Genomic DNA, 60,948 nt, shown 5'->3' on the forward strand with positions numbered 1-60,948 from the left:
GATCAATATCATACTGAAGATTCTGATGATTAAGATTCAATCGAATCTTCTTGATAATTATTTTAGACCCTACTTTTCTATTTTTTTGTTTTTTATTTTGTAATCATGCTAGTAAGCCACCTATGGTTTCTGATTTCTTTCGGTTTTAGATTCAAATGAAATGAATATTTTAATTTAGTAAATGATCTGTGAATTGTGAATGTTGATTGTGATGTATGTGGACTAACACTTCACGTCATTAATTTGAAGTTCAGAGCTCCCCATTAATGCTCCCATCATACTTCAATTCCTTTCACGTCGCTGCCCCGCTGTCTTCGACGTTCTATGAGAGGGGAAAAACAAAATATATCCAAATGCACGGTACATTTTGATCTAGTGAAATGTACTTCTTCGAAATGTACATTTTTGATCCAAATGTACGTCTGATGAGAGGGTCGCACCTCCCACAAAAGTTGTGCATAAAAGAATGCAGTATAGACTAGGAAGTGACTCCTAGGTCGTCTCTCAAGGACCAAATTGGGTTCAGTCTCAGATCAACACGTAGTGGGGGGTTTGAAAGTGTTTTTGTGATTTTAAATGAACTGAATTAAAATTAGAAATTAAATGCAATCAAACATAATCGAAAGCATTAAAATGCATGAAAACATTAAACTGAACACTGTAACAGATAAATATCCAAACACAATTCAAACTATTCAAATGCAACATTTAAACTAGAATGTTAAATGCACGATGTTGTAAGCTAGACATAAAAAAAAATGTTATTCAGCACATAATCAACACTAAAAGAAAAATGAAAAAAAAATATTCAACCAAAACGAAATTTTACTTCCAACTACATGACGCACGTGAAATGAAGTTTCCCAAACTAGAATTTGCATCTTACGCTATTGAAATACATCAAGCTAATAAGTGAGATAAACATTGCAGCGAGAATAAAATTTCTATGCTTAATTTAAGAAATGGAATGCATCTTAGAACATCATGAAGCTGCTCCATATGTCTCTCAATAATTGAAGCACCGTCCCTAGCTCAAGCAAAGAAAAGGAAAATGAAAGTATATTTGCTGGAATCAAAATCAACAATTTTTTTTATCATTGTGAAAACCAACTAAATTAATTTCAAGCAACATCACCAAGTGGGCCACTTCTTATCATTTCCGTGAAGCACCAAGCAGTATCTATCACATCCATTTCTTCTAAAAAAAAATAAATTAAAATGCGTGCACAATGAAAATAAAATGGAGTGGTAAGCATCATAAAAACGCATCTAATAATGAAATGCAATGATTGAGCTAAAAAGTGAAACAAATTAAATACACATTTCAGTAGCTGTGAAGCACCGTGTAACTTCCAAAATGAAAAAAAAACTCATCAGCCCTTAAGAGTCGTGACACCACTTCCCCCAAAATCCATCACCGTTCTTCCTTTAAAAGAAAGAAAATCCCCATAATGCTGCACCGCTTCTACCAAGCTAGACGTGTCCAACTTGCTTCTCTCCAGCCCCCCCTCTCACTCACTGCCCTATACTACAATACACTGCTGGAAAACTACTCCATTTCTACTGTGGCGGCTACTCCTAGACTATCCAGCCCTAAGCCGAGACACCCACACTGCTGGAAAACTCTCCTGTAAAATGCTTCAACGCTGCTGCCTCCTCTGGACCGTGTGCTACCAATTGCTGGACACACCCCTGCTGGACTCCCGTTTTTCTCACCGTCACACCACATGCTGGCTCTGCTGGACCGAGAGTTACTGTGTGCACCCTTCTTTCATGCTCCGCTGGAATGATGTCCGTGTGTGCTGGATGCTGGACCGTAAAGCTCCTTCACGGTGATGCCTTGCTCTTTTTGCCACCCCCATCCACGTGGCTTCTCCAATTCCTAATCTCCGTGTGCACCTCCCTCCAAAGCCAAGCTGCTGGAAAATGAAGCTATGCGTGCCTCTTGGACGCGTGGTTTGTTGGATGGAAGAAGGTGTGGGCCATGTGAGCTTTGCTGCTGTCCACGTACATCTAATTCCACTGCAGCTGGACGTGCGTGATGCTACTGTTACTATTGGGCCGTGTGCTCTTTCCATAATGAAGCTCCCAAGCTTGCCGCCCCTACTGTCCAAAGTTTCTTCTCATGGGCCATATGGATGAAGAATGGAATGAGTGCAGGCCTTGTGTTGATGTCTGGACGTTGCTGGATGCGTGAAGCCCCTGGACGTGCGAAGGCCTGCTGTGTTCGTGCACCAGCGTGGCAGCCATTCTCCAGTACTCACATCACTTCCAAGCTGTTGGACATCCGAATCCGCGTGGACCAGCTGCACCTCCCTTCTTCTCCAAGCACACCTACTGGACCTGGGCCGTGACCCTCTCCCTAGTGCATTGCTGGATGGGAGCTGCTGGATGCTTCTTTGTTGTGTGCACCGCTTACTGCTGGACCGTGGATGGAAACCAAACCCGTGTGCTTATCAAATTTCCAATCACCGTCCAAACCAAACCAACTCTGGACCATTTATGTACTTCAATTTGCTGGATGCACCTTTTTTCAATAATGAAGTACCCCTCTCAAAGAGTAAAATTACCATAATGTCCCCCTTCTTGTACACACTTCTTTAAATGAAATCCACACCTCTCTTTCATTTTATTTTAAAATATAATTGATGTGGCATTTCATTTCACCTCCAAATGTCCCAAATATTATCCAACAATTTCCCTACAATTAATAATGCAAATAATTAGCTCAAATAATTCAAATTAATTAAAATAAGAATTTTTGGTCAAATTAAGCATAATTAGCAAAAATGGAAAAATACCGGACAATTAAGCACAATTCCCCGATTAAATTCGGTACAATAAGCTAAGTGAAATTGAGAAAATATTGACTCATCAAAATAGACCACACTTAGTCTTTTGCACTCCTGGGCAAAATCAAGACGCAGATCAAGGAATAGTTCAAAGGACTTTTAGGAAGGTGACACAGACTCAACATACAGAAAACAAAGACTCAACAAGGACAGAAACAGAATTACACAGTTCTCCAGGAATTTGGACCAAGAAAAGAAGTAGACAATTCCAACAAAAAATGAATCAGAGAAAGCAGATACTCATGAAATCATCCAAGCAATTCAAGACATGACAAAATGATCAATCAGCTCAAGAGGTGAATCAAAAGCAACAGAACCTCACAGATGCACTATCACTGTATCTCTCAAGTATATAAGGTAAAGAATTTCAACTCAATGCACTCAAGAAAGCAAACAACAACAGACTTGGCAAGCCTCTAATATCAACACTCAAGCACATACGCATGTTCAAATCAAAAGGTCTTTCATGGATGTAATGGGGCCAAGGACAAGGGAGGATAAATATGGATGAGAAGCTATAAACCAAAAAAAATAGAGGAGCAATGGGGAACAAGTGTAAACACAGTCAACTCACACCCAAAACCTCTAATTCAATCCTCTTCTTGACTCCATTATTCACACATTTTTTTTTCATTTTTTTCATAATTTTTTTTTTCATCCTGTCTCTTTTCTCTTCTCTCTTTAGCACACAACTGTTAGAGACAAAATATAAATCATATTTCCAAAAACAAAACAAGAAGAGGAACTAACTAGCCAATTCATATGAATCCCCAAGAAGACCACACTTGTTCCCAAAACACTTCCAAAGCTCCAAAATTCCCTAAGGTTAAGGTAATCATGGTTTTTCACTTAGGGCTAGTGTATGAGCTTCAAAACAAAGAAATGAGGAAAGTATAGGCTCAAAAGGGGTTTTCAAAGGATTAGAACAAGGTAAGCTTATTTGGCTAGAGAGGCTCAAGAACAAAACTGTCTTTATCACTTCCAAACATGCATATCAATCAAGAATTATCAACAAGAGTCAAGCCAAGGCATATGTGCAAGCAATCAAGAGACATATCACACACAAGAAAGAACATAAAGTGGCTCAAATTCTCACACAGGGCATTTGTGTCACAATCAATTCAACTCTCAAACATCATGATCATCTTCCAAGCAAAGAAAAGCAAGGATTTCAAACAAATAAGTATCAATCAAGTGAAGGAAATGATAAGTCTACAACCCGAACAAAGTCTAGAAATGAAGAGAAACATGTAAAACTGTACACAAAACAAAAGAAACACTACCTAGAAAAGAAAAAATTTAACCAAGAAAACAAACACTAACAAAGAAAAATTAGAATCTCCCCCAATAGACCACACTTAAACTACACAGTGTCCTCAATGTGTCATAAGCATAAGACCAGAAATCAAAACAGTCAACAGATCATGGACAAGTGCAATAAAAGTAGGGAAAGGGGGAGAAGAGAGAAAGAAAACTCCCCTGGTCATGGTGGCAGTTGCCAATTTTGGACTTTCAGGGAGATGTTTTCCGCCATAGTGTCCAGCAAGGAGGTTTTGAGGACGAACTGCTTCATCCTCCAAATCTGATCTAGCAGTGAAATGTTTTCCACAGCTGGATCTATGCAGTGATTGTTGATGAGCAGGTTCAACAGGTGCCTGCTGATCTTCAAACTATTGTGTATGTAAGCACCTTTGTCTTCCACTGGGGGTGCATGTTGGTCAAATTCATATGTACCTCCTGCAGCATGGTTAGTACATTGTGGTTCCAAAGAATTGACACACAGGGGTATAACACCCAATCCCAGTGTAACAGGCTGAACAACAGATAAACTCTCAGAACATGAATCAATTTCAAATTCAGAAACAATATCAACCACAGATTCAGATTCATGTTCAGTGCATGGAGAATAAACATACGAATTTGATATCAAAAATTGATTCTCATCATGCAGAGAGGAAGAATTAAAAACAGACTCACCAACAATACAATCACCAACATACCTATCAACAGCATAATCATCGACAGCATAGTCAAAATTAGGTATGTTTTCCTCCACTTCCCTAAAGATTGGAAAAGTGGTGGAAGATGAAAATTGTCTACCTGATTCAAAATTACTGCTTATACCTGCCTGGTCCTCAAGATCTTCAGCAGTCTCCTCAGGTGCAAGAGTGGGGCCATAGGGCGATGGGAAAGTAGGTGGCGCAACAATAAGCTCATGACTCTTCTCCCCATCTTCTATGTTGATGCCACTATCATCATCAGGAATTAGAACAGTCTGAAATGGTGATTCCTCTAAATCTTGAGACTGTTCCTGATTGAGTTGAGTGGTCATCTGCCCTATCTGATTGCTCAAACATTGAAGGTGTGCTCTGTTCTCTTGCTGAAACTGAAGGTTCTGCATGGTCATCTGCTCCAACAACTCCTGCAATGTAAGCTCAGAAGTAGAAGGTTGAGGAGCTATCTGGGCAGACTCATAAAGTTGCAGTTGTTGTTGTTGCTGGACTGGCGGAGGCATACAAGCATTCTGAGATGGTGCTTCCTGATATTGCTGTGGAGCATCATACCATCCCAAACTAGGGTCATTCCATCCAGGATCGTTGCTGTAACCATACTGAGCGGGGAAGAATTCATCCAAGAACATATGCTTAAGATCTTCCCAAGAAGTGATAGATCCTGGAGGAAGACAATACAGCCAATCCCTTGCTGCTTCTTGTAATGAATGTGGGAATGCCCTTAAGAACATGTGATCAACCGGTACATGTGGAGGCTTCATTGAAGAGCAAATGCTGTGGAATTCCTCCAAATGTCTGTGTGGGCATTCACCTGCAAAACCATGAAACTTAGGCAGCAAATGTATCAGTCCAGTCTTGAGAACGCAATGAACATCATCCTCAGTAGGTGGAACCGGTTCCCAAAGAGAACTCTCAGAAGTCGGAGGATGAGCCATATTGCTCTCAACATACAAATCAGCAGAATATGAATCACAATCAAAGTAACATGCAGAAGGAGAATCATAATCAGAGGCACTGGCAGAATAAGCAGTATTCACAAAATCAAAATAGGTAGACATGGAAAGAGAAGGGGAAAGGTAGAAAGGGAATGCTAAAAATTACGAAACAAACAAAACACAACACAATTGAACATGCGACACGTACACACAAAACAAAACATCACATCACAAGACAAGACAAAACACAACACACACTAACACAACAAAAGACCTAAGACCGAACCGTTGGTCCCCGGCAACGGCGCCATTTGATGAGAGGGTCGCACCTCCCACAAAAGTTGTGCATAAAAGAATGCAGTATAGACTAGGAAGTGACTCCTAGGTCCTCTCTCAAGGACCAAATTAGGTTCAGTCTCATATCAACACGTAGTGGGGGGTTTGAAAGTGTTTTTGTGATTTTAAATGAACTGAATTAAAATTAGAAATTAAATGCAATCAAACATAATCGAAAGCATTAAAATGCATGAAAACATTAAACTGAACACTGTAACAGATAAATATCCAAACACAATTCAAACTATTCAAATGCAACATTTAAACTAGAATGTTAAATGCACGATGTTGTAAGCTAGACATAAAAAAAAAATGTTATTCAGCACATAATCAACACTAAAAGAAAAATGAAAAAAAAATATTCAACCAAAACGAAATTTTACTTCCAACTACATGACGCACGTGAAATGAAGTTTCCCAAACTAGAATTTGCATCTTACGCTATTGAAATACATCAAGCTAATAAGTGAGATAAACATTGCAGCGAGAATAAAATTTCTATGCTTAATTTAAGAAATGGAATGCATCTTAGAACATCATGAAGCTGCTCCATATGTCTCTCAATAATTGAAGCACCGTCCCTAGCTCAAGCAAAGAAAAGGAAAATGAAAGTATATTTGCTGGAATCAAAATCAACAATTTTTTTTATCATTGTGAAAACCAACTAAATTAATTTCAAGCAACATCACCAAGTGGGCCACTTCTTATCATTTCCGTGAAGCACCAAGCAGTATCTATCACATCCATTTCTTCTAAAAAAAAATAAATTAAAATGCGTGCACAATGAAAATAAAATGGAGTGGTAAGCATCATAAAAACGCATCTAATAATGAAATGCAATGATTGAGCTAAAAAGTGAAACAAATTAAATACACATTTCAGTAGCTGTGAAGCACCGTGTAACTTCCAAAATGAAAAAAAAACTCATCAGCCCTTAAGAGTCGTGACACCACTTCCCCCAAAATCCATCACCGTTCTTCCTTTAAAAGAAAGAAAATCCCCATAATGCTGCACCGCTTCTACCAAGCTAGACGTGTCCAACTTGCTTCTCTCCAGCCCCCCCTCTCACTCACTGCCCTATACTACAATACACTGCTGGAAAACTACTCCATTTCTACTGTGGCGGCTACTCCTAGACTATCCAGCCCTAAGCCGAGACACCCACACTGCTGGAAAACTCTCCTGTAAAATGCTTCAACGCTGCTGCCTCCTCTGGACCGTGTGCTACCAATTGCTGGACACACCCCTGCTGGACTCCCGTTTTTCTCACCGTCACACCACTTCCATGCTGGCTCTGCTGGACCGAGAGTTACTGTGTGCACCCTTCTTTCATGCTCCGCTGGAATGATGTCCGTGTGTGCTGGATGCTGGACCGTAAAGCTCCTTCACGGTGATGCCTTGCTCTTTTTGCCACCCCCATCCACGTGGCTTCTCCAATTCCTAATCTCCGTGTGCACCTCCCTCCAAAGCCAAGCTGCTGGAAAATGAAGCTATGCGTGCCTCTTGGACGCGTGGTTTGTTGGATGGAAGAAGGTGTGGGCCATGTGAGCTTTGCTGCTGTCCACGTACATCTAATTCCACTGCAGCTGGACGTGCGTGATGCTACTGTTACTATTGGGCCGTGTGCTCTTTCCATAATGAAGCTCCCAAGCTTGCCGCCCCTACTGTCCAAAGTTTCTTCTCATGGGCCATATGGATGAAGAATGGAATGAGTGCAGGCCTTGTGTTGATGTCTGGACGTTGCTGGATGCGTGAAGCCCCTGGACGTGCGAAGGCCTGCTGTGTTTGTGCACCAGCGTGGCAGCCATTCTCCAGTACTCACATCACTTCCAAGCTGTTGGACATCCGAATCCGCGTGGACCAGCTGCACCTCCCTTCTTCTCCAAGCACACCTACTAGACCTGGGCCGTGACCCTCTCCCTAGTGCATTGCTGGATGGGAGCTGCTGGATGCTTCTTTGTTGTGTGCACCGCTTACTGCTGGACCGTGGATGGAAACCAAACCCGTGTGCTTATCAAATTTCCAATCACCGTCCAAACCAAACCAACTCTGGACCATTTATGTACTTCAATTTGCTGGATGCACCTTTTTTCAATAATGAAGTACCCCTCTCAAAGAGTAAAATTACCATAATGTCCCCCTTCTTGTACACACTTCTTTAAATGAAATCCACACCTCTCTTTCATTTTATTTTAAAATATAATTGATGTGGCATTTCATTTCACCTCCAAATGTCCCAAATATTATCCAACAATTTCCCTACAATTAATAATGCAAATAATTAGCTCAAATAATTCAAATTAATTAAAATAAGAATTTTTGGTCAAATTAAGCATAATTAGCAAAAATGGAAAAATACCGGACAATTAAGCACAATTCCCCGATTAAATTCGGTACAATAAGCTAAGTGAAATTGAGAAAATATTGACTCATCAACGTCATTTCCAAGCCGCATTCGACGTTAAAACATCATTTAGTGAAAAAGTAATAAATATCTTTAGATTCATTTTAGATGTTGTGTTTTAAGGGGATATAGGACGTCGATTATCACAAAAAATGAATGTGAACAATAAATAAACTCCAGATCTTTGCATCGAGAGTACTCGACATTCGACGTCAACTGTGTAAATTGATTCCATATTTAAATTGTCCATAAGTTGCACCCTCTCTTAGAAAAAAAGATAACTCTGAAATCTAACAGAAGAGTGCAACTTATGGACAATTTAAAAAAGAATCATACAATTTTAAGTGATGAAGTTGAACAACATTTATATATAATTATTTTAGATCTCAAAATTTTTTCAACATTAAACATATTGTGAACCATATTTCTTTTTCCTAAGCACTTCCCTTTCAGTAAGAAATGTTAACCATTTCTGTACTACAAAAACATTTTGTTAACTTGAACTTCAAAGGGCTCCTTCATATGAAATGACGATGAATGAACCTCTTTCAAGTTCAAGTTATCAAATTGCATTATGAAGAACAAAAATTCTTAGATGTCTAAGGAAAAGAAAATGCAAAGGAGATAAAAAAACATGAATCCTAATATGTTCAATATGGAAACAGGAGGTAGGCATTATGTGAAATGCAAGCTATATTTATAGATGAACTGATGACGTACATCGTGTAATTATGCTTAGTAACTGCCACACAACACATTCTTGTATGAACGTCGAAGCCCCGCCGAATTCGACGTTCAAACATCATTTAGAAAAAAATCAATAAATTTTTTCATTCGATTCATTTAAAAAAATGACGTCCTAATCGCGAGAAATTGTCTACTTTTCAATCACCCGTGCAGATTGTGAGATTTGGAGGGCTTGAAGTTAAAAAGTTTGATGTGCCACTCTGTATTCATATAATTTCACTCTCAATTTTGCTAAGTTAATATAATCGATTGTAAGTAATAAAGAATCGATTCAAAGCGTTATAAATTAAGAAATGCAAATGAGTTTTTAATGATTATTTATGGTCATATTAATGACAACGTGGCTGGATATTGATCACACGTTTGTTAAAATACTAAAAAGCGAAGAAATAATGCATGAGAGGGGTCAAATTTGTTTTTATAATAATGTTAATCATAGTATTTTTTGATATCATAATCATTTATACAAATCTTTAAGATAACCTAAGAAACCCTATAAGAAATATTTGGCACAAAGATGTTAATCTTTTATAAGAATCAGAGTTGTAAACCAAGAACCAAAAGAATCCTTCCTTAACGTTGCAAATGCATATTTATGACTTCCAAAGTGTCTACATATGTATTTGGTGCCCCTATATATAGGTATAAATGTTTAAGGCACCTAAAAAACCCTAAAAGAAATATTTTCCACAAAGATGTTAATCTTTGATAAGAAAAATACAATTTATTTTATTTCCTATAGTAATTATTATTCAGGAGATAGTCGATTATCCTACCTTTGGCTCGGGTCAGTCCATCCCAACCATTCTCGACCGTAAAACTTAACCTGCCTTAATCTTCGACCCAACCCATTATGTCTTAATTTTTGGTCTAGATCTGTCTGACTATTCTCCATACACGCGGTCTCTTCTCGGTCTTTGACTTGGTGTGATGCATCTCTATTGTTAACTTGTCTAAATATTTTTTTTCTAACTGAGCTATCTCAATTTTTGTCCACGATATTCTATCTTAACATGTAGTTTATCAATCAACTTAATTTGTTCTCAAACTTAAAGTATTATAATTTAAAAATCAGTCAAAGTCTTTTAGTATAATCATACCTTTCTTTAGCCTAAAACATTTATTTCAAATTACTTTTAAAAATATAAAAATATTTATTATGATTTTAATTATTGTGATCTATAACTAAAACACAATTCTTATAAAATATTATTATTATTATTTTCCATATGAAATAAAATTAATATTTTAAAGAAACAAAGTTTTATTCTCTTTAAATTTCATCGACAAATCGTTCTTATATTTTATAATATGTAAATATTACAAGATTGTGAAAGACGTTCCAAGAATTCTATCCAGACATGGCTTCTTCATCATCATCATCTAGAAGAAAAGAGAAGGTTGCCCGGGTTACAAGAAACACAAACCCATCTTGATGGATAAGTGATGACGAGATCCGAAGAAAGTTTTTATTCTGGAGAGTTATAAAATATGTAGTTCCTCACAAGTATCCGGACCTGCAATTGTTCAAGAAAGAAGGGTTCCTTTTCAAGAATGGACTGCATATCAATGGCTTACTGATTTTGTCCAGATGAAAGGAGATTGCTATCCAGATTTGGTAGAGGTTTTCTACACAAACCTGAAGGTTATAAATGGGGTCATTCACTCAAGGGTCAAAGGAGTTAACATTAATATTGACGATAATGTTTGGTCACATATTGCTGGACTGAAAGCTGAAGGTTTGGATTCTCATATCCGTGATTCTAAGTCAAACAAATGGCTAACAAAGAGAGCTACATATGTAAACTGCTTAAGATATCGACGAAGGTACACGGTGGATAAGGAGTACCTATATGATGGCTTAAACAAGGAGGAGAAAATGATTGCTTATGTCCTGACTTGGCTACTGCTTCCTGGAAGATTTGTCGAGGACAAAATGTCAACAGAAGATGTATTTCTGGTGAATGCTATCAAGAATAGAATCCCAACCAACTAGGTTGCGGTACTAAAAGACCGTATGATCGCTGCAGGTCATAAATATGCACACAAATTGCCATATGGAGTATTTATTAGCCAGGTGCTGATTCTCCAAGGAGTAGATGTATCTCAAGAAGTCAGACTTGTGTGCAACAAGTCACAAAAAATTGGTATACTAAGTTTGTTTTCTATTGGGATGGAAAGGACTGTGAATGGATGATTCTTCAGAGATGAGCTAACTTTTGGAAGTACACCTACTCGTGCTGCAGATCATACTACCTTCATTCCACAAACTAATTTTGAGAAATATGTTGTTGATCAGTTTAGGAAGAAGTCTGAAAGGGATGAGAGAGTTGAAGATACTCTTTTCAGATGGGAGAAGAAGGGAAACAAGAATGGCATTGGCTTTGAAACTGAAGATTCTGATGATGAGTTAACTGATGAAGATTGAACGAAATCTTTTTCGTAAGAATGGGGACTACTTTTCTATGTGGATTTTATTTATATTTTGTAATCATGGCATTAAGTCACCTTTGGTTTTATGTACTGCTTCGGTTTTATTTTTAAATGAAATGAAGATTTATTGTTATGTCAACTAACTCTCAATCTAGTTGAAAAGAGAAGATTATGTTGTTCTGATATTGATCAAAAACTGATCACTAGTTTAAAAGTGCAAATTTCAGTACACTGCTAACTTGAATCGATTAAGGAAGAAGTAAAAAGAAAAAATTTCATGTTTGATTTTAAAGAAAAAAGAATAAAACGTCGAAGCCCCACCGAATACGACGTTCTATTAAGCACATAATTAATGCTCCCAAGTACTTCAATCCACTTCACGTCCCAGCCCGGCAGCCTACGACGTTTTATGGGAGGGCAGAAAAGAAAAAAGATCCGAAAGTATGGTACTTTTAGGCAGAAGAACAAACTTGTGGCTTCCAATACTACGTCCAAGCCCCTTCAAATTTGACTTAACCTTTGCAATTTTTAAAAATTAATAAAAAAGGCGCGCTGTTTTAAGAGAAAACGTCAAATGGTTTGGGACTTCGACGTTGTTTTTAAACATAACGTCAAAGTTTTGTTGCATACGACGTGAAAGTTTTTTATTGAATGTAAAAACAAATCACAGTCTCACTGTTTGTTCGCGGTTCCATTTCTGCTTGAACTTTCTTCTTAGTGGACGACTGCGATAAAGAAAGAAGGTTATTTTTAAGTCGTTTATGTCTTTGTATGTCATTTGGTTCTCATTCCTAAGGTTGACCAATTGTTTTTCATTTATCTTTAGGCTGTTTTTCATACGGGGTCAGCGAACTTCGTCATCTTCTCCAGTGACACAAAGTATGTTTTTTTTTCTTAAAGTACTCTTACGTATGATGTATGTGCTCGTGTTTGTGTTGTGTTTGTCGATTTTGGACATATGATATCTATATGTATAACGATACTATGATAGTTTTTTTTCCTTCAACGTATGATATTTGTCTTCGTTCGTTGTCAGCAAACTTCGTCATCTTCTCCAATGACACCATTTCAAGTTTGGTTTTTTTTCTTCAATATCTCTTACGTATGATATATGTGTTCGTGTTTGTCGATTCTAGACGTATGATATATGTATAACGATAGATATTTGTGTTCGTGTACGTATACTATGATACTTTATTTTTTTCCTTCAACGTATGATAGGTATTTATTTTTGTTTCTCTACGTAAGTTAGTTTTTTTTTTCCGTGGATTCTTTTCGTTTACTGTAGTAGTATGGATCGAAGCTGGATTCATCAGCGTCGTATTAGGGAAGAGTATGAGCGAGGGGTTTCTGAGTTCATACAATATGTTAAAGAACACGCAAAACCAGTGAACGAGGCATACTTTTGCCCTTGTGTTCGTTGTCTCAATCAAGTATATGAAGACTTGGATAACATTTGTGATCATCTGTTCATCTATGGAATAATGAGAAGTTATATAGTTTGGACTTGGCATGGGAAGTATTATATAAGCCAACAACTTTAAGAGGTTCGAATTACGTCGACGAATGGATGAGTGATCATTTAGACGAAATGGTACGTGACGTTGGCGAAATTTATTTTGGAAGAGCTCATTTATACGATAGTCTTAAGAACAATTCGGAGCAAGAGTTGTATCCAGGATGCATCAATTTTACAAGGTTATTGACTACTTTGAAATTGTTTTGTTTGAAAGCAAGAAATAGATGGACTGATAAAAGTTTCACGGAATTGTTGGAGTTGCTGAAGGAGATGCTACCAGAAAATAACACGTTACCTATCCGTAATTACGACGCGAAGAAAATTCTATGTCCAATGGGTTTGGAATACCAAAAGATACATGCATGTCCTAATGACTGTGTATTGTATAGAGAGATCAGTATGCTTCAATGAAAGTGTGTCTGACGTGTGGTTCGTCACGCTTTTAAGAAGAAACTTGATGGAAATAACGATGAACACAATGAAGGTCCACCGGCTAATGTCATGTGGTATTTACCTATAGTACCTAGGTTTAAACGATTGTTTTCTGTTAAAGAAGATGCGAAGAATCTTATGTGGCACGTTGATGGAAGAAAATGTGATAATCTTCTTCGACACCCAACTGATTCCCCACAATGGAAGAACATTGATGGCACATTTCCAGAATTTAGTGCAGAGCCGAGAAACTTAAGACTTGCACTTGCTACCGATGGTATGAATCCTTATGGCAACTTAAGTAGTAAACATAATTCATGGCCAGTTACTTTGATGATTTACAATCTATCTCCTATGTTGTGCATGAAGAGAAAATACATGATGTTGTCTATGATGATATCGGGTCTTAGACAACCTAGAAATGACATTGATGTTTATCTAAAAGCGTTAATTGATGATTTAAAAATGTTATGGGAAGAGGGCGCCGATGTCTTCGATTCATATTCAGAAGAAAACTTTCGTTTGCGTGCAATGTTGTTTTGCACCATAAATGATTTCCCAGCATATGGGAACTTAAGTGGTTACAGTGTTAAAGGTCATTTTGCATATCCGATTTGTAAAGAAAATACTAGTTATCTTCAACTAAAGCATGAGCAGAAAATTGTGTACACAAGACACCAAAGATTCCTTCCTCGAAATCACCCTTACCGTAGATTGAAGAAAGCCTTTAATGGAAGTCCTGAGGATGATGTAGTGTGCAGACCACGTAATGGGGAAGAAGTATACGACCAGGTGAGGAACATTAATGTTGTCTTCAGAAAACACAAAAAGAAGACCGTTGAGAAAAACATTTGGAAAAATCGATCAATATTCTTCAATCTTCCATATTGGTGTAAACTTGATGTGCGACATTGCATAGACGTGATGCATGTTGAAAAAAATGTAAGTGATAGTGTTGTTGGGACTTTACTAAACATTAAAGGAAAGACAAAAGATGGAGTGAAAGCACGACAAGACTTGGTTAACATGGGAATCCATTCTGAGTTACATCCGCAATCCATCGGAAGACGCACCTATCTTCCTCCAGCTTGTCACACTCTTTCAAAAAAAGAAAAACAAATTTTTCGTCAATGTTTACATAGTGTGAAGGTTCCACAAGGTTATTCGTCGAATATTAGTAGCCTTGTTTCTATGAAAGATTTGAAGTTGGTTGGTTTAAAGTCTCACGATTGTCATGTCTTAATGCAACAACTTTTACCAGTAGCTATTCGAGCCATATTACCTGCCTTTGTTAGAGGTATTCTCACACGTTTGAGTTTGCTTTTCAATGCCATTTGCAAGAAAGTTGTTGATCCTCGACAGTTAGATGATTTGCAAAATGAGGCCATCAGACTATTGTGCCAATTGGAAATGTATTTCCCACCCTCATTTTTTGATATCATGGTTCATTTGATTGTCCATCTAGTGAGAGAGATTCGAATATGTGGGCCGATTTTCTTGAGGTGGATGTACCCGGTTGAAAGATACATGAAGATCTTAAAGGGATATGTTAAGAATAAATTGAGACCGGAAGCTTCGATTATAGAGCGCTACATTGTAGAGGAAGCCATTGAATTCTTCTCAAGTTCTATGCCAAGTTGTGACCCAATAGGACTTCCAAAGAAAAGACATGAAAACATACATGAAGGAAAGGGAGTTCGAGGAGTAAGGATTGAAAGTGTTAGTGGAAAAGAAGTTAATCAAGCACATTTGTACATTTTAAACAACACAGAAGATGTTATTCCTTACATTTCACAACACATTGATGAAATTAAGTCAGCACATCCACGTATGAGTGAAAAGTGGACACTTAATGAACATAACAAATCCTTTTTAGCTTGGTTTAAGAAAAAGATTTATGGGACTCCGAATGTTTCTGAAAATCTATTGAGACTAGCTCGTGGACCTAACACTGATGTGATCACTTTCGGCAGCTATTACATAAACAATTACTTGTTTTATTCAAAGGAGGAAGACGATAAAAGTAAAGTTCAAAATAGTAGAGTTACCCTACAAGCTAAGGCTGTACACTTTTCCAGTTCCAAGGATAAGAATCTAATTACAACATCAATCAGTTATTTTGGAATAATACAAGAAATTTGGGAAATTGATTATGTCACTTTTAGAGTTCCAGTTTTCAAGTGTAAATGGATTGACAATAATTCTGGTGTGGTGACAGAAGACCTCGAATTCACTTTGGTGGATCTTAACAAAATGAGTTACACGGATGAACCATTTATTATGGCTAGTCAAGCAAGACAAATATTCTATGTCACTGACCCAGTGAATCATAAATGGTCAGTGGTATTGGAAGGAAGAGCCATGCACACAACTGATGATGAAGACTCTCTAGATATACTTGAGACAAGCTCCTTCTCATCAAGAACCATTAAAAATAAGGTCGATGATGTACCTGATGAAATACATGCAACTCGATGTGATCACAACGAAGGCATATGGGATAAATAGGTGTCTTAGCATTGTTTTAATTACTTGTATAATTTATTTATTTTGTCTGTTCTAACTATAATGTACTAACACTTTGTAAACAGGTATGATGAGCTCTAGATCAGGTCCGACGAGAGGAGGGGTAGATCTATAACTCGGATGCCTAATGTCACATCCCGTCGGGTTAATGAGAAACCAGTGACGGTGGAGTTTGATCCCCGAACATTTGTGCCTATTGGGGCACATGCAACATTGTTCAAAAGTTACTTGGGCGTGATGGAAAAAGCACATGTCCCTATTGTCGCTACCTGTTGGGATGATGTCCCACAGGTTGACAAAAATCTACTATGGCAGGATATTTTGGTATGTTTAAGATGTTTTACTTCCATCATTGACTTATTTTTGTTGATCATGCTTTAACATTAATTTTGTTTTTAACAGGAAAATTGGAATATCCCTAATGATGAGAGGATAAGGAAGAAGATTTTATCCCACATTGCAGTCCGGTGGAGGGAATTCAAGACGAGAATGACACGTGAATACGTCTTTGGCTCTAAACAGAACGACACTCCTTGTACGAAATATAAAATAACTGAGGAGGAGTGGGTGCAATTTAAAGAATCTAGACTTACTCCTGAGTAGAAGGTATGTTTTTTAATATATTGCTCTAGTCACACAAGATGTTATTTTGTGATTTATGCTTAATGATTTTCATTTTTTCATAGGTGAAAAGGATAGTCGCCCATCAGAGGCAGAAGCTTAATGATACACCACACGTACTGTCACGTGGTGGTTATGCGTTATTAGAGAAAAAGATGAGAAAACATCGCGCTGAGGAGTTAGGTCTTGAGTCACCTGATCTAGCACCTGCACCAGCCAGACCTGAATTGTGGAAGGTTGCACGGACAAAGTCCAATGGCCAGTTTATATCCCAGTCTGCTCAGGAGATATCCCAGAGAATTGTAAGTGGAAACTTTTAATTGATTACCATAGTTCATAAAAAAATATGTAACAAACTTTTTAATGTGTCTCGCTTCATTATGATATGCAGGATGACTTGGTTGACCAACAGAGTCAAGGGACATTTGTGGCACAAGGTAGGAAGGACCTCCTAGTAGCAGCCACAGGTCGGCTAGACCGTCCAGGTCGTGTGTGTGGTGTTGGAGGAGCTATTGGATTGAGGGACTACTTTGGCCCTAAACCAAGATGCACAGAAGTTGTGACTCAGAAAATGGTTAGTAGCATCAGGCAACGGGTGCAAGTCGAATTAGAGGAAAGCATGGGTGAACGCTTCAGAATGTTCGAAGAAAAACTTGCGATGATCACCCAACAACAACAACAAGAGCAACAACAACAATCATAGCAAGAGGACGCCCCTACAGATGATCCTACTGCACCTTGTGTGAGCACCAAAGGCTCATGCTCTACTGCAGATCGTACTAATTACAATATTCAGTATGAGTTTTTGGTTGATGAGGATCCTCCGTGCGTAGTGGCCGTGGGACGACAGATTGCAGGAGGCCAGACCATTCATGGTGCTCCTTTATTGCCCACTCACGTGCGGGTAATGATTGATGATCCAACAGACCCCCAGTCTCGAGTGCCATTGCCTACATCTGAAATCCAATTCGTGGGAGAGGCCTTAGGCACATTTATAGCTTGGCCTAAGGCTATGATCATGCCATATTTTGGCCCACTAGCGGTATTATATTCTTCTTTTTATTATCTTAAATCTTCAAGTTATAATTAAACGATTCCTAACTTTTGTAAATGTGAGTTGCAGGTCTACCGTCCTGAGAAACAACCAATTGCTCAACCTGTGAACGAGGCTCGTGAGGAAGCAGAAGACCATGATGCTATATCCATATTGACCTCTAGATTAAATAAGTTGAGAAAAGGACCGGTAGAGATGTTGTGGAAGTTAAGAACATTTGGCCTCGAGTGCCATGTTCCATTGTATATTAATTTTGATGATGCTTATGAGATCATTGGTGGAGAAAAAATGCTCAACATTTCATGCATACAACTATGGTGCATGTAAGTTTTTTATTTGTTATTTTCCAATTTGTATATTAGTATTATTAATTTTTAATAAATATACTTAACTTTATTCTTACAGGTACATGGACATCATCGTAGTTGAATCAGGTCGGGCGTCAGTTTATGGCTTTCTTGAACCTCAGACCATTCAACCATCTGGAAAGTCATTAGATTTCAAAAAATCATATATTCAAACATGGATGACTGAGTTTAACAGAGAGATATATATCGCTCCATACATTGATGCGTATGTGCTTCCCAATATTGTCAACTTTTATCAAATTTTAATCAATGAACTAACTCACTAGTTGTTGGTACATGACAGGGGCCATTGGCAACTCATGGTGATCATTCCAAAAAAGCACAAGTTGTATGGTTTTGTTCTCTTCATAAGAAGACTAAAGCGGAGTTGAAGTCCTTGATACAAACGTAAGTATTACACTCATTCTTATCAATTCATTATGATATTAATATATTAACTTATGTTTCTAATGTTTCAAATGTTTCAAATTTGTTTAGAGTTGTGACTAGGACCAGAGGATAACAACTTGAAATTACATATCCTAAGGTTGGAATTCGTTGATCTTTAACCTTTAATTTTCGTCGTCAAGTTTAAACCATTACATTTGACTAAGTTCTTTCACATGTTTAGTGTAATAAGCAGAATGATTCCTGGGCATGTGGCTACTACATCATGTCATGGATGAAGGCAATCATTCGAGCAGAAATCAAAGGGGAATGGACTGAGGTAAAAATTTACATTTGAAAATCTTACAAATATCAATAAACTTTTGACATTAAAATGAATATAATAGTAAAGTTTCCTTGATTATGCAGCGGTTCAACACTACCTCTCCATTGTCCACTTCAGTAATAACTACGATAAGAGAGGATTGGGCACGATATTTGAATAAACATTTTAAATAGTTATAGCTTTAGGTTTTTCCTTTCATGATAGTAGCATTTGCTTACTTGTGCAGCTTTTAAATAGTTAATAGATTATTGTGAATAGATGAATATTGTGAATAGATGAATGGAAAACTGGGTTCTTTAAAGTTTTAATTATAGCATTAGCGTCTTTTAGTTTTACTATTTAATTGGAATTGATGAATTGATGATAACATGGTTTAAATTAATTAATTTTGTGAATATATATGGATTGGAAAACTGGTTTCTGTATTTTAGGTTTGGTTGAGTGAGCTAAACCGAATCAAATCCAAAAAAAAAAACACTAAAGGTAACGTCGAAGTACACACCATTTGACGTTCAAACATCGACAATAGTGTCCCATATAGACAATTTCGACGTTAACCTTACGTCATTCCCTTATACTTGACTTCAAATATTCCTTTAAATATAAATATTTATTCAAATATTACTCAAAACTTGACGTCTTCTTTGAACTTCGACGTGAACATTACGTCCATTCTCCTCCACATCGACGTTAAGTTTACGTCACTTCCCTCGTACATAAAACGACAAATCTTACTATAAATATAAATATTTATTTAAATATTGAGCGTCAATCTCTTTACTAACTAACGTAACCTCACGTTATTGCACAAAGTCGACGTTAGGTTTACGTCATATCTCGATATAATCGACGTGAAATTGTCCTGTTAATGTCACCTCGTCATATTCGACGTAAAAGTTACGTCACTTGCTATGACGTCGATCTCTAATTCGTCATTAACAACCAAAAATAACCGACGTAATACATTGTTTTTGCACTAGTGCTAGGATCAATGTGATAAAACTAGTAATGTCATGTCAACTAATATTAATAAAATAACAACTTACTTCAAATATATGATAATAATAATAATATGACATGTAACATGACATTTTATCACACTTGATAATTCATAGTTGATATATATATACATATATATATATATATATATATATATATATATATATATATATATATATATATATTGTAACATTTATACAATCATCCATCAGGTAATATAAAGGATTTCACACATGATACATATTTATAAATTCAAATTTCAAATACAACACTCATAAATATAACTCGAACTTCTTCTTTACTATTCTTCTGCTTGTCTTTTCACTTGTATTGACTCAGACGTCATTCCCTCATCTACTTCCGTATAACACACACATTATACGATCATTGCACAAATATATATACCAACACAAACTGTAAGAGCCGAGAGGTTTATAAAATTCTCGTGAATTTATAAAATTTTTGCACATGCAAGTAAGCCTTGCTATTTTCATGTGTTCATCAGCCTTCTCTTCCCCTTTCTAACTTCATTTTTGGTACTTTGGTTGGTCTCTTCTCACAAATCGGTGAGCTATAGGTGTTCTTAGGATTTTCTGGAGGTGTTAGCAAATTTCTGGAAGGGTAGAAGTTGTTCGGTTCGGTTAAGAGGTAAGGGAAGCTAGTTAATTTAATTGATGAGTCTATGGTGCATGTGAATGTTGTTTGATGGTTTTGCATGTGTATGAAATTTGATTTTTGTGTGATTGGTATTGTCTGTATGGATTGTCCAAATTCTGTGATCATGTTGATTTCTTCTGCAAAGTTCTTTGTTACTGTGCCGAGTGAATTGTGAGGAAGTGGAGTAGTGAAATGGGAATTTGGGGTCAAACATTAAATTGGTCGGTTGGGAGAGCTTAGAGGAGTTATTTAGGATATGTTAGAGTCCCTAAGTCATTCAAAATGTGTTAAACCCAGTAGAATCGAATTTGAGTCTTTAAGTTGATGATGTTGCAGTTTTGGATCGTGAATATGGTAGTAGGACCTTTAGAAAATGTATAGAAAGGTTTTGATATCCTTAGAAGAATGTAAATAGGTATATGATATAAGTCTAGAGGATTATACGTTGAGAGAAATGTTGGGAATGAGTAAAGATGTAGTTCATAATTCTGCAAATATATTGCAGAATTATGCAGTCTGAGAAGAGGAAGTCGATGACCGTTCGACCTTACTCTTGTGTTCGGTCTTAGCTATGTTCAGCCTTTGCGGAACATTACAGTTAATGACCATTCGGTCTCGCTCTAGTATTTGGTCTTACACTAGTGTCCGGTCTTACACTAGCGTTCGATCTTGCTCTAGTATTCGGTCTTACACTAATGTTCAGTCTTACACTAGCGTTCAGTCTTACACTAGCGTTCAGTCTCGCTCTAGTATTTGGTCTTTCACTAGTGTTCGGTCTTACACTAGCGTTCGGTCTTGTACTTTTCGGTCTAGTATAGCATTCGGTCTTATATTAGTATTCAGTTCCGCTCTAAGTGTTTAGCTTTGACATTAGTAATAGTATTAATTCTAGTGTTAGATGGTTCTTAGGACTTGGTCTAAGTCTTGGTGTTCAGTATAACCTTAGTATTCGATTTGCTTTAAGTGTTCGGTTTAGTCTAGGTCCTCAGTCTTACACCAGTACTCACTCTCGTATTGGTGTTCAGTATTAACTGCGTTCGGCCTCCTATGGGCCTTACTTGTTAATGACCGTTCGACCATGCTTTAGTGATCGGTTATGTTTACACGTTATGAGTGTTTTCCGTCCAGTCTTGTTCATGGGTAATGGTGGTTTTTACCGTTCGGTTTGACCTTACTAGGAAGCATTCGGTCTTTAAAAAGGTTGTGATTATGTTGTACTCTGAGTGTTTATTCCAGTTGATTAAACATATTATGTATGAGAAATAATGTTGATATTAAAGTTTGGTATGAGATTTCTAATATGGTTACGAAAGGGAATTCCAAGGAGGAATATCTTAGTGATTGGTTATCAAGGTGGTAAAGTATGAATATGGACAACGAAATCCATGGCGTTCATCCCGAGATTCTAATGATTACCAATTCTCAAGTAGAAATGGGTAAGTCATGTCGTGAGAATAGCAGGAGGTCCTAGCCTAAAGGTATTTAGGTGAGTTAACCCCAGGTGGCAGCTGAGGGTGTTCCAGTTATTACACCCCGGGCACATGAACGACCTCAAGCTACACATTCATACTAGTCCGGACGGTCAAGTTAAAGTGGTCGGTCAATATGTGTTTATATGTTTTTTTTATATATGTGTATGGGTATCTTATCTGTTGGTTTGAATTGTATGATCACATGACTATTAAATTACACTAGCTTACCCTTCTTTTTCTATCTTGTCATGTTTACCGTTCGGTTTATCATTTGTAATGGTCATCCTGTGGGTGTGAGCAGAGGGAGAGGATGTCACTTTGGAGCAAGCATTAGAAGGAGAGGATTCCCCTGTTTAGTATAAGACCGTTCGGTCTTGTACATAATTTTGCATCAGTTTAGGCCTTTGTATAAAGTTTTTAATTTTATGGTTATTTTTGGATAACTATACTGTTAACACTTTATTACATAGTAGATGACTGTTCTATTTTATCATTTCATGTGATGACTCTACTATATAGTTTATACTATATTTTGGGATGTTACACAAACACAAATAAGTAAGGGTGAGCTAAACCTTCTCTACTTTAGACTGTAGAATTATTAGAGTATCATTTGAGGGTCTCATGAACTTATGTCCCATCTCTTACAAGGTAATTACCATTTGAGCTACCACAATTCTTTGTTAAGTTATATTTTTCTTTTATATGAACTTATTAATCATGTTTTCTATCATAAAATTTATTACTACTAATAATAATACTAAGAAAAAATCCTAATATTTATTAAATGGATATTTTCATGGATGGGCTTTTTACATCACACTTTAACTCAATAGGCATATTTGATGTTAAGAAATATCAAACTAACTAGATTTATCATAATTATTATTAATATATGAATATTTTTTAATAAATGTTTTAAAATATTGTTTAACACCTCAAGTTGACTATGCTTGATAAATTTTGTTAAGCTCTATTCTTTTTATAGCAAATAGATTCATGTTGGTATCTAAGCTCCTTAATATGCCCGTAATATATTATAGTTGCTTAATTGTGCTTTTGTTTTGTGGAGGATATTCTACTTACCAAACACCACGTGAGTGTGTATATATATATATATATATATATATATATATATATATATATATATATATATATATATATATTCAAAGCATAGATACATGAAATAAAGTGAAACCTGAATTTCTACCTCTATGTAGACAAAGACATGAGAGACAAAGACAATTTGTTCTAAAAAGTACAAAATCAAATTATATTTATTTACTACTTGCTATACTTTTTTTCTTACACTAATTTTACTGTGATTATGACCTTTAGTGGTTTACACACAGGTTAAATCCATGATTTTTAAATAATACCGTTTAAAAAAATATAAATCTAAAAAGATTTAAAAATAAAAAATTATATGTATTAGTTAGCTTAAGCAGAGGAATTAGAGAGTCATAGATAAAAAGAATAACCCAAGTTACTTATTTTATTAAATACATTTTATTTATTGTTAAAAAATAAAATTATGTAATTAAATTTTATTATAAAGGTAGTTAAAAAAATATATCCTCTTTGTATTAAACATAAAATTATTAAATAAAAATGACAATAAGATATTATAAAAAAATATTTAATGATAGGATTCGTACTATTATTTATTTTTAAAGATAATTACTAAAACGTAAATTATGTGTTTATTTATGATTAATCTTAACATTTAATTCATATAAGTTATTAGAAGGTATCATGAATATAAAAATCAAAATGAGTAATCAATTAAACCAAATATTATTGTACAAGTCCAATGAGTTTTTTTAAATTATATTTGATTAACTAATATTTTTTAGTAAGTCAATTTTATTATTTGACTTTTAAATTTCACCTTCTTTTAAATTAACTAATATTTATTAGTAAGTCAATTTTATAATCTAATTTTTTATTTTTTATTTTCGGGTTTTGTGTTATTTTTTTCAAACAAATTTCATCATTTTATAATTTTTTTTGGGGTTAAATATGTTTTTAGTCCCTAAACTATCAAGCAATTTTAGTTTTAGTCCCTACTCAGAACTTTGATGGTTTTTAGTTCTTATTGTTTTAAAACTCTGAGTAATAGTCCTTAAAATTGGACGGTGTTAAGTTTCAGTGGATGTGGCAAACGGCGTTGCCACGTGATCACTGATTTGCTCTATTCTCTGTCTGCCACGTTGGATGTTTAAGTATTTGAACTGAGATTAAGTCTGTTAATTACGTTCTGAAGGTTGGAGTTGGCAGCGACGCGTCGTTTTCTCTCGGCTTCACTCATAATTTCTTCTCTGTAAGGCTTCTGCATCATTATCTTGCAATCATAGACAACTCGGACAAAAACTCGGATGCCTGAGACTCCCAATTATAGACAACTCGGACAAAAACTCACTCTTACCTTGACCACTATGATTACACCTCTTCACCGCAACAGTGTCACCACTCTCAGGCAGCACACCCTTGTACAGGGTCCCAAAAGCACCATGACCAATGACCCTATTAGCACTGAACCCCTTAGTGGCAAATTTCAGCTCCTTTAGCTAAACTCCTTTAGCATTCTAATAATCTACGACTCAATAGATTGATCAAATTTCTTCATTCGCTTCACCTTCTTAGAATGCACCCAAATGAATGCACCAGCAAAGAGCGCAAGATGAAAAGCACCAGCAGTCACAACCCCAGCAACAGTCACAACCCCAGCAACAGTCACAACCCCAGCAACAGCCCCCACAGTACCGTTCCAAGAAAACCCCACATACATGAAATCATTAAGATACATACCGACATCGAGATCCACCTTCAAAATCGGATCTTTCGGCCTCATAGTCGAGTACGAGACCCACACAGCGGTGGAATCGCCGACAGCGGTGGAGTCCGGCGAGATGACGAAGGTGAGGCCACCGCCGACGAAGGATGGATTGAGGTTGGTGACAGAAAAGGAGAAGAAAGTGGAGAAGCTCGCTAGAGAAGGGGACCCTTGTTGCCGGAATCTGATGGGGTCAGAGTAAAGCGCTTTGCCAGCAACGGAGTTTGGGATGGCGGGGTCAGCGCATTCCACATGGAAGGCGTGGTTGCAACCGGGAACGAGTCGAGCGGGTTGGTCGGTGGCGATGTCGTCGAGGCAGACGGCGCATTCGGAGCCCATGAGAAGGTCTTTTCCGGTGATGGAGGGAAGCTTTTGGAGCTGCGAGGGGGAGAGGCCGGCGTCGGAGACGTGCTTGGCCGGTAGGTGGGGATCGGGGTGGTGAGTGCTGGCGTACCATAGAAGACACATGTAAACGACGAAAATGGCGGTCCAGCATGTCCAGCTTGTCGAGGTTTGGCACAATTAAATCCCCCAATTCAAAAATTTAATTTCACAAATTATGAACCCTAGAACAACTTAATTAATCAACTTAATCTCAGTTCAAATACTTAAACATCCAACGTGGCAGACAGAGAATAGAGCAAATCAGTGATCACGTGGCAACGCCGTTTGGCACATCCACTGAAACTTAACACCGTCCAATTTTAAGGACTATTACTCAGAGTTTTAAAACAAGGTTTAATAGCCAATTTAGTCCCCACTTTGGTTGAAAAATCTCAATTTAGTCCCTCGTTATAAAAGTGTTTTCAATTAGTCCTAACTTTTAAAATAGTGGGTCAGATTGGTCCCTTTCGTTAAATATAAGTTAACGAAATTAATGGATGATGATGTGACACAGCTTAAAGCTGATGTGTTAGATTGGTCCCCCGTTAGCTTTAAGTTGTGTCACATCATCATCCATTAATTTTGTTAACTTATATTTAACAGAAAGGACCAATCTGACCCACTATTTTAAAAGTTAGGACTAATTCAAAACACTTTTATAACGAGGGACTAAATTGAGATTTTTCAACCAAAGTGAGGACTAAATTGGCTATTAAACCTTAAAACAATAAGGACTAAAAATCATCAAAGTTCTGAGTAGGGACTAAAACCAAAATCGCTTGATAGTTCAGGGACTAAAAACATATTTAACCCTTTTTTTTTCCATTATTAATTGAGTTATACAATTTTATTTAAGTAAATTTAATAACATAACTTTTAGAAAGAAATGTTCAACTACTTGAATGAATATTTTAATGTAACAATTTTGCCTTTAATTTTAACAAGTAATTATTTTAAAAATTTCTCCAAAATTATTGACACGGTATGGTATATATAGTTTTTATTTATTTTTTCTTTTTCTTTTTCTTTTTCTATCTCTTTCTCTTTCCACCTAAATTCTCCCCTCTCTCTCTCTCTCTTTCCTGGCTTTGTCTTGATTCCGATGCGAATGGTAATTGCAGAAACCCCAACGCTCCTTTCCTCTCCATCCTCCTAGATCGAGTCAGGTTCTTGCGTGTTTCATTTTCATTCCTTTTTCTTTCTTCCAATTTTGATTTTGCAGTTATCCATTTTCAGATACAATAAAATTGTTTTATTTATCAACTTTCCCATCTATTACCCGTTGAATTTTATGATTGATTTGGGTTTGTTACAAATTCTCCATCATCTGCGAACCATGATTTTAGGGTTTTCAAGGATTTTGAGCTTGATTAGTGGATTTGCCGGTGATCGGTGGGAGGATTTTGTGTTGGAGAGAAATGGGATTCTATTAATTTCGGTTCTATTTTGTTGGTGTTGAATTTGAATTGGAAGGGAAGTCGCTTTTGATGTTTGGGTATTGATAACTCCCTAGGAAAAGTTTGAAATTCGCACTTGCCTTGACTCTGCGTTCATTTAGTGCTTGCAGTTGCAAATTTGAATATTACCTTTTTTCCTTTTGGTTGTGTAAATTCCCTAGCCGGGAAATGGGTTGTGGATTGCCTTCACTGGGTTCAGGGTTTTCTATTATGCATCCTTTTTTGTTTTTTTTTAGCTGATGACTTTGTTAATTCTTTCTCTTTTAGGGTATCCTATTTTATCCGGAGACCTGACATGGTAAAAGCTGTAGCAGAATGATGGTGTTCTTTTAAGCTGATTAATTGACTTTGCCCTCTGGTTCCATTTGATTTTGAACCATTTTTATGATGGGCAAAGGATTCTCTATAATAATTACAGTCAGATGAAAATTCAGATAATTTTTGTGGGCAAAGAGGCTGAAGTTATTATTAGTAATGGCTTTGAGGTTTATAGCAGTTTCGGCGGTTTCTACATTTCTAAGCTTTGTGGGTCTTCAGTTCTGCACAGACTTGTCTTTGGATAAACTTAGATCAGATGGACTAATAGGCTGGAATTTAATTCACTTGGACGATGCCAGCCAAGACATTGAGTTACCCTCGGGTTTGTACACCACCATAGGGCTACTGCTGAATTGCATGATCAATTTATTTGTCCTTCTTAATCTTTGTATCAAGGTGAGTTTGTTATATTGAGTGTTGGTTACTAAGAATTCATGTATTATGCCAATGTATGATGTTGGTTTGTGGTGGCCTGTATGTTCAGCCTGGGCTGAGATTGTGTACAATAATATCATTCAATATATCTGCGTGCTTAACTTTATGTCAAGAGTCTCACTTGCCTCGTTACAAACTAAAGATGGAGGGAGAGATAAGTAGCTCTGGTGTAGAATGGCCAGGTGCATTGGTGTAATTTTCTTGTGGCGTTTTTCCTATTTTGCCCTAGTGAGTTGATGCAAGAATAATCTAATATAGTTTCTGGAAAAAATTGGCATGTTATCATTAATCTGTTCACTGCCAGAGATTTGGGACACACTTTCTTCATTAGAGAAGGGTATCAGTTTACACATTGTTTAGTTTTTCTTCTTTTTCTTCCATTTTTTACTTTCTTAGCAATCTTGCAGGCTAAGGTGCCCATGGTTTTTGTCCATGATAGGATAAATCTTGTTAATATTGTATATCAGTTAATATACTTATTACTGTTAATGAGCCCTCTTATCACTTGCAGGCTGTGTTTTTCTCAGAGTTATATGCTTCTGAAACTCGTAAACTGATTGAGCGTCTAGTTAATTATGTCATTTACAAGGTTAGTGCTTTTTTGTTTCACTGGTTTATCAAACATGTCATTGTGACTTTATTCTGATTATTGTTGACAACTTATATTGCTAAATTATATGTTTTTTTTTTTAAATCACTTAATAGAGTATATTGTGTCTGATGTATAGATGGGACCTACGAGCCTCACTTTTCTCATGTCTCCCATTCTTCTGTTATGTTGAATACAGAACTTTTTGTTGATGTCTGGTCTGGTGTTGGAATGGCTCCTAAGATGTGTGTTTAAGCAGGATTTAATCACCTAATTTACATGATCAATTTCCAGTGTTTCTTATATATCTAAATTGTGGAGTCTCTGGATAAACACATAATAATGTGACATGTCTACCATAAGTGGCAGTGAATAGGTTCTATGATGTTTTTCTTTTACTAGCCAGTTTGATTTGCTAGGATGCCAAGGGAAACATCTTTATGATTATCATTATCATTATTATTTGAACTATCCACTTTCATTTTTTTTATTTTTTGAAAACATTGTGTAATTGAGAAGTTTATTGGCATTAAGAACTCTGTCATTGATGAACTGTGTAATGTTTATCGGTCATGAATTGACACTACTTAGTTGTTATTTATATTCAATGATGGATGGACAGGGAACATTTCTACCACTGATTGTGCCACCAACAATTTACCAAGCAGGTCTTTGGTCAACTTGGTTGACTGTGCTTTGCTCACTGAAGGTAGATATTACTCTAAAAAGAACAAATAGAGACAATTATGTTTAGATTTGATATGTAAAAACAAAGAAAGTGTTTAGTAACTTGTTCTGATATGCTCAACATATTGCATAGATGTTTCAAGCTTTAGCTAGAGATCGTTTGGAACGGCTGAATGCATCTCCATCTGCCACACCCTGGACGTATCTTCGTGTATATTCGGCATTATTATTTGTTTTCATGGCTGATGTTCTCTGGTACTAATTTCTCTATTTTTCTGTAGCAATATTGTTCATATTATTGCCATTGCAATTACCATTATTAATATACTTGATATTCTTCTATTCCCTACTTGGGGATGGCTTTTGTCCTGGACACAATGCTTCCAATGAGATTCATATCCTGCTCTGTACATAAAATCTGCTAATATGCATCTCAGTTTGATAATTAAGCCACTCAGTTATCAATAGTGGCCAATAGTGCAGCTGTTGTTCCATAATGGAGCATGGTGACTGCTGGCCACTACAAGGAAACTTGTAGCATCACATTTTTCCTATGCACAAATAGCAGCCAGAACGGGAGTCGAATTGTGGAAGATAGTGATGTGCTGCAATTCCCTATTGCATTTTTTGGACAAACCTTGATAGTCGATACACATTTTGGCCAAGCTCACAAAATTTAATCCTGACCCATCCCTTTTCTGGCTAAGACTCCTTGTTCTGCACAATAGCTCCCTTTCCATCTTTCTGCCTTCTTTTTTCTGTTTCCTCTTTTATTGTTGTCTTATCTCTTATGTAACTATCTTCCTTTTAATTTATTTTATGTCTTCGTATCCTTTTTGCTCTATGATCTATCTATCTTGTAATATAAGTTCAAACACAGCCAGCTTTTATTTTATATTTCTATTTTCTTAGCTTGTTTGCTGTTCAACATAAAACATTTAAGCAACCTATTGTTTGAAAAAGATATGCCATATTATCTCTTTGTTTTTGGGAACTGACTTTATTTTCCCTTTACAACTGTAGACTCTCTTTTGCCATTAAAAGAACATGAGTGATAATGAGCTGGAGTCTTTCTTAGTTTCTGTTACCTAACTATGGCATATGTGTGACATGGTTGTATTTATCTGTGTTGTGTAGCGTATTCTTCACACTACATGGTACTAAAAATCCGCAAATTGTTCTGTTGCATCCCTGTTTTTTCTTTTTCTTCTTAGAAATTTGATTATCTTCCTTTCTTTATTTCAATTGACTTCATTCTTTAGCTTAAAAAAGACTTTTGATCATTAATTATAAACCTAACATTAATTTTGGATTTGTTATAATTGTTTATCTTGTATCCAATTCTCCGTATACAGCTATCCCAGTTATGGTTAAGAGTTGGCTACTCTGTGCTGCTATGTGGGATTAATAACCAAATCCTAGTGGTTAAATAGGCTCTTCTTTGTTTAACCTCATTTGATGAACTAGCTTCAGTTGATACTCTACCCATTTGGCATCTATCTGAAAGGTGTTTTTTTTTAATCTAATTCATAATTTTAAACGTTGCTTGTAAATGAGTCATGACAATCACCAACTATAGTTTCTAAAGTGTTTTTTTGGGAGCTAAGGGTGTAGAATTTACGCATTTCCTTTTTGAATTTATAGTATGAGCAATGTACATTGAATCTGATTATATTTAATTTCATGACAGCTGAAACAATTTTTGTTATTATTGTAATTTGATAGCTTTGACATGCTTCTGACAACTTCTGTATGCTCGTAGGATAAGGCTTTGTCTGACAATATATAGAACACATGGGTCCTCTATGTATCTGCTATTATTCTTTGAGCCTTTCAGTATTGCTTTTGAGACCCTACAGGTATTTAGACTTCTGAGATACATTTTTATCACCTGTTTAGGTTCCAGTGGGGAAGTGATGCCTGGTTTAATCTTTTCTGAAATATAAATTGTAGGCTATTTTGGTACATGGCTTTCAGTTGCTTGACATATGGCTGCATCATTCAGCTTGCAATAGGGATTTCCGATCACCTAAACTGCTTGACACATTAACTGCAGGTAGTTCGGATAAAAGTCTGTTTTTTAAGCATTTAATAAGTCAATTATATGACTGGGTATTAAGAACAAAATTTTCCTCTGGATGTTCTCTTTACTTTGTTGGTTTCCAATTCTAATATTTTTTTTATCTTTTTGAAATATAAGTCTGTTATCTGAAATAATCACTAATTTTCTTTGGTTTGTCTGCATGAATATGTACAGCTTGGTTTCTTAAGACAAATATTTTCTCTTTTTGTTTGGAGGAACTTAATTCTAGCTTTCCTGATTGAGTGGTTTTACTGCAGGTTCATTGTTGGAATGGAAGGGAATTCTTATTCGTAACTTGGGGTTTTTCCTAGACATGGCTACATTTTTCATGGCACTTGGCCATTACTTGTATATATGGAGGCTTCATGGCATGGCTTTCCATCTTGTAGATGCAGTGCTATTTCTAAATATACGTGTAGTTACTTCCTTCTTAATTCTTTGTGAATTTTACTGTCCACAGAAATTTAACTGACATTTGTTTATTAAGTACTTGTAATCATTGGTGCTGTTTTGAGCAGGCATTACTTAGTGCAATAGTAAATCGCATAAAAGGCTTTATCAAACTAAGGATAGCTCTAGGAACACTTCATGCAGCTCTTCCTGATGCAACAACAGAGGAGCTAAGAGCGTATGATGATGAATGTGCTATTTGTAGAGTATGCTAGATTTCTGAACTCTTTCTTTGTGATTAATCTTGGTATTATTAGATGTATTTTTGAGTAATATTATGGATGTGTTTATGACAGGAACCAATGGCTAAGGCTAAAAAGCTAAACTGCAATCATCTCTTCCATCTTGCATGTTTAAGATCTTGGTATGGTTGTTTTTATGGACATCTCTATCTTTTTCTCTTTGGGTTAATTTTTGTGAGGCGCTATTGGTTGCTTTACTGATTTCAGGTTGGATCAAGGCCTGACTGAGATGTATACTTGTCCAACTTGTCGAAAGCCACTTTTTGAGGGCGTCCCTGAAAATGAAGCAAGCTCTGACACAGGGACTATGTCTAGTGATGAACAGCTTGCACGCCAAATTAGTGCTGGATTAGACCGGCCAAACAATGCTAGACATGCCATGCCTACCGGATTGTATCCAAATCAGACACTAAACACTCCTGAAGGTGTTACTTGGAGGTTTAATCTTCATACTCAATGCTACATGACCTTCTGTCTCTCTTTTGAATTTAAAATTTATTTATCTGTTAATTTTTTATTTTGAAAAGTTATTAAACACAACTGAGGTGATATAAAATCTACCAAGCACAAGTGCCTAACAAATAATAAAAGGAAAGAAATCAACTCAACAGAATTCCCTAATCACTCAGTAGAATTCAATCAATAAGCACCTGGAATCCTTGAGGAAGCCAATAAAACTGTTCTTTCAATAAAAGGAGCCTGATAGGAATCTCTGATGGAGACCTATGATCTATGTTCGCTTCAACCATAAACACCACAACCCTGAAAAGGAGGACACTGCAGCATGCTCTTTTGTTCCTTTTTGCTACTAAAACCTGAGAAAAGGCATTGAAAGTGATTGCAGAGGCTGGTGAGACCCAAGGCAAGAAAAAGAATTCCAAGGTGGCAATTCTGATGTTGCCTGGTCACCTCTCAGCATGGTAAAAAATGACTGGCTAGCTTTGGAAGTACGTGGTATGGGTATCAGGAGATGTAACTGTTTAGGCCTATTTGTCTTTAAAAGATATTTATAGGGGAGGAGAACAAGTTTTTCGTTCACTGACTTTACCGTTGGAAAGAGATTTGGAAGAGAAATATATTATCACTTGGGTTTCAAATCAAATTCTGTAGAAAGCCAAGCATCGGATTGTATTAGCTCTCCAAATGATGCTTTTTTCTTTTAATGTATAGTAGCTTAAATTTTTTGTATTAAGAAACCGAATCCATCTATTTGAGAAACAAAATATGATCAAGAATCAAAACTAAAGGATACCGACTCTAAAATAAATTATCTCAATAACTGATGTTAGGAAATATTACCCAACTTTCTCATATTTGATTTATTATAAGAAAAGAATGGTTGATTAGCCCTTTTATCTCTACTTTATATTGACATACTTAGTAGTTGTCTGCTGCAGTCAAAATATATAGATTTGTTATCTTCCATGGATTGATGCATTTTATTTTACTGATTTTACTTTTTCTTATCTAGGGGTGCAGGGCTGGACTCAGGTTGGTTGCATTCTTGGCCAAATCAAGGTGTTGATGGAGCCGGTCCGTCTACTGCTATTAGAACAGTTGGATTGGGAAGAGTTCAAATGATGATGAGGCATCTTGCATCTGTTGGAGAAACCTATGCTCAGACTGCCTTTGAAGATTCTTCTTGGAACCTTTGGCCCATTAATCCCTCTCAGGCTTCTGCGAGTGCTTCAACCATTCCTCCTCCTAATGGAAGATCATTAGGACGAACTGGTAGTTTACATTTAAGGACTGCTTCACAGCCTCCAAATGATAATGTGGCTAATATACTTGCCATGGCTGAGACTGTTCGGGAGGTTCTACCTCATATTCCAGATGACATGATATTCCAGGTGTGTTTGAGATTATTTGCAGCATGATATTTATAATTATTTCAGTTTGTTCAGACTAGTTTTGTCTGAGCATCTAATAATAAGCATGCTGATGCTTGATGACCAACAAAAGCAGTTTAGATTGTCTACTTTAATATGCTGTTATAGTAACTACTCAGATAGATGCCCCGTCTGCTTAGAAGTGAACTTAAAGTGGTCTGTTATTCTTGATTCTGCACTTCGTGTTTATTCAATGCCACCACAGTATATGATATTTGAAAATGATAGATTTGACAAAGCAGTATTATCTGTAATACACTGTCACTTGCATTTTATGACTTGTGCAATACATGGATAACAATGTACTGATGGGTTAATCAAACTCTGAATGTGATATCATGTTATAAAATGGTAGATACAATTTGTTTGGGCTAACTTTGTGACAGGAAAAATTTAAACAGAAGTATCTGAATTCACTCCCTCCTCTTTTTTTTTCCCCTTCTGCCAGTCATGGCATATACACAAAAATCTTCCTTGAATCTTCCGTTCAACCTCGTCCTTCTAGCATAAGTGAGACGTTAATCTACTGCCTTCTCTTTATTTGTTCCCGGATTGGCTATAGTAATAGGAGGATATCTGTATTGTCACAAATCCATGACATGTACTCAATTATGGCTATAGCAGGCAACTAAAGAAATTGTCTAGGTAGTATACCCTTAAACTTTCATTGTGAATGAAATAATAGCACTGGATGGACACGTGTGATTGCTTTTACGAGCAAACATGTTATCATCAGAGTTCATTCTCAACTTGTCAAGTCAAGAGTAAAGTAAAAAATGATGTTGAAAATTTTCATCATCTTGGATTGCCACCTCTATTTTCTCTTGGATAATAGACATTGGATAAAGCGTTTGTTAGTTTAAGTGTTATACTGTAATCAAGCCAAAAAAATTTATTATGATTTTTAAGGTAGTTTTTCTTACAAAGTGGTTTAGTCTAATTTAATCATATAAAATTGGCTTATAAGGTCAAAATTGTCCTCACCTTTTATAGTCTTTGGTTGATGAGACTTGAGCTTTTTACAGTTATTATTAAAGTCAACAAATTTACATATAGAGAATGCAAAATCTTACATCAAGTGCTCAATTATTTAATCAAAGTTTCAAGGGTTTATTTTTCAAATATAATAGTTGATGGGGATGTACTTGGATGCAATATAAATTGTTTCTACAATATCACTGCATGTATTATCTATTTTTCTCTCTTTAAGGTTTTATTTTCCAAATATGACAGTTAAGGGGTTTTACTTGTTATTTTGGGTCCTTTATTTGATTGTGTACATTGGTTGCTTTATGTAACGTGTATTAAAATCCAAAGCATTTGACATTGCTTGCAGGACTTGCAAAGAACAAATTCTGTTATGGTTACTGTGAATAATCTTCTTCAAATGTGACTTACTAAGGTATTATTTTACACCTCAAGGAATATTATGAAGAATGAAGGATGTAGAGGCACTACGTTTTATGTCCCTTGAAAAGGCATAGGCTTCATTTTATGTATATAGAGTCAGCACATTCAATCTGTTGTACTGAAGAAAGAAAGCAGAAAATATATAGGCATTTTCTTTCTCTTTCTCTCTCTTCTACTTGAATCAGTAGTAAAATAAATGTGGGGTATGTTCCCAAAGCTGGGCAAGTTCCTATCTGTCATTGTTCCGTTTGAATTGTAATTTTGAATATGTTGCTACCTCCAAAATTATCTTGTAATTTTCTTTCCACTCCCCACTCCATTTTGTGGGGTTGGCAGAGAGAGACAGGGATAATATACATATCAATTATCTTAAACTCACTCAATATTGGTCAGGCAACATATCTAATTCCAATCTCTTATAAACTATATTTAATTAAGGAGTGCTACCAGCACATTTTCGATTACATTTTCTCAAACCCCAATTAATAGTGGATAATATTTATTCATTTTGCAAATTAGGGGACACTCATTATATAATATTCTCTCGGTTCTACTTTCATGGATGTTCTTGAAAATTTATTCTAAATTAGTTTTTTGTTTTCAAAACTAATAGTGCATTCAATGTTATATTTTATAGGATTACTTAAAAATTACTTTATGCGTTACAGTAAGTAACATGAATGAAAAAGTTTATTTATTTCATTTTTAAGTGTTTATGTTGTCCAAACAGAATTTAAATTTAATACATATATAGTTCAGTACTTCTCGTGAAATAGTACTCAACAATAATTTGGAAAATAATTTATTTTAAGAGAATTGTGAAGTAGAAAAAAGAAATGAATCTTAGAAAAGACTGCAACCCAGAAACAAAGTATGGTAAACATTTTATATTTATTTGGCTTTTGTAATATTTACATAATTCTCATGGATTTACCTTTCCACTTGAGACAAAATATTGAAAAATTCACAACTACAAAAGAAAACAAGGAGAACATAAACAGGAGATAAGAAGATAAAATATATGTTCATAGAAATTAATTTGTCAATTACATGTATATTGTTTGTAAATTCTATCCAGTAATAAGATTAATAAAAAATTCTTTAATTCTCATATCAATATCTATTATTAACATTATAAAAGAAAAACTCTTAGAAAGATAAAAAAAAATATACTTCACATGATCTAGAAATGATACAAAATGCAATTGTCTATAAAAGAATGTAATAGTTCGTTAAAAGTAAAGAATAATTAAGTTATTTAATGTACACACACACACACACACATATATATATATATATATATAATTGGTATATGATTGTGTTATGCATAAGTGTTTCATAAGCATAAAAGTACAGTACAATATTACAATCATGCTGTCTTCTGTTGTTAAAAGGCAAAGAATCAGGTAAACACTTACTTGTGTCCCAAAAATTCTTTCAAATAATTATGTCCCCCAAGCTAGAGTCAAGATTTGAATAAAACATACAAATGATACAAGTTAAAAGTGGCAAAATGCCAAACAGTTTCTACTTTGCACTGGAAAAATTATCATCCATGAATCATGCATGGTAGCATTTGGGTTGGCAAAATTGTAGCTAATTGCAATCCAATCCACATTCCTCTAGAACTGGCCCACTTGACTTGGGTAAAAATGGATCAATTTTCACCCACAAGACAGAAAAGAAAGTGGCAAGAAGGATTGCCCAAACAATAACAATGGTAGGAGTCCTGTTATGCCTACCTACCATGCCTTTTAGGAATGGATACAAATGAAGAATCACCCAAAAAGAAAACAAGAGTTTACCAAGTAGAGGCCCCCAAGCCTCAAACCCAATGTTTATTGCATTTGAGACTCCAGCAACCACAGCAATTATGTTCAGTATCAGCAACGTTGTTGGTATGATCAGTAAAGTGGTCCAATTCAAAGCAAACATGTCAGAATGCTCCTTCTCATCATCTTCCCTTGATGTCACTATGAAGTTTGTATTTACACCTGCCAACACCTTAAACATCCCCAGGAACACTGCAACAAAATGTGCTGACACACCTCCAATCACCCAAAATTGCTCATTTCTCCACCACTCATCAATTGTGACACCACTCCATTTCATCTCTAACAGACTTGTGGTGAAAATGCAGAAGAAAAGAGACACAAACCACATGCCAGCTGTGTTGCTGAGCTGCAATGCCAACAATAATATTGATAATAAGACAACGCAGATTTTATTTTGAAATATTATGGCAACAAAAGAGATAGTGCTAAGAAGTGAACTTTAATTTTAATTAAATCCTACAAAACCGGTTTGTATAGTGACGTTTGCACCCACTTATATACTATAAACTCGTCTTATCTTTAATTAATGTTAGATCTCCAACACATTTCTCATCTCAAGCGTGGAACTAAGTATTAATAGGTGGTCTAATATCGATAACGGGTGACACAATAGATCTAACAAATTTTGTTAAGATAAACTCTAATTTATGACTTTGATACCATGTCAAGAAATGGACTTTAAACCTAACTTAACTCTACAAAATTGGTTTATAAAATAAGGTTTGTACACACTTATATACTATTTGCACACACTCATGTAAAGAATACCAAGTCATATTTCCCCATTTATTGCCCTTCTCTTTTCACCCTCAATTTATAAGTATCTCTTTCCCTTTCCCCCTAAGGAAAAAGCGATACATGAACCAAAAAACTAAAAACCAAGGTAGTATTACCTTCTAGCCATGTTTCTCTTTCTAATTGAAGAGATTAAAGAGGAATAGGAAATGGTATATAATGTGAATTTTAAGGATCAGAATTTTTGACTTTCTGGTAGAACCTGAAGAGTATGCACAAGCTTCAGAGTTTGAGACTGAGTATTAGGCTAATTCAAATTTCAGGATTTAGTCACACATAAAACTCTGTCTCTCTTCAAGGATGAATTAGGTGGGAATCCAACTCAGATTATCTCTCACAAACTCATGTCAACTAAATTACACATGATGTTGAGAAGGTAACATTTGGATTGATTAAAATATTATCAAATAGATTACACACGTTCCTATTTGAAGAGTTTATTGCACCAACCCATGTGAAACTAACTTCCTAATCAACTAACATTCATGTCCTTTATTTTCAATCAAAAAATTGAACAGCTCTTTTGGCTAAAAGTAAGCTTCATACCTCAGGAATGATAAATTTGCCAGTGAGCAAGCAAACAGCAGGTAGGGTACAATACACCACCAAAGGTATTGATGTCCATGGATATACTATTGCATTTATGTAAGAAATTCGTTGTAACCACTTTAATCCTCCTCCATATCCATACCAAAGAGGGCAATGTTTACTCATGAATATTTCCATTGATCCAAGTGCCCATTGAAAGACTTGTTGCAACCCACTAGAAAGGTTTCTTGGAGAAGATACTTTAAATCCAGGTCTTTGAGGAATACTATATATAGATCTCCATCCATGACAATGCATTTTAAAACCTGTTAATATGTCTTCTGTAACTGAACCATATATCCACCCAACCTGAGAAATTGAAACAATGGCTACAAGTTGCAACTTGAATAAGAAATTTTTGAACTGTTAAGACAATTGTTTTATCAGAAAGAAAAGTACGAAGAAAAAGTAAGCTTAACTTCTCCATAAGTTAAAATTATTGTTGAGAATCCAGGTATGAATCTAAGTCTCATATTGAGTAAAAATGAGAATATTAAGCATCATATAAGGAAGAAGACCCATAAACTTGTTGTCTTTAGGTTTTTGGTTGGAAACAGTGTCAATCTTTTATATAATTTAGACTCAAGTCATATTTATGTAATCTCTCCCTAATGAATTCTCAAAAAAAAAATGTATCAATGTAAAAGGACTAACCCTTAATTTTGTTCTATGGAGAAGTCCGTTTTTTTTCTTATTTTCTTTTCAAAAGTGCTTATGTAGAAGTTGGTCCAAGCACAACCTCCTTAGAAGATCACATTAGTGAAATGGTTGCGTTACCTCTTTTCCCCATTCTGTTTTCTCTTCATAGCCACAACTAATGACATGTATTGCTTCTGTAAGTTGAGAAGCAAGATTTCCATGTTTGAGTGTCTCACCATCCAACAGTTGAGTAGATGCAACAAAGATAGGAGATTGTCCAAATTTCTTGGCAAACTTTGGATTTGAAATCTGAGCTAATTTTTCATCTTCTGTGCCTACATTCAAGGTTTTACTTTTTTATATCAGACAAGGATTTATAAAATCATTTGGTTCCTATTTCATAAGCTCCTTCACTGAACCTTATATTTTCTTCCAAAGAACAATTGAAAAGTAAAGTGTTCCTAAATTGGATATGCATTTCAGAATAATCATTGATATGCATGACAAGGCTTAAGAGAATTAAATATAATATGCTGCCAAATACTAACTGTGCAAAGCTTATCTTCAGTACCATTTTCAATATGATTCAGAGAACCTTCAACTGCAGATGCTTCAGAATGTACTTTAGTATGACTGTTTTCCAATATCTCAAACTTCAGTTTCTTGAACTTCTTCTTCTTGTTCCCCATGAAACAACATCCACAACAACACCACTTTGGCCAACAATTGCATGTCTTGGTTGGAGGCTTCTTGTTTCTTGGAGAATCAAAACCATAAAGTGCTTGCCTTCTAAAGACACATCCTGTTCCAACATATGTAGGTCCTTGTATACCATCCAAGCCTTTCATGTTAATCTAACAGAGAAGAGAAATAGTTTATTGTAAGTCCATTTACAAGTGAAATTAAGAGAAATAATTCAGTTTTTCTTAAGAGCATTCATACATCAAAGAATCCATTTGTTTGATTGGCATGTTGTTCAATACCATCAAATCTCTGTGAGAACTGCACATAGGAGACCCTTTTTCCTACTACTGGATCCATCATGAAACACATTGCCTCTCTTACAACCTTGCTATTGTTGATGTAATGATCATAGTCCAAGTTCAACACAAAAGGGGCATTGGAAAGTACTGCAGACACTCTAGCCTGTTTGATGGAATCATCAATGCAGAATTATATCAGATTTGCATTGATGTCAACTGAATAATTGCATAACATTGTAGAGCTTTATCAAGGTTCTTTTATCCTTCATTATTTTTTAGGTCGCTTACCAATGCATTTAATGCCCCTGCTTTTTTGTGGTCATTGAAATTTGGTCTTTTTTCTCTAGAAACATATACCAGGCGTGGCAATTCCTTGCCATCAATGTCATGTCCCCCAGTTTCTCCAAGAAAAACCTGAGAAAGAATTAGCGTTGACAATCACAAAGTTAATCATACAAAAATGGAAATATATGCATAAGAATTTAGTTTGTGTTCAATCAATATATATATATATATATATATAAATCCATAATATCTGATATCACTAATGAATCTTTTCAAGGAAAATATAACACCAATAAAACATGAGTCCTTAATCCAAAACTTTAAAATAATGAGTTTATGCGTTTTCATTTTCATTTTTATTATACGATACTCAATTTTTTTATCTTTATTTAATGTGGAAATCCTTGAATTTTGAAACTATGTTTGTGTGTGCAGTGTTAGTGTTAAAAAGTTTCTACAATTAACCAGTCAGAAACTACTTTTAAAATAGCTATTCTGAAAATCAACTACTTACTATGAAAACAGTAATTAAATGACAGTGGCAAAATCCTTTACAAGATCAATACAGATTCGATTTACTCTTGAATTTAACTAACCTGTATCATTCCTGGATGATCACGAACATTATTTCCAGGCCATGGTGTTCCATCTTGCATTGTCCACCCTTCTTCTGGGACCTTCCTAGACTTTGCAACCAGAGAGTTAATTCGAACTCTAAACTCTTCATATTCTCTCTGTAATATAATGAAAATAACCAGTTATAATATAACATGAAGATTCATTGGATAAAGTATCCAAGTCATGGTGACATTTGTACCTTCATTGCTCTTCTCTCTTTCACAAATGATGGATGCACCTTGTCATTTAGGTAGTTTATCTTCTCAGCAAAGTACCATTCAGGAGCTCTTGGCTCAATGCTAAACTTCTTACAAAAAGGAACCCATTTCTTTGCAAATTCACAAGTCTCAGATAAAGCCTCAAATGTTAGCATTGCTGCCCCATCATCAGATACATAACATGACACCTTTTCAGCAGGGTAATCCATGGCTAGAATGGAAAGAACTGAGTTCGCAGTCACAAGAGGAGGCTCTTTTAGTGGATCCATTGTGATCACAAATATATCAATTGGAGAAAGTTGAGAAGCTTTCCCTTCCTTTTCATACCTACATGTACAAGTACATTAAATTCTGTCAATAAACATGCAATGAAACATCACATAAAATTATATACCAATGATTAATCATTCAGTAAAAGCTACAAACATTACATATGTGTGTGTATATATCTATCTATCTATCTATCTATATATATATATATATAGATATATGGAAAAATATTTTGTAGATTACTTGCCTCAAGGAAAGCCTGTCCAGATAAGTTTCTCTCATGACTGGAAGCAACTTAGGAAACTGGTCTAGAATCCATGAAAGAGTGAACCAAATTTCACAAATTATTGACACCAGCCACAAAGCATAGGCATGTTCTACAGGGTTCACAACTCGGTAATGGAAGAAGAATCCAAGAACAACTAGCCTCATTAGTATTACCATTCGGTAAGGGTTAATTTGACTTGATGGAACAGACATCTTTCGTGATAATGGCAGTCTTCCTTCATCCATTCTGACCAACAAAAGAAACACATGATCTGATCATAATATATAATTTTGTGTGCGTATGTGTGTATCTTTGGTAGAAAGTTAAATGCTATTAAATTTAGAGACAATAAGTCATCAAAATGGATAGAATTCCTCAACTATGTACTAATAAGCCTGTTACCTGTTGAGAGGTTCTATCTTAGATGAACTAAACTGAAGAACGAATCACAAAAATTGAACTGAAAATGGAAGTAGTCAATATATATACATACATACATATATATATACACATATATATATATATGCACACTATTATCTGTTGAGAAGTTCTATCACTTTTGTGCTTGAGAGTAGGAAAAGTATAAAAAGGTCTCTGGAAGTGCAACCTAGTTGGAAATTCAAACATTCTGTGACTATAAGTGAAAGAGTAACATGATTTTAAGAATAATTAAATTTAAGGACTACAGTGATAATGGAGAGTCTTATTTTGATTTTTCTTACTTCTAAATGCTGCAACAATGTCTTGTACTTGGAGGAATGAAAAAACTGGTTTACTCTTATTTCAGTGCTGAAGGAACTCTGGAAGAACACTTACATAAGGAATTCAGTGTCATCATCATCATCTACAAGGTTGTTTGAATCTTCCTTGTTGTCTTTTTCTTTTCTCACATTACCAAGTTTCATTTGTCTTTGCTTCCATGTCTCCATTCTTTCCTTCCATGCAACACTTCCATAGCCATAAGCAGCAAGGTCCTTGGAAGGATCCATGGATCTTGTTTGCAATGGAACCATCTCTTTGCTCAGTGTGGTTGAACTTGAAGGAACCAAAGCATGATTTTCTTCAGAAAATTCTTCGTCCTGTTCCTTAAAAAGCACGTTGCATGCATGCAAAAGATGTAAAAGTAAAACTTTTTAGAACAAATAATCTCTGCTTATATATGCTTTGTTATGACAGAGATTGAAATTATTAGTATTACTTTTATGTAAGTGTTTGTATGGCTAAGGTATACACATTAACAATAAAATGTTTAATAATATTTGGTGAATTTTGTTAATAGCAAAATTATTTGTGAATAAATTATCTGAAAATGAAATTATATCGATAATGTAAACGTACATTGTCAGCATATTTTCACTGAATATACATAAAAAATTAATCTCATACAGTATATCCTATATTATTAATATAATTACATGTACTATCATTTTAAGTTTTGTTAAAAAATTATACGTAATTATGACAGTCTTCACTCTAGTATGAATTTGTTAAATGTGATCATATTTTTACAACTAGTTATGGTATACTTAATATATTCCTGAAACACCACATTAATATAGTTTAAATTAATATATATGACTAATTATTATCTCAAATGTATATTAGATCGAATCAAGCGTTTGTAAAAAATATAGATTCCATAAATTATTACAATTTTTTTCTATTTTAAAAAATTAGTCTTAAAAATATATATATTTGGATTGATTTGTATTATGAAAAATCTTAAAGAAAACTCAGTGTAATGAAACAAAAGAGTAGGAAATATAAAGAAATTAAACAGGAGAGAGACTTTAACATAATTTGATGTTCCTTGTTTCTATATTACATATGAAAGATGGCTATGGGAATATTTGGAAGAAAACTATATACCTCATGAGACATGGTGGTTTTCAAATCTTGTTGATTTCCTCCATTAAAATCTTGTTCATTCTCCAAGTCATCAACATCATCCTCTTCTTCTTCATCCCCCTCAACTCTTTCACACCCTGCAACACTCAACCCAGTAGAGAACATTGTTTAAATTTGGATTCTTTTTCTCTTTCGAACCTTCAAAATGCAGTGATATTTGTGTAAACGATTGTTGTTATACCTTTGAGACGCTTGAATCTTGTTTTGCATTGAGGGCATACTTGGTTTCCCTCCCTACGTTCATACTCATAACAGCTCTTACAAACAGGAAAAGCACACTCGTTGCAGGCCACAAAGAGCTCACCATCTGCATTAATCCCTATATCATCTCCACATAGTTCACATCTTTTACCATCTAACTCTTTCAACCTTCTTTCCTGCACCACACCACACCACATTTAAGACCATATGCATAATCGTATCTTATACAAGCAACTTCATCATACTGTATAATGTTGTATAAGAAATTAACTTACCAGTCCATTTTGACGTATGATGATGAATTCATTGCTGTTGTGGGAGCCTGCAACCAACCCCAAACTGATTTCCATTTACAGACAGTGGTCACAGTATAGAACAGTGCATGTTTCTTTTCATATATATGTTGAGATTAATCCCTTGCCTTTCAACTCAAGGAAGACACAAAATCCACTTTACTTGATTAAGAGAGAAAGCACCCTTTAGTTATTCCTTTTCAGCCAAAACAGACAAAAAAACTTACAAATATTATTCTTTTCTTCTCTTTTGTTTCACTCTCTTTTTCTCCGCCATCACCCTTCTTATCCTTTCTTTTTTCATCTATCATTCCGCCACCAAAACAAAAACAAAAACAAAATCAAAGGCTCTTTCACACGTCTCCTTCAATAGCTTGCCACCTTCATCAACGTGTCATTTTCTCTGTGTAATGGTTAACTAAGTTCAAGAGTTATAATCCATTCAGAAAAACAACAGTACAGTCACACACATCTACATTCATATTCATATGACATACTTTATAAGTAAAATAACAAAAAAAAATTGTAGTTTTTTTTTTTATAAAATTGAAACGTAAAGAAAGATAATATTAAATGGATGTATAAAATTTGTGTATGTCAAAGTATAGTTTCAGACAAAAAAGAAAAAAAAAAAGTCGTAGTGTTATTTATTGGAATAAACTTAAATTTTAATAATTTATTAATAATTTTGTTTAAATTTTATTTTATTAGTTTGAGTCTAGTAATATTTAATTTGATTTTATAGAGATAAAATAGGGATGAGTATTTTTGATTTCCCATTTATTTAGCTACAATATTATTTTATTTTTATTTTATTGATATAAGATAGAGATAGATTAAGTATATTTTATTTTGAGTTTATTGATATTTTATCTTTAGTCTTTATTATTTCTACTTGACCAAAAGTCTTTTTTTTCACCTATTTAAAGGTTGTCAAGGTTTATGCTCTGAGTGTCGAAGAGAGTAAAAAAGTGAAAAAGAGTGAAACACTATAAGGAAAACACTGAGTGTGCTTGAGTGTCTTGAGAAAAGGGAGAGATGGCTAAAGTAGTCAATGGAATGACTGTGCCACAATTGTCACAAAAAACCAATTATGATAATTAGTGTTTGCAAATGAAGGTTATGTTGGGATCCCGAGACGTATAGGATATAGTGGAGAGTGTGTATCAAGAACCCGCAAAGGATGAAAACCAGACGGTGGCACAAATTACCGTATTAAAGAAGACATGAGTGAGAGATAGAATATTTTTGTACTTCTTATACAATACGGTGGACGAGACATGTTTCGAGAAGATAACAAATGCGACATCTTCAAAAGAGGCATGGGAGATTCTGGAAGTGGGATACAGAGGAGACAATTATGTTAGACAAGTCCGGCTACAAGGTCTTAGAGGTGAGTTCGAATGTTTGAAGATGGAGGACAAAGAGATGGTGGCTGAGTATATAGATCAAAGTAGTAAAGGTGGAAAATTAACTCGGCAGGAATAGAGAGCAAATGTCAACTAGTCGGGTTATGGAGAAAATCTTAAGATCACTAACAATTGATTTCGAGAGCATTGTGCCATAGAAAAGTCAAAGGACTTGTCAGTTCTCTCGGTGAAAGAACTCTCTAGGTCATTGGAAGTCCACAAACGAAGGAGGAGAAAGATGTTGGAACCCTTAGATCAAGCATTATAGGCGCAAGTTGAATTGAATGAAACTCAGATAACTCAGAACCGAGGTCTTGGAAGTAAAGGACGACGAGGCCGAGGACAAGGTGAACGTGGCCGAGATAATTTTGAGAATGATAGTGAAGAGCAAACCGGTCAGCAAAATTGGCAAGACCGAGGACAAGAGAAAGGTCGAGGAAATCAGTCAAGAGTGAAGTGTTTTAAGTGTGGTAAGTACGACCACTATGCAAACAAATGCAGATCAAGGAAGTGTTACAACTGTGGTAAATTCAGTCACATTGCTAAATTTTGTCAAGCTAAGAAAAAAAAATGAAAGAAACCTTCTTATGGAAGAAGAAGATGAAGAAGAGATGGGGATTTTGTTGACGTCAAAGATCTTAGAGTCGAAGGTGGAGAACTCGGATGTTAGACCATGCTTGAAATCAAAGGTTGAGGAGATTTCTATCAACTCAGTATGGTATCTAGATACTAGAGCAAGTAATCATATGTGTGAAAACAAGAACTCTTTTGATAAACTCACCAAGATGGAGGTCGGATATGTGTCTTTTGGAGATGACTCTAAGGTGGTCGTGAAAGGGCATGGAACAATCCGACATATGTAGAAAGATGGACAAGCTGGAGAGATTAGGGACGTTTAGTATGTTCCTAAGCTGAAGAGCAATATTTTAAGCATGGGTTAGATAATTGAAAAAGGTAATTCAGTTTTTATGAAGGACCAAATACTGTATTTAAAGGATAAGCATGGTTGTCTAGTAGCCTAGGTAAAAGCGAAGAAAAGTCGGTTGTATGAATTGGAGCTGAAGATCTTGAAAAAATGGTGCTTGAAGCAAGATATGACTAACAAGAGCTCGGATAACTCCACTGATGAGGTACGAGTAGCATGTTTGTTAATAGGTGCAAAAGATATAAAATTTGAAGAAGTTGTACTTGATGAAAGATGGAAGAAAGCAATGGTTAAAGAGATTAACTCAATTGAAAAAAAAAATGAAACGTGGAAGTTGACAGATCTACCCATAGATGTTCGGCTAATTGGTGTAAAGTGGGTATACAAAAAGAAAATTAATGTAGAAGGATAGGTGGAACGCTATAAAGCTCGACTTGTGGTGAAGGGCTACAAACAACAGAAGGGAATTGACAATGATGAACTATTTGCTCTAATGACAAGGATGGAAACAATTCGGCTACTATTCACTAGCAACTCAACAAGGATGAAAGGTTCAGTAGATGGATATGAAGTTTGCATTTCTGAATGGTGTTCTTGAAAAGGAGGTCTATGTAGAGCAAACACTTAGTTACATGAGAAGAGGTGAAGAAAATAAGGTGTTGCAGTTGAAAAAGGGACTATATGGTCTGAAGAAAGCTCCTCAAGTCTGGAATGAAATAATTAATACCTATTTCAAGAAGAATGGTTATGAGAAATGTCCATATGAATATGCTCTATACCTAAAGAAGCACAAAACATGTATATTGTTCACTGCTCTATATGTAGATGACTTGATTTTCATGGGAGGTAAAGTCGAGCTAGTTGAAGAATTTAAAGAAGTGATGAAGGCGGAGTTAGAAATGACTGATCTAAGCATGATGAAATATTTTCTAGGTTTTGAGGTGAATCAAAGCTCAACAGGGATTTTTGTGTCTCAAAAGAGGTATGTTGAAGATATACTAAAAAAAGGCAAAGATGATGAAATGCAATCTAGTTTCCACTCTAATGAAACCTGGCACGAAGCTATCAAAACAATGGGGAAGGCGATCATGTTGATGCAAGCAGGTATCGAAGCTTGATTCATAATTTGATGGGAACCTCCTTGGCTAGGTTGGGCCAAAGTTAGGAGATATGCATGGAGGGGTGTTTCCTTTGATGAATGGTACGAAAATGTAGTGGCAAATGGTCTAAGAAGGATGAGCTAAGGTGTGGATGGGGTAGAAGCTCATGGCCTCTAGGAGATATGGTAGTGGTGGTGTAGTGTTTGGTGGCTCTAAGAGAAGTTAAGCCAAGTCAAGGAGGAAGGTGACTAGAGGAGCCTAATGGGTTGCTCTAGTCTTGATCCAAGATGAGTAATATGGAAAAAAAATGGGCAGCATAACATTACTCAACATCAAAGACGAAATACAAGAGTGGAGACACCTCTATTTATAGGCCAAGGGTGTCTCCTTCTAACCCTAAAAGCATGATCTCTCACCTTTGCTCTCATTGGCCAAAACTGAGGCCCTTTAAGGAGTGAATAAGTATCCACGAATCCTCTCCAATGATGGGAAGAAAGCAAGAAAACGCCCAAGAGGATTTAAGGAAGATTAAGAGAAGAAGAGAGGAAGACAAAGGAAGGAAGAAAGAACAAAGAAAGAATGAGGAGTATGAGAAAAGAGAGAAAGAACAAAGAGAGAAATAGGAGCAAGTAATAAGAGAGAAAAATGAGGAGGAAATAAGAAGAAAGTATGAAGAGAAAAAGATAAAAGAAAGGAATGAGAAAGAAAAGAGAGAAAAAGAAGAGATTGAGATAAGAGAAGAAGAGCAAGAGTTACTAAAGCCCTCTACCACCCCCAATTAAGGTTGAGACTAAGATGATGAAGTAGTTTTTCAATCCTTGAACTCTTCTCAATACATCCAACCATCTTTCATAACTTCAACTTTTACTTTTGAAAAAATTTCAACTTCTTTTTCACCTCCCATTATTTTTAACTCCTCAAATTTTTCCAAATCAAACTTTAAGTTGATGTTACCTTCTAGGATACAATTAACTCAAAGTAAACACAAACAATTTTGTGGAGTAGACCTTCAAAGTTTTCAAGTAAATTCTTTTGAAATTAGCATAAGGTCTTCTTTAAATCTTTCATCTAGATACATGTTGTTTGTGGCTCATAAGATTATTGGTTTTGTGTGTGATGAAACTTGCATATGGATCTTTGATCCTAGTGGAAAGATACACAAATGAACCAGTAATAAGAAAAGAGTTTTTGTCATAAAAGAACATGAAGATTTGAGGACAAATCCTTTTCAAAAGGGATGGTATGATAGCATATCCCTAAAAATTAACTCTTTTGTTGGAATGGATAGTCTTTCAAACATATACATCCAACACAAGACAAATAAAAGCTTCAAAGATGCTCTTACTCTACAAGACCTTGATCATTCATTTGATTTAAGGTGTATCATTGTTGAGAGCTATATTCTTCATTTATTCACTATTATAACATTTGTTCTAACTTTTGTTATAAAATGGGTATTTGACCCTAGTGGAGAAACGCACAAAACTCCAAAGAAGATAAGGAAGTTTGCCTTGTTCCATGTTCAAGATTTGAGGGCAAATCATTTTCAAGAGGGAGGAAATGATGGTAAATTCCTTAGCCATGGTCAAACATTTTCAAGAGAATGGTAGGCATCCATGAAGATGACATCAACTCTACCTTGTGGGCCACCTTTGGAGCCCTCATGGAGCATGGATTGAAGAGTAGTGCAGGTTTGTTTAAGGTTTGTATTAACGACTAAGTAGCATAGGATTTTTCTTCAGTTAGACATCCAAACCAAGTGGAAAGTCTGTGCCATGTGTTATGCTTCCATTGGAGAGGATTTTCTTTTTAGAAGTGGTCACATGGCACCCTAGGAGTGGAGAGGATTTCTATTTGGTAGTGGCCACATGTCCCTCCACCATTGAAGAGGATTTGCTTTTAGTTGTGGCCACATGACACTCTAGGAATGAAGAGGATTGTATTTTATGAGTGACCACATGACCTCCCCCCCTTCTAATGTTTCCCCACACCTTCAAAGGTATGTAAAGGGAACTATGTCTTTCGGATTATGGTATACTAAATCGGACAAATATCGGCTTAATGGGTATTCAGACAATGATTGGTGTGAAGATGTGGATGATCGAAAGAGCACAACTGTTTATGTCTTCTTTATGGGAGATAAAACATTTACTTAGCTCTCAAAGAAATAACATATTATTGCACTATCCTCATGTGAGGTTGAGTATGTGGTAGCATCTTGGAGTGTCCGACATGCAATATGGCTGAGAAACCTACTGAAGAATTTGGAAATAATGAAAGAAGAAAATGTGTTAATATGAGTAAACAATAGATCAACAATCAAGTTGGTAAACAATCCAATCAATCATGTGAGGAGCAAACATATTGATGTTCGTTTTCATTTTATCTGGAAAAAGGTGAAGGAAAGAAGTGTGGAACTTGAACATGTAGAGAGAAAGAAGCAAATAGCTTATATATTCACAAAGTCATTACCTACCACATCATTTCAGGAATTAAGAAAGTTGATCGGGATGAAGGAAGAAAAAATTTTAAGTTTATAGGAGAGTTTTATTGGGATAAACTTAAATTTTAGAAGTTTATTAATAATTTTGTTTAAATCTTATTTTATTAATTTGGGTCTAATAATATTTAGTTTGATGGAGATAAAATAAGGATGAGTAGTTTTGAATTTTTATTTATTTAGGTATAATATTATTTTATTTTATTTTGTTGATATAAGATATATATTAAATATATTTTATTTTTAGTATGTTGATATTTTATTTTCAGTTTTTATTATTTGTATTTGACTCAAACTCTATTTATATCTATTTAAAAATTGTCCATGTTTAATGAAAAGAATTATAATAAATTAAAGAATTTTATTATTTATGTGAGTCAGATTAGATTGTTTAACATTATTAGTGTTATTAATTTTGTTAAGAGTTTCTTTCTATACCTCCATAAATTTATTTTCTGATTTTCCTTGGACTGTAAATATAAAAATTGTCTTTTATTTTTATACTGTATAATCCGAAAGCTTTTAAATTGTTTAATTCAGAACTAAAAGAGTAATTTAATTGATTTGAAAGTGAAAATAATTTCCAAATTATTCTATTCAAAGACAAAAGATGGCTTTTGAATGACATTTGAAAATTACTTTTTGTAGAAAAAATGATTTTCACGTTATATAATTCAAAAGTCACTTCAGTTTTAAATTTGTGCATTTTGGAATTTATTTTTTAAGGAAAGAAAATATTTTCAAATATTATACAGTAGTTACTTTTGATTTTTAGATTATATAATTCGAATGTTAAAAAATGGCTTCTAGATATTAAAAAACCCAAAATGGAAAAAGAAATTATAAGAGATAGAAGAAAGATATAAGGTGCAAGAAAAAAAAATTAAATTTTGTTTTTTTATTACAAGTCTAATTGGAGTTTTATTTATATAATATACGCAACGTATATAAAACAGTGCATTGAATGTTATATTATATTTGAATTTGGTTTATACTTTTATACATAATATATGTCATTCAAACACCTCTGTGCACTTCTCCATATTTATTCATTGATCATTAATTGCCTTATCGATTTATTTGATTAATTGCCTTGTCGATTTATTTGTTTAATATTTGATTGAGATTCGAAATTATCTTTTACTACTCAAATTATAAATTATAATACTAAGTATTATTTTTTGGCTAAATAGATATATTAAATATATGATAAAACAGTTTAAGTTTTTTTATTATAAAGGCTTAAATGCTTATTTGGTCCTTAAGTGATTTTTTTTAATTTAGTACTCGGTTTTAAAAGTGTATAGATTGGGTCCTGTTTCTGTATGGATGTGGAAACCGAGATACGAACCTAATAAACCTCAGCTGCTCCTTCCTGTGATGCCGCTACTATGATATCTCCCTTCCTGCGCTATGCTCTTTGATGGAAAAATGGGTTGGGTACCTGCAAAGGCACTCCGACGCTCAAGTCAAAAAGGGATCTACTCAATCTTTTTAGTTCAAAGTGATGAAGAAGAAGAATAATTTCTCTCTCTTAATTTCTCTAAGGGGAAAAACGTACCTTTTTTCTGGTGTGCTTTGCATATTTAAAACAGGAAAATAAACCATTTACCTGGAAATCCGGACAGTTAGCGAAGTGGACTATTTGGAAGTTGTAACTGCTAGGTCGTGTTTGATACTGAGTCAATTACTTGCGTGATTCGTGGCGTTAGCTAATATTTGTAACTGCTTATTCTTAACTGCTGAACTGTTTACTATGATATTGCTCACTATATGTCGACCGTCGTATGTGTCGACATAAACATATGAAATGTCGTGCGAGCGATATATGTCGCGACGTCACTGTTTGGTTGTCGATCACCAAATGGTCGACATCACCAAATGGTTGACATCACCAAACGGTCGACATCACCAAGTGGTCGACATCACAAACTGGTCGACATCAACATGTAATCGTGTGACATTACGATCGTAAGGGAGCTTTGTATTGCATACCCTTATTATTAGTTTTAACTGTCGCCAGGTCGCCCGGGTCACCGGTCGACCGTTGGTGAATTAGGTATCCTACAGTACATGCCCCCCGAGTCCGAGTAAACGAGCGTAGCTTTTACTTGCGAATTTACTAAAGGACGTTGAGTGTTGTTCTACTGGGGAGACGATACGCACCGTTTTGACATTAGAAATTTTAGGGTTTTCCCGCTTTTGTGGGGAAGCGAAGAGACAAGAAACTCAAGTCGCTGGATTGGAATTGATCTGACGGCGCTGGATGCACTTTCAGTCTTGGCTTCTTTAATACGAGACGAAGATGAAAAGACGCGCTGTGCTTACCAGAACCTAAGAGTGTCATCTGCCTGCCGGTGAGAGTCATCCCGCGTGCTGCGAAATCATTCAACCTTCTGACCTTCAGACGCAATACTCCAGGTAAATATCCAACCTTGTCCTCGTCCTAGTGTGGTTTGTTGTTGGCCGAAAATGGAAGAAAAGGGGCAGAGCGCCGGTACAGAACTACCGGGCCCGTCGTCATCGGCTGAGTGTCCCGATGTCACCACTTTACCCTTCGGTGAAAACGCGTTTTTTTATGGAAATTTGGGGAGTGAAGGTCCAGAGGCGTGTGGAACATCGCCGGCTCGTGACGGCGATTATGCCTGGGTGGCGCGTGAAGTTGACGAATATAGTAGTTTGTTTAGGAGTAGGGCAGTGTTAGCAGATTGGGTAGAAAATAGCTGTATTTTGAGAACCCAAGGGTATAAATCGTGTGTGAAGTTGGTGGCCTGTAGGGAGGATGAGAGGGTGTTTCATGGGAGGGAGAATAGCTCCAATGAGTTCTTTTACTGCTATGCGTCGCCGTTTTACGATTTGTATTTAGAGTGCCCTTCACAACCTTCCAAATGGATGTGTTGAGGACCTTAAATGTCGCGCCTAGTCAATTGCATCCCAACAGTTGGGGATATCTGCAGGCATTTGCTGTTCTGTGTCGAGCCTTGGCTATTAGGCCGACCGTGGCTTTGTTTTTACATTTCTTTAGGTGTCGACCAGCTGCGAAAAAGGGTTGGGTGTCGTTGATTTCTGAGCCGGGTAATGCTCTGCTGGAGCTGTTCCTACAATCGTATAGGGGTTTTAAAAATAAATTCTTCAAAGTGTCGATCCTTGACTCTGGGCGGAGGCACTTTTTTGATGGAGAGGGAAACCCCAAGTTCCCATTGTACTGGACGCAGGATCCGCTGAGGTTTACCTCGTGGGCCGAGGATGTAATGACGATCGAGGAGTTAGAGGCGTTGAACGTGTTGACGGCCTTGCCACGCCCCTTTTCTTCCCGTCGGCTCATAAATTGCCTTGAGCATGACGATGCTGATTCGAGGGTGTTTGGTATGATCCTCTTCTTGTTATTTGTATTTGTTGTGTTGTAGTTGTTGACTGTTCTTGGTTGGCCTGTGCTGTGCAGAGATAATGGGAAGAAAGGGGAGTGGCCGAAATTGGTTCCAAACTATCGACAACGAGAAGGCCGAAGGTGACTTGCCAGGGTCGTCCTCCAGACGTGTGCAGGGACAACCAAGTATGCAAGTGCAACCAACTGGTCCAGTGGTAACGTTGACTTCGACTGATGAGACAACGGCCGCGGAAGAGCAACCCTTGGAACAAAAAAGAAAAGGGAAAGTGGTTGACACTGTTGGTGCTGTGTCGAAGAAGAAGGAGATTGTAGATGAGACGGCGCGTCCCCTCCCGCTCGGCGTATGGGATCCCTCCTTCACCTTGAGCCATAAGGTCGATCTCATTTTGGACAACTCGGAGAAGAAGGTGGTGGAGGGCATGACTGAGCAACAAATGGCCGACGACCTGTTGGAAATGACGACTCGGTCACAGATGTTAGCGTGGCATCTTGCATATGCCTCCGACAGAGGTGTTCTGCGGGTTGAGTTGGACAAGGCGCGGACTCAGCTGAAGGAGCTTACTGAGGCTCATGCTGTTTGTGATTCAAAGCAGAAACGGTCAGAGCAACTGCTTAGAGAGGCTGAAGTGCTGCTGAACGATGTCCGGGATGCCGGTTTGACGTTGAGGAAGGAGCGTGATCAACTGTCGAGTGAGCTAGAACGAGCCAAGAAGATAGGGGCGGCGACGATCAAAGAGAGGGATGCGTTGAGGGCGGAAGGAAAGGAGGACAGGGAGCTGATAGAAGAATTGAAGGAGGCGGTAATGATTAAACATACCAGGGGGTTCCGGAAGGCTCTGAGGCAAGTCGGACACTTGCTTAAGGTGTCGACTGATGGAGTGGATTTTGACGTTCGGAAGGATGTGTATGAGGGTCAACTGAAACCCCTTAACGAAATCCCTGAAGATGCCTTCATGGACGAAGAAGAAGATGAAGAGGTGGTTGCTACCGAGGAACCTGATGAAGCAGTCGCCGTGGATGAACCGGCTGTGGAGACTGCTGAAGATGCCGCTGGCGGCACACCTAATATTGTAATAGATTAAGATTTTGTTTTTCTTTGTAATGTTGAACTTGAAGGTGTGGAACTTTTGATGATTGTGAATGCGTTCTTTGTGAGTGTTTTCTGGGATGTTTTCTTTTTCTTGGATGTGATGAACTTTCCTTATACTGATTGACGTGTTGAATATTCGCTTAAGTGAACGAATGTTGAAGAGGATGATCGACTAAGAAGATCATATGTTGAATAGTGTCGATGTTGAGCGTGTTAGTAGCGCCGCGCGCGACCGTCGAGGGTGAGGGTCGAGTAGGGGAATACTTGGTGTTCAAGGGTGAACATCTACCAATGGGTGTGTATCCCGAATGGACTGGGTGTTCAAGGAAGAACAGCTACCAGTGGGAGTGTATCCCAAGCAGATTGGGAATGGGAGTGTATCCCTAATGGACTGGGTGTTCCAGGGGGAACATCTACCAGTTGGGGTATTTCCAAGCTGTGCGGAAGTGGATGTACCTGGGGCGATCGACAACGACCCGGGACTCGACATGCAAGAAATTGTAAAAGAAATGACAAAATAATATTAACGAAATGTACTTCGTGTTTGAAACTGAAATGAATAATGTGTCAGCAAAAGATGAACGCTAACTAAAATAATATTTAAGATGAGTAGCATTCCACGTGTTGGGAACGGACTGTCCGTCGAGGAGTTGGAGGCGGTAAGCTCCATTCGCCATGTCCTCGACGATGCGGAATGGGCCTTCCTAGTTGGCAGTTAGTTTGTCGTGCGCTCGATTCTTCCTGGCTTCTCCCCGCTTACGCCACACCAGATCGCCGCTTTTGAAGGCTCTGGGTTTGACTTTGGTGTTGTAACGACGAGATAGCATTCGCTTTTGCGCCGCTGCGCGAATGGTAGCGACCTCCCGACGCTCAGGGAGGATGTCGAGATTCACCCGTAACTGTTCTTCATTAAGCGTCATATCAGTGATATTCCGTCTTAATGAGGGTTCGCCGACCTCGACTGGGAGCATGGCATCAGTGCCGTAAGTCAGGTTGAATGGTGTGTCCCCTGTCGATCCGTGAGGAGTGCATCTGTACGCCCACAAAACCTCTGGTAGTTCCTCCACCCATAAACCTTTGGCTTCACCGAGTCGCTTCTTTAACTCCATCAGTATGGCTTTGTTTGCGGCCTCTGCTTGACCGTTCGTTTAAGGATGTTCGACTGACGAGGTGACATGTTTGATGCCCAAATTGCTAAGGAAATCTTCTAGCTTGCGCTCGATGAATTGGCGACCATTGTCAGTAATGATCTTCTGAGGGAGGCCGAACCGACATATGAGGCGCCAAATGAACTTCTGCACTCGTTGGGCACTAACGACGGACAACGACTCGGCTTCTATCCATTTTGTGAAGTAGTCGACCGCCACGAGAAAGAACTTGTTTTGCGCTTTAGCGATTGGTAACGGTCCAACTATATCGAGGCCCCACTGAGCGAACGGCCAGGGGGAAACAATACTGTGTAAATCTTCGGGAGGTGCATGAATGTCGTGACCGTGGACTTGACAGGAGATACACTTCTTGACAAATGTCTCACAGTCGTCGTCGAGTGTAGGCCAGTAATATCCTGCGCGGAGAATGCGTCCCCTCAGTGTCCGCTTACCAGAATGAAATCATGCCTCTTCCATTGATATGCATTTCAACAGAGGAGTACTGTGGCCGCGGCGGTATAGGTCGTCGCCTATGCATACAAAACGTGCAATGCGTTTGGAATCGGTTACAGTAATGCTCTCTCCTTGGTCTTGTTTCTCCATGAGATCCTTGATCTTCTGGCGCCAGTCTGTTATAGGTGTCGACATGTTGGTGACGAAAGCTTCCACGACAGGACGGTCGAGCGTCATCTTAATGATTGAGGATAGTTGTGCTCGTTCTTTAGAATGAGTTAACTTAGACAAAAGATCTGCTCTTGCGTTTTGCTCCCTGGGTACATGGATGACGCTAACCTCGACGAAGTTTTGGAGTAAGGTTTGAGCTTTGTGGAAGTAGCGGAGCAAGTGATTATCCTTGACTTGATAAGTTCCGTTCACGTGGCCGACTACCAACTTTGAATCCATCCGACACTCAAGACGATTGACCGTGAACTCTCTGGCTAGGGATAGGCCAGCTATTAAGGCTTCGTACTCGGCCTTGTTGTTGTTAGTTGGAAACGTGAATGTGATGGCTTGCTCTATGACTAAACCACCCGGTCCTTCTAGGACGACACCGGCTCCCCCCCCTTTTGTCTGAGGAACCATCCACACTGAGGTGCCACTTTGGGGTCGAGTCCTCTGGTGCAGGTATCAACTTAGTTGTAAAGTCTGCCAAATGTTGACCCTTGATGGACCCGCGTGGCTCGTAACGGAGTCCGAACTCTGACAGTTCCACGGACCAGGAAACCATCTGTCCTGCCAAGTCTGGTTTGCGGAGGATCTTGGCTATGGGGTGATTTGTGCGGACTACTACCTGATGGCTCTGGAAATACGGTCGAAGTCGACGAGAAGCTGTGAGCAAGGCCAGGGCAATTTTCTCAATTCGAGAATATCGTTCTTCGGCCCCCTTCAGTGTACGACTGATAAAGTATATCAGCTTGAGGGAGGGCGCCTCCTGTATCAAGGCGGCACTAACAGCGTGGTGGGATGCTGCGATATACAGCTACAAGTCGGACCCATCGTCCGGTCGAGCCATAATTGGAGGACTGGTGAGAATGTGTTTGATAGTGTTAAATGTTGTTTCACAATCATTGTCCCAGTGTCGTGTGGTGCCCTTTTTCAAATTCTTCAAGATGAGCTTGATGTGCTCAGCTAGCTTCGGAATGAATCGGGACAAGGCTGTGAGCCGACCCACTAGACGTTGCACCTCCCTTAGAGTTTTTGGAGCAACCATGTCGAGTACAACTTTGCACTTGTCTGGATTAGCTTCGATGCCTCGCCGTGTAAGCATGAAGCCCAAGAACTTACCCGCCGGGACACCGAAAGTACACTTGGAAGGATTAAGGCGCATGCTATACCGTCGGAGTTGGCCGAAAACTTCCTTTAAATCCTGCAGGTGTTGTTCCACAGAATTGCTGCGAATGACCATGTCGTCGACATATACGTCCATGCATCGTCCTATTTGATGATGGAAGACTTTATCCATGAGGCGTTGATAAGTGGCCCCGGCATTCTTCAAACCGAACGACATTACTTCATAACAGTAATTAGCGCTCTGATCAGGCTCGTACATTGGGATTTGGTTGTATCCCGAGTAGGCGTCGAGAAAGCTGAGTATAACATGACCCGAAGCTCCATCTACCAAACGATCGATGCTAGGTAGGGGATATGAATCTTTGGGACACGATTTGTTGAGATCGGTGTAGTCGACACACATTCTCCACTGGCCGTTCGACTTCTTGACCATGACGACGTTCGACAACCACGTAGTGTAAGTTAACTCCCTAATGAACTGGGCACTCATCAACTTCTCGACTTCTACTTGAATGGCCTTGCGCTTCTCTTCTCCGAACCGTCGCTTCTTCTGAGCGACAGGTCGTGCCTCTCGGAAGATGGACAATTTGTGGGCCATGACCCCGGGATGAATTCCTGGCATGTCGGCGACCGTCCACGCGAACAAATCTGCATTGTTCCGCAGTATACGTCCCAGATCATGCTCTTCACTTGAAGTGAAATTCCCGCTAATGTTGGTTTTTTGGACGCGTCTGCCGTCAACGAAAGGAGTTTGACTTCGCCTTGCGGATGAAGACGTTCGTCCACATCGGTTCGGGGATCCAAGTCGACCGCCGCTGCCTCAGCTCCTTTCGCCCTTCGAATTGGTATGAAAGGGGTGACCTTTAGCCCGGCCACATAACACTGTCGGGCTGTTCGCTGATCCGCCCTCACGGTACAAATAGTATCACGCTCTGTCGGAAACTTCATGGCGAGGTGGGGGGTAGACACAATTGCTCCAAACGCATTCAGACAAGGTCGTCCTAGCAAGGCGTTGTACGATGTATTTGCCTCGACCAACAGGAATCGAACTCTGAGCTCAGGTGCCTCCCGACTTGTTCCGAGCCGAGTTCGCAGGTCAAGGTATCCTCTGGTGTCAACTCTTTCTCCTGAGAAACCTACGATTTGCTCGTTAAAAGGGGCGATGAGGTCCTCAGATAGGTCAATCTTCTTGAAAGTGGACCAATATAAAATGTTGACCGAACTCCCCTGATCGACGAGAACCTTGCTGACATCATACCGAGCTATATTAGCAGTGATGACCATGGGATCATCATGATCAGGGTCGGGTGCATGGAAGTCTGCGTTCGTGAATGTGATATCAGGGATTGACCGAGGTTGTCGATCGACCATATGAACCGACTTTAACTGTCTCAGATGCCGTTTCCTGGCGGAAGATGACACTCCCCCGACGAAACCACCCGATATTGTGTCGATTCGGCCTCGGACCGAACGCTCCCTCACTATCTGTCGGGGCGGGCTGAGTGATCGCCTGCGGTGTCGGTCGTCTCTAGGAGGCGATCGTTCGGGACTCCGCCTAGAAGGATCCTTTCGGCGAGGAGTCGGCCCTAGTGGAGACTCTATCCTTGATATAATTCTGGAGGTAGCCTGCACGGATGAGTCGCTCCAGTTCATCCTTCACCATGTTACATTCCTCCGTGTCATGCCCATGGTTCAGGTGGAACCGGCAGGTTTTGCTATTATCTGCGTTCTTGGGAAAAGCCTTTCGCCGTACGGTTAAGAGTTCGGCGTGCAAGGCCTCTTCGAGCACTCTTGCTCTCGGTGCATTGAGGGTCGTGTAACGATCATACTTAGACGTCCACCCGGACTCTTTACGGGGTGCTCGATTTGATTTATAGTCGTTGGTCGATCGCTTGGCGGGTTTCTTTCCATCATGGTTGGAGGCATCCTGCTGCTGTTTCCTCCTAGAGTTCCGGAGATCCTCGATGCGGATGAATTTAGCAATTGTGGATTGCAGCTCTTCCATAGTTGTTGGAGGGTCAGCATACAATTGTTCCGCAAAATACCCCGGCCTCAAGCAGGACGGCAGATTGCTGATGATGAAGGTGTGACTGATATCCTTTACGTGTCGGGCCGTCTCGGTGTACCGCTGCATGAAAGCTTTCAGGGTTTCGTCCTTTTCCTGCTTGGTATTGACAAGCTCCGCCACAGTCATCGCCGGTTTTTTATTGGTCGCGTACTGCTTTCGGAATAGGGATTCGATTGTTGCGAAACAATCTACTGAATTCCGTGGAAGAGTATGGAACCATTCTAGGGCTTCATCCTTAAGAGATAAGGAAAATGCTCGGCATATTACCGGGTCAGTGTCATTATAGAATGCCATGGCATCTATAAAATTACGTAGGTGGTTGTCGGGATCGTCGGAACCATTGTAGCGTTCTAAGGCTGGGGGAGGTTTATCTGGCATATTCGCCTGCATAATGGCCTCTGTGAACGGGAGCAGGTTGGTGAGGCGCATGGAAGTAGGCCCCTTCCTCGCCCCGCCAAAAGGATCAAATGCTCCTCCATGATGGCTTCCTTCGTTATCCTCCTGTCTGTTGGAGGCGGAAAACTCTGGTGGTGGGCGCTGGGCCCTTAGTGTCGCCATCTCCTCCGCCTGCTTGCGCTGGATTTCTTGCTGCTCTCTTATAGTTTGTGCTTGTGCCTCAATCTGAGTCTGCAGCTGCTTGATCAATTCGCGAGTGTTGAAGTCTTCCATTGCTTCAGTGGTCATTGCTGGGATAACAAATCTCGGGCCCCACGGTGGGCGCCAAAATGTTTCTGTATGGATGTGGAAACCGAGATACGAACCTAATAAACCTCAGCTGCTCCTTCCTGTGATGCCGCTACTATGATATCTCCCTTCCTGCGCTATGCTCTTTGATGGGAAAATGGGCTGGGTACCTGCAAAGGCACTCCGACGCTCAAGTCAAAAAGGGATCTACTCAATCTTTTTAGTTCAAAGTGATGAAGAAGAAGAATAATTTCTCTCTCTTAATTTCTCTAAGGAGAAAAACGTACCTTTTTTCTGGTGTGCTTTGCATATTTAAAACAGGAAAATAAACCGTTTACCTGGAAATCCGGACAGTTAGCGAAGTGGACTATTTGGAAGTTGTAACTGCTACGTCGTGTTTGATACTGAGTCAATTACTTGCGTGATTCGTGGTGTTAGCTAATATTTGTAACTGCTTATTCTTAACTGCTGAACCGTTTACTATGATATCGCTCACTATATGTCGACCGTCGTATGTGTCGACATAAACATATGAAATGTCGTGCGAGCGATATATGTCGCGACGTCACTGTTTGGTTGTCGATCACCAAATGGTCGACATCACCAAATGGTCGACATCACCAAACGGTCGACATCACCAAGTGGTCGACATCACCAAGTGGTCGACATCAACATGTAATCGTGTGACATTACAACCGTAAGGGAGCTTTGTATTGCATACCCTTATTATTAGTTTTAACTGTCGCCAGGTCGCCCGGGTCATCGGTCGACCGTTGGTGAATTAGGTATCCTACAGTACAGGTCCCAAAGTTGTAAAACTTATATGAATGAAGTCTTATCCGTTAAATTGACAACAACGGCGTTAAATATTTGCTGACATGGCGAATGAATCAATATTTTTTCTCCTTTCTCCTCTGCTGTGTCCAGTTTTTTCTCTCTCTTCCATATTAATGGTTTCCAATTTCATTTTTTTCTTTTTTTCTAATCAATACTATATCTTCAGATAAATCCATTTTCAGGAATATTGTCCAATATAAGATGTTGACCGAACTGCCCTGGTCAATCAACACCTTACTGTAACGAGT

The 60,948-nt window shown here is 37.3% G+C and overlaps 5 protein-coding genes and 1 pseudogene across 7 annotated transcripts; 3 read left to right on the top strand and 3 right to left on the bottom strand.

The window, feature by feature from the left end:
• Positions 1-13,310: 13,310 nt before the first annotated feature.
• On the top strand, positions 13,311-24,465 carry LOC148201573 (uncharacterized; annotated as a pseudogene).
• Positions 24,466-26,324: 1,859 nt separating this feature from the next.
• RIN2 (RPM1 interacting protein 2) lies at positions 26,325-35,237 on the top strand. Of its 3 annotated transcripts, none has more exons than XM_047306888.2 (13): positions 26,325-26,465; positions 27,024-27,470; positions 28,021-28,098; positions 28,721-28,807; positions 28,919-29,040; positions 30,548-30,644; positions 30,739-30,841; positions 31,126-31,283; positions 31,387-31,524; positions 31,615-31,682; positions 31,768-31,998; positions 33,032-33,410; positions 34,786-35,237. In XM_047306888.2, exons 2-13 carry the CDS (start codon positions 27,231-27,233, stop codon positions 34,840-34,842), a joined length of 1,758 nt encoding a protein of 585 aa, XP_047162844.1. In that variant the 5' UTR covers positions 26,325-26,465; positions 27,024-27,230; the 3' UTR covers positions 34,843-35,237. The 3 variants fall into 3 exon arrangements, with proteins under 3 accessions (XP_047162844.1, XP_047162845.1, XP_047162846.1); XM_047306889.2 differs by having other exon boundaries at positions 26,333-26,460; XM_047306890.2 differs by having other exon boundaries at positions 26,338-26,410.
• Positions 35,238-36,190: 953 nt separating this feature from the next.
• LOC124832637 (putative cellulose synthase A catalytic subunit 3 [UDP-forming]) lies at positions 36,191-43,841 on the bottom strand. Its single transcript, XM_047306893.2, has 13 exons — positions 43,743-43,841; positions 43,448-43,643; positions 43,228-43,343; positions 42,175-42,443; positions 41,338-41,604; positions 40,802-41,147; positions 40,581-40,718; positions 39,988-40,113; positions 39,659-39,862; positions 39,288-39,570; positions 38,855-39,051; positions 38,036-38,386; positions 36,191-37,040 (listed from the first exon to the last, which is right to left on the bottom strand). The coding sequence occupies exons 1-13, from the start codon at positions 43,815-43,817 to the stop codon at positions 36,456-36,458; spliced, it is 3,153 nt and encodes a 1,050-aa protein (XP_047162849.1). The 5' UTR covers positions 43,818-43,841; the 3' UTR covers positions 36,191-36,455.
• An 8,496-nt stretch (positions 43,842-52,337) lies between these two features.
• On the top strand, positions 52,338-54,164 carry LOC148201574 (uncharacterized). The gene is made up of 2 exons (XM_088108931.1): positions 52,338-53,060; positions 53,137-54,164. Exons 1-2 carry the CDS (start codon positions 52,583-52,585, stop codon positions 54,162-54,164), a joined length of 1,506 nt encoding a protein of 501 aa, XP_087965057.1. The 5' UTR covers positions 52,338-52,582.
• A 712-nt stretch (positions 54,165-54,876) lies between these two features.
• Positions 54,877-55,281, bottom strand: LOC124832631 (uncharacterized). The gene has a single exon (XM_047306885.2). The coding sequence runs from the start codon at positions 55,279-55,281 to the stop codon at positions 54,877-54,879; it is 405 nt and encodes a 134-aa protein (XP_047162841.2).
• Positions 55,282-58,666: 3,385 nt separating this feature from the next.
• LOC148201575 (uncharacterized) lies at positions 58,667-59,863 on the bottom strand. Its single transcript, XM_088109438.1, has one exon. It carries the CDS (start codon positions 59,861-59,863, stop codon positions 58,667-58,669), a length of 1,197 nt encoding a protein of 398 aa, XP_087965564.1.
• Positions 59,864-60,948: the final 1,085 nt, after the last annotated feature.

Source organism: Vigna umbellata, chromosome 3 (assembly GCF_029865625.1).
Source record: "Vigna umbellata cultivar VRB3 chromosome 3, Vumbellata_1.0, whole genome shotgun sequence".
Classification (NCBI taxonomy): Eukaryota; Viridiplantae; Streptophyta; class Magnoliopsida; order Fabales; family Fabaceae; genus Vigna; species Vigna umbellata.

Bases quoted from the DNA above. Each gene is read 5' to 3' on its own strand.
- RIN2 (XM_047306888.2), top strand. From the start codon at position 27,231: ATGGCTTTGAGGTTTATAGCAGTTTCGGCGGTTTCTACATTTCTAAGC. The intron at 28,808-28,918 runs GTAGATATTACT...CATATTGCATAG, and splicing joins CTGTGCTTTGCTCACTGAAG to ATGTTTCAAGCTTTAGCTAG. The intron at 31,683-31,767 runs GTATGGTTGTTT...TACTGATTTCAG, and splicing joins CTTGCATGTTTAAGATCTTG to GTTGGATCAAGGCCTGACTG.
- LOC124832637 (XM_047306893.2), bottom strand. From the start codon at position 43,817: ATGGAAATCAGTTTGGGGTTGGTTGCAGGCTCCCACAACAGCAATGAA. The intron at 40,114-40,580 runs GTTAGTTAAATT...ATTCTTTCTCAG, and splicing joins ATCATCCAGGAATGATACAG to GTTTTTCTTGGAGAAACTGG. The intron at 37,041-38,035 runs GTATGAAGCTTA...TTGGCATTGCAG, and splicing joins GCAAATTTATCATTCCTGAG to CTCAGCAACACAGCTGGCAT.
- LOC148201574 (XM_088108931.1), top strand. From the start codon at position 52,583: ATGGATGTGTTGAGGACCTTAAATGTCGCGCCTAGTCAATTGCATCCC. The intron at 53,061-53,136 runs GTATGATCCTCT...TGTGCTGTGCAG, and splicing joins TGCTGATTCGAGGGTGTTTG to AGATAATGGGAAGAAAGGGG.
- LOC124832631 (XM_047306885.2), bottom strand. From the start codon at position 55,281: ATGGAGTTAAAGAAGCGACTCGGTGAAGCCAAAGGTTTATGGGTGGAG.
- LOC148201575 (XM_088109438.1), bottom strand. From the start codon at position 59,863: ATGACCACTGAAGCAATGGAAGACTTCAACACTCGCGAATTGATCAAG.